General features: G+C 52.5%; 2 protein-coding genes across 7 annotated transcripts; one reads left to right on the top strand and one right to left on the bottom strand.

The window, feature by feature from the left end:
- Positions 1 to 17,427: 17,427 nt before the first annotated feature.
- PARD6A (par-6 family cell polarity regulator alpha) lies at positions 17,428 to 38,445 on the top strand. Of its 2 annotated transcripts, none has more exons than XM_006275597.4 (3): positions 17,428 to 17,566; positions 19,980 to 20,202; positions 37,150 to 38,445. In XM_006275597.4, exons 1-3 carry the CDS (start codon positions 17,504 to 17,506, stop codon positions 37,965 to 37,967), a joined length of 1,104 nt encoding a protein of 367 aa, XP_006275659.2. In that variant the 5' UTR covers positions 17,428 to 17,503; the 3' UTR covers positions 37,968 to 38,445. The 2 variants fall into 2 exon arrangements, with proteins under 2 accessions (XP_006275659.2, XP_019344532.1); XM_019488987.2 differs by lacking the exon at positions 17,428 to 17,566 and adding an exon at positions 18,561 to 18,670.
- Positions 38,446 to 41,503: 3,058 nt separating this feature from the next.
- On the bottom strand, positions 41,504 to 58,538 carry ENKD1 (enkurin domain containing 1). Of its 5 annotated transcripts, XM_019488985.2 has the most exons (9): positions 55,940 to 58,049; positions 55,097 to 55,241; positions 51,201 to 51,304; positions 50,524 to 50,748; positions 49,680 to 49,852; positions 47,358 to 47,519; positions 46,498 to 46,667; positions 45,299 to 45,435; positions 41,504 to 44,839 (listed from the first exon to the last, which is right to left on the bottom strand). In XM_019488985.2, exons 3-9 carry the CDS (start codon positions 51,283 to 51,285, stop codon positions 44,679 to 44,681), a joined length of 1,113 nt encoding a protein of 370 aa, XP_019344530.2. In that variant the 5' UTR covers positions 51,286 to 51,304; positions 55,097 to 55,241; positions 55,940 to 58,049; the 3' UTR covers positions 41,504 to 44,678. The 5 variants fall into 5 exon arrangements, with proteins under 5 accessions (XP_019344530.2, XP_059569620.1, XP_006275658.3 ...); XM_059713637.1 differs by lacking the exons at positions 55,097 to 55,241; positions 55,940 to 58,049 and adding an exon at positions 58,434 to 58,538; XM_006275596.4 differs by lacking the exon at positions 55,097 to 55,241.
- Between the last annotated feature and the right edge of the window lie 11,377 nt (positions 58,539 to 69,915).

Below are 69,915 nucleotides of genomic sequence, written 5' to 3'. Positions count from 1 at the left end.
CACGTAGCACACCTAGAGCAGCTGCAGCCAAAAGTTTAAGGCAGGAGGTGAAGAACATTGCATGCAGTGAGAGCTGTAAGGGGAGGTAGGATGCCATTACCCAAGGCGGGATTTTGTGGGTGATATCATTTATTGAACCAACTGTATCTGCTTCTCTCCCAGAGCCTTGAAGGAAGGTACTGCGGTACCTGAAAGCTTGTTAATGTCTAAGATATTACCAAAAACAGTCCTTTCCTCTTGTATATTTCCTGGAACATCATGGCTATAGCATCACTTTAACACTCCCATTACCGGAGGTAGGACTTTGCCCAGGCAGCAGGGTTAGCACTCCCAACTGTTAGGAAAGGTCCATGGGGGAGCAGAGCCTTGGCTTTTGGCCTTACATAGAAGCTCTGTCCCAACAATGCTGTCCTTAGACTGAAGAGTGCCACCCCACTGAAGCATTTGAGGACAGGGCTGGCTTGAGCCACTCTAATTAAAGCACACCCCCCCCTCTTGGAGCACATGTATAAACGCCATTTAGGACATTTCTAGTACTGCAGGAGCAGTGCTAGCATTGGGGTTGTCAGTGGAAAATCTGAGGAAACTACTGTTTCATCCCTTGTGTGTGTTTGCAGCTGAGAAACAGCCTGTCCCAGAACAGAGGGGATGAGGTGAGTGGCAGCCTCCACACTCACAGCAAGAGGAATAGCTGGTGTCTTCAGTTTGCAGCAAATGTCATCCAGAAGGGCAGCTGCCAGCACTGGGAGCAAAGATAGCTCAAGCCTTTCTCTGAAGTAGGCTGCCCAAGGCTGCTGAACTGGTGTGATAAGGGCCTCTGCAGGCTGCCAAGATGGAGTCACTTAGCACCCAGATCCCAGGGCTGAACTATCTGGCTCCAAGGCTTGTGACTCATTAGAAAGCACTCCAGGCCAAGCCCTCCAGACTGCCTGCACACACTGTGATCACTTTGCCTCTCAGAGGTATTGTGCTAAAGCTCTGTCCTTGCAAGCCCAGAGCAGCCTGCTGTAGACAGGGCTCCTTCTCCAGTCCAGTCTTGCTAGAGACTTCTCATTCATCCCCTGTTGTGAGAGAGCTCTTCATGAAGCTATGGGGCCCCCCTGGTTCCTCCAGCTCTCAGAATCGTCACCACAGCATATTGACCACACTCCCCACACAAGCACTGGGGAGGCAGACCTAGGGCAGCGGGGCCACAAGACATTTCTCTCCCCTAACCACAGACAGGGAAGTGTGAGACAGAGGAAGTTGGAACTGTCTCCAAATCCCGCAAGGCCCATACTCTGGGCCTGCAACTTCCCACCAGCAAAAACCAAATCTGGACACCAGCCCCCTCCACAGCAGTTACTGGCTGGCAACCAGAGCTAAAGCCACCAGCCATCCCAGGTTTCTAGGACAGTCCTACATTTTAGGGCTTGGTTTTTGCTGGTGGGAAGTTGGGTCAGGTTGTTAGTGCTTGGATATCCTTTTCTTGGACAGTGTGTGTCTCAGCTCTCTGCTCTTGCCACTAATGGGCTGTGCGCCCTTGTCGAGATGGGCTAGGTGCACTGGCTTCTGAAGGGAGAAGTCTCTTGACAATGTGATCAACCTCTTGGTTAAAAGGCATTTTTATAAAAGCAGGAATGCCAACCACAAGTGGCTGGACCACAGTCCAATTTGGTTGTCTTCTGCCTAAAGCTATTAGCCCCTGCAATTTCACTGGGGTGTGGAAATCACCTTGACTGTCCTCACTTGCCATGGAGAGTAGCTGTGTGCTGTTAAATAGCTGCTGTGCTGTACCTCAGAGATTGCTATGTGTTAGTAGCCGGAGTAACACTTCATGTTTTAGGCTATGGGAGTTGGGAATTGTCATGATTGTCGTTAGGAAAAAATTTCTCATGGGGAGGGTAGTAAAGCAGTGGAACATGTTACCCAGAGAAGTCATGGAATCTCCATCCTTGGAGGTTTTTAAGACCTGGCTAGATAAAGCCTTGGCTGGGATGATCTAGTTAGGTATGGTCCTGTTCTGAGCAGGGGGTTAGACTAGATGAGGTCCTGAGGTCTCTCCCAACCCTATTTTTCTATGATTTTGTGGACTATAGGGCCTTGGGGATCAGGGCCTTGTCATGTTGGGTGTAGTTCACCCCCATTGAGCTGAGGTGCAGCCGCATTGTTGGTGCTGTTAGGAGGAGATGGAAGCTGGGCAGCAGAGGAGAGGGCAGCGGGGGTTCTGGCACCATTTAGAAAGCATGTTTGGGATCTAGAGGCAGAGAAAGCTTGTTGGGACTGGGTTGGGGGAGATTCACCTGCAGCTTTTCCCAAGAAGCCAAACCTGTTTTCACCTGCACCAAAGGAGCTGGGCGCAGCATACTTATTACCTGCATTTCTCACATACACCCCTTGTTTCTGGAAGGCAGAATGTAGAAACAAAATATTTTTCAAGAGTCATAGTGGACAGCATGGAGCAGCTTCACTCACCTTCAGCCAGCTCAACTGCTTCACGCATAAGCTCCAGTGTTAACCCTCTCATAGCCACTAAGGAATTGCTAGAAGCTTTTGGCTTCTCAGTCACTAGCTACTACCAACTCTCTAGCAGCTATGAGGGGGTTAACACTGGACTCTGCCCCTGCTGCTTGCTGGGCCAGAGAGAAGAGGCAGTCATTAGAAACACAGTGTCTATGTCAGCAGGAAAATCAGCTTCCCCTCCTAAGCTATGCACCCCATTTTAGAGGGGAAGGGTGTTTATGGTATGTGAGTAAGAACAATATTAGAGAAATGGCTCATTAAATTATCCAGTTCTGGCAAAACCAAACCCAATCCCATGTACCGTAAGGTGGCCCCTAACAAAGTTCTGTGTCCAGTGTCTGGTGTCAGTTGTTACTTCATAGAATCATAGAATCATAGAAGTTGGGTCAGAAGGGGCCTTGTAGATCTTCAAGTCCGACCCCCTGCCTGGGCAGGAGGAAAACTGGGCTCAAATGACCCCAGCCAGGTAGGCATCAAGCCTCTTCTTAAAGACCCCCAGGGTAGGAGCCAGCACCACTTCCCTTGGAAGTTGGTTCCAGATCCTAGCCGCCCTAACTGTGAAGTACTTCTTATGGCTGTCTAATCTAAACCTACTCTCCAACAACTTGTGGCCGTTATTCCTTGTTATCCTGGGGGGGCGCTAGGGGAAACAAGGTCTCCCCCAAACCCTTCTGGTCCCCACTAGTGAGTTTATAGATGGTCACCATGTCCCCCCTCAGCCTTCTTCTCCTGCACCCTGCACTTGTCAGTATTGAAACGCATCCTGTTTGTGTTAGCCCACCCCTGCAACCTATCCAGGTCTTGCTGCAGTCTTTCCCTCCCTACTAGCATGCCCACCTCACCCCAAATTTTGGTCTCATCAGCAAATTTGAACAGGTTGCTTTTCACCCCGCTGTCCAAATCGCTGATAAAGAAATTGAACAGTGCGGGCCCAGGGACCGAGCCCTGGGGAACTCCGCTGCCCACTTCCCCACAGGTCGAATATGACCCGTCCACCACCACCCTCTGAGTACGACCCTTCAGTCAATTTGCAATCCATCTGACCGTGTAGGCATCAATGCCACAGTCGCCTAGTTTTTTAATGAGGATGGGGTGGTGTCAAAGGCCTTGTTGAAGTCCAGAAAGACTAGATCCACAGCGACACCTGCATGCAATGCTTTTGTGACCTGATCGTAGAAGGCAATCAGGTTGGTCTGACATGACCTGCCCCTAATGAAATCGTGCTGGTTGCCCTTGAGCATCATCCCCGATGCCAGCCCGTCACAGATGTGCTCCTTGATGATCTTGTCAAAGAGTTTCCCCAGGATTGAGGTAAGACTGATGGGCCTATAGTTGCCCGGGTCCTCCCTCCTCCCTTTTTTAAAGATGGGGACCACATAGGCTATCTTCCAAATGCAGCTGATCCATCAGGACCAAATGACTGTCTAGAGCAGGCTTGTCCAACATACGGCCCGCAGGCTGCCATGCTGCCGTCCAAGCTGTTTTCTGAGGCCTGAGGTGTTGCAACGGGAAACAAAAGTAAACACTGTACTTTCATTTTAGGGGGGGGGATGTGATACCGCTTCCTGTGAGGTCTTTGAATATAGCTCACCGGCCCACTGAGTGATAAAAAGTTCATGATCCAGCCCCACATTCAAAAAGGTTGGACACCCCTGGTCTGGAGTGAGAGAAGGTGAGATGAACAACAGGTGAACAGACAGTGCACCAGATCCCATTCCACTGATTAGACAGCTAAAAGGATTTAGGCCCCTAAATGTAATGCTGTTCCACCCCACTGAAGTCTCTGAAGAACTGTTAATGCAAAAGGTAGATGTGTGCCCCACACTTGTTGCTTTCAGTGACTCATCCTTGAAGCTCAGGTGCTGGCATGGTACAAAAGGAAATGTGCTAATATTTTTTTCATGGACTTGAGCAGGTGGAAATAGGTTGCCACTTAGGTGCCCAAGTCCAGGTAGATGCCTAAAGGGTGGAATAGGACCTGGCCCAATGTCTTTGTCACTGTGGAAGGACAACTGCGGAGCAGGGTTGAAGAGCATCAGCAAGAGGGATGGGAGTGCAGAGCATCAGCAAAGCTGTGGGGAACAGAAAGGTTGACAAAGGACTAGAATAGCAAGGAAGCCCAGTCCCCTGTTACCTGCACTCACTGCCACCATAGGATTGGCATCCTCCTCTTTTGATCTGGCACCACTGGACCACCCCTGGCCAGGTACTGGCCCATGGGGCTTGGGCCCTGTGTTGTAAGGAAGAGCAGCAACCAGGTAGAGCTGGTCAGAATCCCTCCATCAGGCTGAGGGATTCAAGTGCCCCTGGCTCTGAGAGCACAGATATCGCAGCAGCAGGGAAACAAAGCTGCAAACTCACTGCAGAGCAATGGAGCAAGATATCACTAATAATACTTACCAGTAGTGGTCAAAGTGAAGGTTTCACCTTCAAAGCCCTTTGAACACAGCCTGCCCAGAAGATGGGTGTGCCCTGATGAGGAAACTGAGGCACTGCAGGAGAAGTGACTGCCCTAAGTGGCAATGCTGAGGCTTGATCAAAGGAGCTCATGGTTCCCAGCTTTGTCTTTAGACCATGAAAATCTGCTCTGTGCAGATGGCTCCTAGCTGAGCTCCCAGCATGCTCTATGCCAGGTTTCCAGGTTCTGTCAAAGGAAGCCTTGCCAGAGTTCTCAGAATGACCTATCCAGTGCCATGGGTCCTGGCTCATCATAGGCTAGAGCTACCATGGGCACAGGCTATGAGCAGGATGGATGGACATCTCCAGCCAGGATACAGGGAACTGGGGTCATCTGAGATGTCTTCCCTTAGATTCCAAGAGGAAGGGGATCTGGGGGCTGACCCCTATCCTGATCTGCCACCATCCCTGGGTAGGGTGGTTGGACTCAGGCTGGGTCCATGACCTAGAGTAAAAGGCACTCTGGGCAGGCTGGAGTTTATCCTGCATCCAGCAAGGACAGGGTGGCAAGACTGGGTGCACCCTGTGGGGCAGGGGGGGCTGAGCCCCTGAATGCCTGTCCCTGCAAAATTGGACGAGCCAAAGAGGGACAGTCCAGAGTTTTTTAGTTCCAGGCTGGTGCCAAAAAGGCAGGAAGTCAGAACACCTGTTGACAGCAAATGTTGAAAATCTCACATTACATCCCACAGGAGGCCAGAGCAGCTCCCAGCCCACACGTACAGGATCAAGGGATACAGGGATTGCAGCATCACTGAAATGTAGCTACCTCTGTGTGGAGCAGAGTATTAATGCACAGCAGCACAACGTAGTGGTGGCACAGCCACTGAAACTGCAGGGGAAATCTAGGGAGGGGGAACATGAAGCCCGAGGATCAGCTTGCCGGGAACCTGAGACTGACAGGGATTGGCATCGCTCCCAAAAGGTAGACAGCCTGGATCAATCTCAGATCACTGTGAGATCTGCCAGCAAGGTGCCTACAGATGTCTCAAGAATGGCTCGGGTTGGGACCAAGGCCAGAACACTCCTTTCATCTCTGACCTGTGGATCACCAGCTTCTCCTGCTCCTGGCTGTTTACTCCACCTTGTGTCTCTGCCAAAGGGTGCTAACCAGGGTGAAGCTGCAGCCACTGCTGACCTGCAACCCCCAGACTCAGCTCCCACACCTACTTACCCACCAGCCTAAACCAACAGACCCAGGGAGAGGGGATGGGACTGCAAGTGTACTGCGAGCCAATGAGCCTTCTAAGATAGGACCAGCTGGGGCTCTTCTCATGCACTCTCACTTCCCGTAACCTCAGGCCAATCCCTCCAGTCCCTCTGAGTTTGACCATCTCCCTACTGTTGTGCGGCTGTCACACAGGATGGAGAGAAAGGGATGAGAGGGCAGAGCTAGTAGGAAAGGCTGTAGTGGTGCATGGGATTCTTCTGTCCTAAGTACAGGACTTTGCACTTGCCTTGTTGAACCTCAGGAGTTTTCTTTTGGCCCTGTCTTCCAATTTGTCTTGGTCACTCTGAATCCTAGCCCTACCCTCCAGTGTATCTTCTACTCCCCACAGCTTGGTGTCATCCACAAACTTGCTGAGGGTGCAACCCATCACACCTTCCAGATCATTAATGAAGATATTGAACAAAACTGGCCTCAGGACTGACCCCTGGGACACTCCACTAGATACTGGCTGCCAACTAGACATTGAGCCATTGATTACTACCTGTTGAGCCCAACAACCCAGCTAGCTTTCTATCCACCTTACAGTCCATTCATTCAACCCATACTTTCTCAGCTTGCTTGGAAGAATGCTGTGGGAGACAGTATCAAAACCCTGCTAAAATCAAGGTATATAACTTCCACTGCTTTCTCCGCATCCGCAGAAACAGTTATCTCATCATAGAAAGCAATCAGATTGGTCAGGCATGACTTGCCCCTGGTGAATCCCTGATGACTGTTTCTAATCACCTTCTTTTCCTCCAAGTGCTTAGAAATAGATTCCTTGAGGACCTGCTCCATGATTTTTCTGGGGACTGAGATGAGGCTGACTGGTCTGTAGTTCCCTGGATCCTCCTTTCCTTTCTTAAAGATGAACACTATATTTGCCCTTTTCCAATCATCTGGGATCTCCCCCAATCACCATGAGTTTTCAGTAATAATGGCCAGCAGCTCTGTAATCATATCAGCCAACTCCCTCAGCACCCTCAGATGCATTGCATCTGGCCCCATGGACTTGTATATGTTCAGCTTTTCTAAACAGTCCCTAACCTGTTCTTTCATCACTGAGGGCTGCTCACCTTCTTCCCAAACTGTGTTGCCAGGTGCAGTAGTCTGGGAGCTCACCTGCCTGTGAAGACTGACATAAAAAAGGTATTGAATACTTCAGCCTTTTCCTCATCATCTGTCACTAGTTTGCCTCCCCCATTCAGTACAGGACCCACACTTTCCCAGACCCTCCTCTTGTTACTGACATACTTGTGGAAACCCTTCTTGTTACCCTTCACATCCCTTGCTAGCTGCAACTCCAATTGCACTTTGGCCTTCCTGACTTCATCCCTGCATGCCCAAGCAATGCTCTTATACTTCTCCCAAGTGTAAAGCTCACTGAAGAGTTTGTTCAAGCTCACCGAAGAGTTCTCTGCTAAGCCAAGCGGGTCGCTTGCAACATTAGCTATTCATCTTGCACATCAGGATGGTTTGTTCCTGTGCCATCAGTGAAGTTTCTTTAAAATACAACCATCTCTCTGGGACTCCTCTTCCCCTCAGACTGGTCTCCCAGGGGATCCTGCCCATCCATCCCCTTCAATAAGCTGTCCCTCTTGGTGTCCCCTCAGGGCCATACTACCAGTACCAGTGCAGTTTTGGTTTTCTACTGGGGTGGGAGGGCGGGGACCATTGGCCATGGATGGGGGAGGTGCAAATGTAAGCATTGGCTCCTGGGTGCCAGAGACCCACGCTACACCACTGGTGTTTCTGTTTCTAACTCACAGATGATTTAGCTGCTGACCAGTCAATGCCCCAGCCCAGACACTGGTGATTAAATCCCATGGACACCCTGCCTTTTTTCAGTTGTTACTCACACCTTCTACATGCCCGGTGTTTGGGCAATGGCTGCTGTTGTTCCAGATGCCTGGCTCTCTGAAGGAGCTTGCTTCTTCCATATTGCCAGAATGACAGGCAGCCAGTTCCTCCTTGCACCAAGGACTGTGATTGCCCCAGGACTGAAGACACTCTAGCTGGGAGCTACCAGTGTGCCCCAGCACAGAACCAGCACTAACAGAGCCCAACCCTCAGTAAGCTCTTGCTGCAGAGCTGGGGAGTGTGGGCAGCATTTTCATATTACATTATAGGATTTCTACATAGTTTAAATGGTGCCAGTCTCTTCATCGCTCTTCATGAATGGCCACAAGTGGTTTGCTGGTGTCCTAGCTTGTGCCCAAATATGAATAATACCGGGGCACATATTGCTCCCTCCCGACTGCTGCTCTATAATGTTCATCCTAATTCCTCTGTGGCTATGTTTCCAAGGTGGCCAGCTAAATGTGAAAAATCCTATGGAAACTTTCCAGCTGTCATTGGATGGTGGGGAGCTGGGAGGGGTGAGGTTTGTGGAACCCCAGCATCTTACAAACTCTCTGAAACACTTTGGAGCCAAAGTTTCTCCATTAACTAGTGTGCAGCTCACCAGGACCCCCATATCTAGTGAAGAACTCACTGGCCAGGACCTCTGCTACTATCACAGCCACTTGGGTCCATACTGGGGGAGGTTCAGCCTGTTTTGGGAAATGATCTATTGCAGCCAGCAAATTTGCCAGCCTCTATCTCCAGTAAAGGCCCAAACACCTTAACACTAATGTGCTTCAATGGTGCCCCGCTGGGGATCTGCCAATCAAAAGGAACTCTACCTTACCATGCAAGCATCATGTTTCATGCACCAACTTCCTATGTCCTGCCCAGCAGGAATTCTCTCATAGCTTGGCTAAGATTCTTCAGCCCCAAAATGGCCAGGAGTAGTGGAATTGGGACATAACCTCAGGACCTCCATTTTCAGTGTATCCAGTACAGTCATCTGATACCTGTGCCCACCACCCCCTGTCTGTTTTCCCATCTCCTATGCAATGCTTCATCTTTTGTTCCACACTTGCTCACCGTGAGTACAAAGCTTTTATTGTGGAAATACTACATTCTAACATGGTTGCACTTGCCCAAGGATCTTCCAGTCACACTGGCGAGGTTGTCCTGGTCATTCCATCTAGTTATGCCACTGAAACACAGCAGTAACTAGAGTACACACACCAGACGGCCAGGGAACAAGGAATTCCAAACAGAAGTACCTTCATGATCTCAAATGGACACTGCCTGGGAAATGTGCCCCCGTCTGCATGTTGGGAGAACTATTCTGTTAGATCAGGATCCTCTTTGGGAGAGTGTTAACTTCCAAATGCATTTGCACTGCAGAGAGGAAACAGCCATGTCTTCTTGAGTACACTTTGTCTCTGAGCAACCCATTCCTTGCTTCCCGCTAAGGGCAGTGTTTGCAATTATCTTCCTCCCCAACAAAGCTATCTGAATGAGGCATCAGCATCATCACACTAGTGCCCAGCCCTCTGTCTAACCCTGAAATCCCAGCAATGCAGTTTCTCCAGCCACCTGGCAAGCTGCCTGCAAGATTTCTTAATATAAAGAGCCATTGCAGAACCACACTGGTTTGTCCTGACAACAAACCTCCTCCCATCCAAACAGAGGGGAAAATTTTCTCAAGATTCAGCCACTGCTGGGTCCTAATTTCCCTCTAGGAACTACTTCAATAAGCCATCACTTTCTCAAATCCTTTGTGGTTTTGTGTCAATGCTACCCCAGCCCTAAGCACTAACATCTGTACTCAAAAGCAATGGGTTTTTGAAACATGAGGAGGCCAAGCAAGGAGCAATCACAAAACCCTTGCATAGCTCTGACACGTCTAATGTATGCTGCTACAATGGTTTTCTTCTTTTTAAGTCCAGACAACAGTTCTGCAATATTCACAAACTCCCAAGTACGCCTTCTGTAAAAGGAGCAGAATCTGCAAAATGTGGTGCATCGGTGGGTGAGCACCTGGGGAACTGGCCGGTCCTGCCCAGAAACAGCTTTGGTTTTGTTGGTGGAATTTTTGCCCTTGTGCCCAGGGAACCCAAAGCAAATTTCCTCCTTCTGAAACAAAGCATATTTCTTTGAACCAATTTCACAGGGGCAGCTTTATACTCATCATAGATGAAACAGCTTGGGCCTTCCCCATGAGCTATGATTGGCTAGAGACAGGTTAGCAATTTTCCTACTGGGACCACTCCTTCCCTTTAGGGAGGAGGAGTGGACAGGCAATCTGATGGTTCACAGACTAGCAGACTTTCATTGGAGAAAAGAAGCGTCACTCACAAACCACGGGGTGGGGATTGCTTGTCAGTTGTCCAGGTCCATTGGCAGCAACAGGTCTCCCTCCAGAACCAATAGGAAAGGTTGACCTGGGATCGCCTGAGGGATGCCAGGACAGTCAGCTGTCTGTTGGGGAGGAAGGACCTGGAGAAGATGAAGACTCAGAGACTGGTCTGTGCTGGGATAGCGATCAGCAGGACTGAGCTGGGAGACACAGCAGAAGGACTCAGCCAAGAGGTTGAGGCCAACACAGAGAAGTATGTCCCAGGTGACAAGCATAATCAGGGCAGGGCATGTGGGGGGGGAGGTGCGGCCACACTGCCCATCCCAAAGGCCTGCTCTGGATCCACTTCTGTTTGACAAAACCTGCTTATAAGATCCAGGCTGAGTAAACACACTGGGGGCACTAGGGGGAGGTTAAATTGATTCAACATGATCAGGACGGGGGTGCTAGCTGGAGTGATGGGGGTCCAGCAGGCTGAAGGGGATTGGGGGTCTGCTGGGGAATGGTGGGTGTGACTTGTGGGTGGGGTACGAGGAACAGGCCCGTGATGGGTGGGAGGACAGACACAACCTGCAGGTGTGGAAAGGAGGGGCAGACACAACCCATGGGTGGGGTAAGGGGGGGCAGGAATGACCTGCAAGGAGTAGGGCAGGTGGGTGCGACCTGCAGGTGGGATAGGGAGGGGCAGGCGTGATCTTTGAGGAGGGGGGCAGGCGCGACCCACAGGTCGGGGTGGAGACATGATCCATGAGGGGTAGGGGAGGCAGGCACATCCAATGGGTCGGATGGAGTCCCCCCCCCAGCAACTGCTACTGAGACTTACTTGCTTGGCTCTGGCAGTGGCGAATGCTGATAAAAGCAGTTGCACCCAGAGCAGCTTGTGTGATGGGGATTTAGAGCTCTGGCTGGTCTGGGGAAGGGCAAAAAATAGACAGTGTGGCAGGGAAGGAAGTGAAAAGAGCAGCCCTAGGACTGGGGCCAGTGGCTGGCTTTTCTCAGCCCTGGGGCTGTGCCGGGGAAGTGGACAGAAGTTTCATGTACTGGTTTGACCTAAATCAAGTAAGTCTGATACTACATAGATCAGGGTTTATCTTAAACTGTGCTTTGCAATTTTTAGACCTGTTTATGTGCATGGAACTTCTTTTCTGGTATAGGTTTGACTTACTGGTCACTGAGATTGGGTCTGTAAGTTGGCACCGGGACAAGCTAAGTTCAAATCAGGTGGCCATTTTGAACCCAGTTTAACCTCCTCAAATGTCTGTACTTAGCCCCAGTGTGGAGACCAAATTGAGCCTGCCCCAGTATGCTGGGCCCCAGCCTCTCCTAGCAACAGGGAGAATCCTGTGAAGGGACTTCATGTTGTTTTCTACAGCCACATGGAGTTTGGTACCCCCAGACTTTCTCTTTACTGGAAATCTGGGTGAGGCCCAAGGGCCAGCTGAAGGTTCAGTTCTGCCTCCTGAGACATTTTTGCAATGTCCTGTAAAGCCTCTTCTTTCCTTGCTATTGGTAAATGGTGAAGTAGTTGTTGAACAGGCTGGTTTTTCTAGGGTCAGCCTGTGGCAGGCTAATGCAGCATGATCTAGATCTCTAATGGGTGAGAAGAACAATTCTTGACCCTAACTGGACAGACTGCTCTGCTGTTCATCATTTAAGAGGAAAAAATTCACAAGTTACTTTGGCAGCTCACCTTTACCCCACACCCTTTTTAGTTTTTTTCTACACTAGCTAGATCTATCTAGATATGCTAGATCCACTCATCCATCTTTGGAACTTCAATTCCCTTTTTACTATTTGTGCTGTCAGACACATTCAGCAAATGAGCAGAGATCCATTCCTGCTTCAGACCTGGAAAGACTGTAGCAGCTAAAACTTCCCCAGTACTCTGGGTCTCAAAAGCAGTCCTGACAACCCCTGTTCTTTCCTTTACTGAAGGGCTACCCCAGCAGGTAGCTTCCATCATGGTTTCTTTCCCTATTCCCCTGCCCCTGTGGACAGGACACCTTGTTCACTGCAAACCAGTTGTCCAACCATTGCCTCTTACCTGGGCCATTTCTTTAAATGGCACCTTGATAGGCTGACTTTGTGGGATACCTTTACATAGGTATTGGCCATAGTAAAATCCAAACCACTTTTCAGCTCGTCCATTATGCTCACTGTCCAGACTTCATCCTTGAATTCCAGAAGTCCATCTCTCAAGCCCAGTTCTCCCAACATAGAGATGGGGGCACATTTCCCAGGCAGTGTCCATTTGAGATCACGAAGGTACTTCTGTTTGGAATTCCTTGTTCCCTGGCCGTCTGGTGTGTACTCTAGTAACTCCTGTGTTTCAGTGGCATAGCTAGACGGAATGACCAGGACAACCTCGCCAGTCACTGACTTGCGGGGTGAAGGGGAGAGGTCATGTCAGCAGCCAGAAGTCACCACTGCCTCTGTGCCCTGGGTGTCCAGCTACATTGCTATAGCTCACAGGTTTGAGCCAGTGGCCTATATTCACATGTGTTTCACAGAGCTCATTACACATATCACGGCCATACTTCCATTATTGCTGTTTAACTTGCTGTTTAACTATCCAGATCTGAAAAAACCCTCGGGGCTTATCCTTGTACCTCCAAGCTTTGCCTGTTCGGTTTGCTTTTCCCTGTTTCTCCAACAGGCTGAGAAGCTTTCAGTAGATGCTTATGATGCTGAACCAGCTAATCCTGTAAGTGTTTGTTATCAGCCTTTTCTGGTTCCTAATGCAAAGAAAGATCCTAGTCTTCAAATAAACTCCAGACTCTCTCAGAGTGCCTTTGGCCTCCATTCACAGGTCTTGATCCACAAGTCCGAGTCCAGCTAAGCATCTATGAATTGATTCCTTGCCAGCTTATCCTGGAAATCTTTTCTGGCAAGTGGATAAGCTAGAAGTACAAGTCTTGGAATGTGCTCTGCCGGTTGTGATGGGGTCACTTCTTTCTCCCTGTTTCTAGCTCCTATCTCTGCCCTGGCCAGTGAAGGTTGATGGCCACCTCCAAACTATATATCAAGGACTTTTATGAGGGCTGCAGCCCCTTTTTGGGGGGTAAATTCTACAGAAAAATTAGGGCTGGACCACTCAAGTTGGCTGCTAAAAACCCCTCTTCTGCCTATCCTCTCTGTCAGTCAGTTGGGCCATCATATTGAGCTGAGCCAAATAAGCTTCTCAGGAAGATCTTCCCTCAACACTAGTGGGGCTGTGCATTATGTGGGCTGGGATACCCTGACTTTTTCCCCTCTGAACTGGAAATGTAGTAGGGTAGAAAAGTGCTTCAAATATGTGGTCCTGCCCAAATCTTCTCTCTGGTCCAATTCCTCATCCAAGCAGCCTACTTCTATTGTGGTCTTTGAATCTTTGATTCTTCGACCCCCTCTACTTCATGAAAAATTTTTTGTTCTATGGCAGTCAGGCTGCTGGTCAGTTTTAAATCTAGTTTGCTATTCCAGACTGGAAGGATTGCAGCTAGGCTTCCCAAGGTGGCCAGGCACTTTATACTTGCTTCCCCATCTGTTTCATCTTCATCCACAGACCAGGAGCCTGCAGGTGATCTTTCTGCAAATTCTCCACCCTTTTGCATTCATCCTTTTGTGAACCCTCCAGCTTTTATAGTAGACTTTGTCACAAATTCTTTGGGTCCTATCTGAGTTTTCAAAGTGCCTCCACTGTTTGTTCCATCTTAGTTCAACAGAAATAACAGCTCACAATCCCCCTCTGAACTGGATCCCACTCCTAACACCCATGTTGCTCTGCTCATTTTGATCCAATGAGTTAGTCAATATTCAGGGTCTTGCTTGTTTTCTTTGCCAGGTGTTTCCTTGATGTAATCTTGCTTTGTTACAAAAAACATACAAAGTACTTGTGATTCCTTACTCACAAGTATACAACTGGAGGCAGCTTCTTTTCTTGAGTTCTAACCTCTTCCCAGCTAGTACTTTGCCCAAATACTTGCTCTAGCTTTTTTCTCAGGGTTCTGTTAGAGGTCTGTTTCTATCTATTCATCGTGCTCCCTTAATTTTGTGTATTTACACTTCATTGAATCATTAATTCATAAGAAAACATGAAGGGCTCTCTCAGAGGTCATCTCATCCTACAAACTGCACAAGGCAGGATAAGTCCTGTCTAAACCATCTCAGATGCATGCTTATTTAACCTGCTCTCTAATGGAGATTCTAGAACCTTGCTAGGATATCTTTTTCAGTACTTCACCGCCTTCATGGTTAGGAAAGTCTTCCTAATATTCAACTGAAATCTCCCTTGTTGCAATTTCAGCTCATTACTTCTTGTTGTGTCCCTGTGACTGCAAAGAACAATTGACCACCACGTTGTTTAGAACAATCCTTTCTGTATGTGAAGACTGTTAACAAATCCTTCCTTGGTCCTTTCTTCCCCACTCTGAATAATCCCAGTTCTTTCAACTTTTGCTCATATGTTGTGTTTCCAAGAACTCTACTTATTTTTCTTGTTCTCTTGGACATTCTTTCCAATTTGTCCATGTCTTCGATGAAGTGTGATGCCCAAAGCCAGACACCATGTGAGGCCTCATCAGTGCTGAATAGAATGGAAAAAATCACTTCTGTAACTTGCCTACAATACTCCTATTAATGCATCTCAGTGTGTTATGAGGGTTTTTTTTTTAACAATATTATACTGTTGACTAATATTGGAAATCAAATAAATAAATATTTGGCTTGGGATCCACTATAATCCCCAGATCCTTTTATGCTTCTGGGCTGCTTCTACCCTTTCTCTCTCAAATATATCTACAGTTCTGTGTTTACACTCAAAACTCAGAGAAAATCCCTCAGAGAACATGGCTCAAATACTCCTTCAGCCTTGTGCTGCAGCCTGTACTTTAGACAATAGCTCATATTGTTTCAGTTATCTGTTCTTGAATGCAGCTCACCAGCTTCAATGAGGTTGCATCCAGTGCCCAGCTTAATACTCACATAATTCATAAACAGCTGACAGTGGACTTGAACATAGAGCATGTGGCTAGTTCTCAATAAGAGCCATAAATTGAGGAAAGTGTTTTAGAATGAGGCAGCTTGATTCCAGAATGAACCAGGGTTAAGTTCAATTTTGACTCAAACCCAGTAGGTTTGGGATCATTCAGGCTCTGATCTGCAAAAACATTTAAACCACTCAACTTCTAGTAAATTTCATGGAGACATAGTTATCTGTCTACTTGCCATAGGCTGTATTGAAAATCTTGGCCTAATTTGTTTTGAGCAGATGAGCACCCTGTGCTTTGCAGAATAAAAAGTCACATTGCAGTAGAGTTTTTGAGCATGAGCTGTTTAAACTAGAGTTCTTTGTGGCATGTGCACCATGCCCTGTGGATCTTTAGGTAGCTGCCAGAGACAGAGCTGGAATCTGTTAACATGAAGTGGTTGGCAGGGGAGGCAAGTGAATGGACCCTCAATAGTACTAACTGAACTTTTCACCAATGGTCGTTTATAGTGATACCAAATTAACTGTCATGTCCTCTCTGCACATAATAAGACAGCCAACATTTAGTACAGGATTGATGGTTATAGATCAACATTCCAAGCAACAGCATCTTCCCCCCACCTCCTTTTTATGATTTCAAACACAGCGGCAAAAACTGGAGCTAAAATGGCACTGATAAGGATGAGAATGTAAATGCAACTAAATCAGAAAAGACAAAAGCTAAGGTGCTTTCACCAGGCACATCAGACAGCCTGTGTACCAGTGTGTGCAGAACATAAGCAGAATGATTGATGCAGTTATGTTAATAAGCTGCACAGGAAAGGTTCTGAATATATGGGGAGCAGGTTTCATCCCGTTCTTTACAAAATCATGACTGTAGCAGGGACAGGCACCAGCCAGTGCATCCCACAGGTCTACAGACTGGCTTACAAACATAAATTGTCTGGGTCACACCCACCCATACATATCACCACACACCTAGCAATAGACTAAGCACCCAGCTGCAAATGCACACACTGCAAATGCACGTGCCCGCACTGGCCGCTGCTCTGGCTCTGGTGAGCACTAGCCTGAGCTACACAAGCTTGTTTTGACTGGGGTAAAAAGGTCAAATTCAGGTTAAGCTCAGGTGTAGATCCTAGCTCAGCCCAATGTAAATCCAGTCTTTGCGGCAGTCAAGATGCAACTATTAGTTTTACCGCTGCAAGGTGTCACACTCAGAAGGAGGTCATGCTGCGGCTGGGCTTAGCTAGTACTTGTCCTAGTCCAGACAAAGCCACGGGGAACACAACTCGCCGCGGTGGAAGTTAAGTGCAGCAAAGTCTCGGACTCGAGAGCAACACTGCGGAGACAGGCAGCCCCGTGCAGCTCCCAGGGGACGGAAGTACGGGACAGGTGCCCCTGCCTGCCGGTGGGCAGGACTTGGATGCCACAGTCTGGGAGGTGTCACTCGGAGCCAGCCCAGGAACGCGGGCTGCTCGGACCCGCGGAGCACGCCCTGGGCAGCAGGAGATCCGGCAAAGGCTGACCCCAGCCCCAGCGCCCTGCACAGCCTCCTAGCCCATGGGCAGGCAGAGCAGGGTGCCCTCGTGCACTTGGCAGCCACGTGCTAGGCAGGCTTGGCACTGGGCACTGCTCTAACACCTCCCGCTGTTGACACGTGCAGATCAAGCAACTTCCAAGCGTGGCTCGAGCAGGCTCGGCTGCTCCGCGCGGGTCCCGTCTTGCCGGACAAACAGCGGTCCGTGGCGGGCTTAGTCCTGCCCAGCTACCCCGGACACGCCCCCGGGGCAGTTCTGTCCTCTTCGCCCGCCGGCGGCCCTTTCAGAGCAGCTCTGGCCCTGCTCCCCCGGGCAGTTCTGCCCGCTCCCGCCGGGCTCGGCTCCGCGCCGCAGCCGCTCGCTCCTGCCCCTTTCCCCACCCCGGACGCTGAGACACCTCGGAACGCTCCCGCCCCGTTACCTAGGCGACGTTGTCAGCAACCTTCCATCCTTGCGCAGGGGACGTTCTGCCCCCGCCCCCTGGCCCGGCCTCAGCCAATCTCGCCGCAGCCCCCAACCTGCTCGGGTGACGTCATGGCCGGTGAAAACCCCCCCGTGGCCGCAGGAGCAGTAGGCAGTGCGGGGCGGGGAGGCGGCGGGAGGAGCTGCGGGCCCGGCCCGGCCCAGCCCGGCCCAGCATGGCCAAGCACCATCGCACCCCGGCGCGGAGCCCGGAGCCGGTCATCGAGGTCAAGAGCAAAGTAAGCGGCGTCCCCCCTCCCCCGCGAGCTCCCCTGGACCCGGCCCTGCCCCCGGGTCTCCGCCGCCGCCGGCTGCGTCTCCTAGGTCTGCCCTCGGTCCGTTTCCCATCCTCCCTCCCTCGGTGCCCGGCTCCTCGGCCCGCCGGCGCCGCGTCCGGGCACAGGTAGAGCGATCGCGCTGCACGCCGCGGCCCCTCCGGGCAGACCCGTAAACACAGGGAGGCGCGCTGAGACCCCGGGAAGGCGCTGCCAGCCCAGAGGCAAGGCCAGGAACCGGCTTCCCTGCCGTGCCAGGAGGCTTGTGTTTTTTCAGGGGAAGCCTATTCCAGGGATTTCCCCGCGCCTGGCTGCCTCCTCCGCCGGCTGCCCAGGCAGGAGGGGGACCGCTCTCAACCTGCAGCAGAGTACCCCTGGAGTTGCTTGGATATTGGGGTGGGCGATTATTTATATGCCTGAGCACTAATGCTGAAGCAGCCACAGGAATGCCAGGGCTGCCACTTGTGGGGATTAGATCGCAAATCAGCTGTCTGTTTCTAGATGGAATTGCATTCTCCTTCTGGGGCACGTGAGGAGACCAGTGGGTCTGCTCAATGCCCTGTGCAGTGTGGAGCCATCTAAATACCCAGTGGGTTATGCAATGATGCAACAAAACCAAGCTGGCGGTTTGGAGACTGACAGCTTTGGTATCATCCAGCCTCAGGATGTCTGGGGGCTGGAGGAGGAAGGGCTGTGAACTCTGAAACTGGAAAGCACAGGATGCTTTGGGTCTGTGTGAAGAGAAAGGAAGCACCGCAGATCAGTTGTGCTCTGTAAACTTTGCCTCCCTGGACTGGGGTGGAAAAACCAAGGGAAGACATGCAGATTCCTAGCTGCACTCCCCCTGGGTTTCTGGCATCTGTTTGTGATAAAATCCTGATAGTGAAATATCTGTGCTCCAGGACAGCACCTTGGCTGCTGGATTCCTAGGACTCTAGAGCAGCTTCTTTGTCTCGGCATTGACTGGCTGACTTTTCTAAGGGAAGGAGCAGTTGGTGCTATTGCTTGGGAAAGAGCCTGGAGGGCAGGGAGAGGACTTTGTTCAGCCCCCAGCATAAAGATCAGGCTGTAAGTAGAGCAAAATCCTCATTTCCTACCTTTTGGTGAACCCCCTTTCTTCCAGCCCTGGCATGAGTAGTACGAGCTCATGTGTCGGCACTGACACGATTGCAGGTGTCCTCATTAGTCTCTCTCTGGTTAAAGTTGCTGGGTAGACTTTTATTTTAGCCTCCAGTGGATTAATCCATTGGGCGGAAGCATAAACAGGAGCTGGGCAGTGCAGCCAGAGCGGCTAGGGCACAGGACCACCTGGGGAACTAGAGCTCCAGCAGTGTCCACTATGAGTAGCTTTCCCTGGATGATTTTTAGCCTTCCCGTTGGGAGTGGATGCAGCATGGCAGCCCCCCATGGAGTTGCCTCAGACACCTGAGTGCATTTCTCTGTGTCTCATGTGCACCGTTTCCTTGCCAGCTCTGTCCAGTAGGGAAGTGGGTGAAACCCCAGTGCTGTGGCAGAGTGCTGACATAGCAGAGCAGCGGGGCGTAGCAGTTCTGCACATACCTGGTGTGGGGGAGGCTTTGTTTACATGGGAGTGGAGGGAAATTGGCTGCCTTTTTGCACAACAATCTAGCAGTGCTAGAACTCTGATCTGCATTGCAAAATAATGCTGGGAAAGAGACTTCTTCCTGTAGCACCCTACTACTTTAGTCATGCTTTTTAGTGCCTTATGTTATATGGCTAGAACTGGCCTAGTGCAGGGACAGTGATCTTTCCTTTGCTAAATGGATGGCTGTCAATGTGCATCTCTACCTTTGGCAGACTTCCTGCCAACCCCCTCCAGCTTCCTTGCCCCAAGGAGCTCCCCTCTGACCTGCCTTGGTACTCATGATCCCAATAACAGACATTCCTTCCTGTGGTGCCTCCCACCCCTTCTCAGCACTCAAAGCAGTAAATCAAGCCAGGATCCTCAGGCTCTGGACTCTGTGGTGGGAGGGTGCTCAGATGGAATAACGTTGCCAGTCTCTGATGGGCTGGAAAATGTGTTCTAGGGTCATGAGGGAGGCAAGGTGACACTTAAGGCTCTCCAGCAGGGAGTCAGTCTGTGTAGACATGTTCTCCCTGGTGAAAGGACTTACACAGTCTGACTTCACTCCATGTGGTTGTAGACATGAAGTACTACTAAGACATGGTGGCTGGCAAGGGGTCTGGCTGATTCTGTATGGGCTGGGCTGTAGATGAAGTCTAGCGTTGCACTCCTTATACTCTTGTGACTTCCTGAGAAGTTCCGAGCAGGTGCCATTGGTGGCCCGGCCCGGCCCGGCCCTGCGTCCTAGTGGTGCTCTCTAGCCCTGGACCTGACTGCTCTTCTCTCCCCCAGTTTGACGCTGAGTTCCGTCGCTTTGCCATGAAGCGCTCCAGCGTGGGTGGCTTCCAGGAATTCTACCAGCTGATACAGACAGTCCATCAGATCCCTTACGTAGATGTGCTGTTGGGATACACAGACATTCATGGGGACTTGCTACCCATCAACAATGATGATAACTACCACAAAGCCCTCTCATCCGCCAACCCGCTGCTCAGAATCATCATCCAGAAGAGGGGTAAGTTCAAGCCCTGGATTCCATACCTTGATATGAATTTCCTTACAGAGGAAAGGGGGCAAGTGTACCTGATGATCCTCTTATTCCAGGACAGTGACTGTCATGCCAGGTACAATCTAGGTTTGCATTGTGATCCCAGGGAATGTTGGTGCCCAGGCACTACAGAGTTGTGTGTCTTGAATACCTATCACAGCTTCCTGTCTGTGAGGGGACCTGGGCTCTTCTGCACTGCTGGGGGTTGTGAATGGCTGGTATGTACCACAACCCTGTGAATTTTATCCTGACTGTGACGGAAACTGTTCATTAGGGTGGTTTGTGAGTTTGACAGTGACTTAACTTTCTGGTGGAGTGAAGGAGCAGCTGGATGTGGGCTTCCTGGACTCCTCTGGGTATATGTTGCAGTTGTGCCTGGCGGTGGGTGGGTGTGTAGTGAGACAACATGACAGATTATCCATAAATGCAAGAGAGAAGTATGGGCATCCACAAACTAATATCCCCTACTAGGCTACTGGCTATGCTATGTTCCCCTTTGGAAAAGATCCAGAGAAGGATGGCTTTTTTTTCTTATGGTAGGAGGTCTTTCTTCATTCTGACTTCTGCAAACTTCATTTTATGCGCACACCCTCTGGCAAGGCAGGGGTTACATTACAGCTGTGTTGGCAGACTGAGGGGCTTTCTCTTCCTTTTAGTGGGAGAAGGCCAGTCATCTCAACAGTAGCCCAGGAGCTGACTTCTCTCACACAGAACAGTTCCATAGAGGTAAGAACAGAATTTCCTTCTTTCTGCTTAATCAAACTCCAAGATACCAATATAACTGAAGCTTTTTAATAGCTAAAAGTTCATTAAGTGTGGCTGTCTCTCTAGGACTCCAGCCAGCCACAGCACCCGTGGGCAGGGAGGCATTGAGGAATCCTATTACAATACTGACACAATTCCATCCAGGAAGAGCACATACCAACTGCTGAAACTTCCTTAGCCTGACGAAGGGTTTTTGACCCCGAAAGCTTGCTTAATAATTATTTTCCAACTATTTGGGTTGGTCTAATAAAAGATACCAGATTCACCCAAGGAACCTTGTCTGCCAGTACTGACACTAGCACTTGTGTCAGACTGCTTGATTGCAACGATACATCAGAGTCCTCTTCCAAAAAAAAAAAGTGGGGGGGGGGGGCAGCTAAGAAGCATTCATCGAACTCACCCAGCTCAGCAGGGCACCGTTTAATAGCTGTTTATGTGCTGGGGGGAAGTATGTGGCATTCAAGGCAATAGAGTTAAAGACTCTTAGGTATACTGCAGGACAGTCAGCATTCTCTATGGACTTGCTGCAAGTAGTTTAATTTCTGGTAACTCTTCTATTAAGAACTAAAGCCCTGCCTCTTTAAAGCCCTCTTGTCCTGCAGAGCAAATTCTACTGAAAGGACAAACAGTTCCTAGAAAAAATTCACTTTCTTTTCACAAAGGGCAGGTGAAATTTTTAGCCACCAGGGTTGTAACTTACATCCTGCCAACCCCTATTTCCATGCAGTGTCCTGAAATGTCAGGCAGTGTTACTAATGCATGACTCACAAGTGACTGTGTTCCACCCCAGAGGTGGGTGAATTTTGCCTCTGCATGTGTGTAACTGGGAAGAATGCATTGGGAGGTAAGCTGCTTTCTTTACTTCTATATAAAAAGCAGAAACAAAAATATCAAATGCATCTGTTACCCTGCAGCTTTCAAACTTCTTTCAGGCCAGAGGATACAGGAGCATTTCAACAATCCACACAAACCAAGCACTTAGCTGACTCTGAGTGCCAATGAAATACAACTTCCTCTGGAGTGGAACAAGCAATGTTAGTTAACACACACTGTCATTTAAGCAGGAAGCAAAGGCTACTACCACTTCCATTTGAGCTGAAGGGAAAGTCAGTTGGCAGATAATGATAATACAAATTAGATTCAACTATGAGTTTTGTGGCCAAATGCCCTGAGTCCAGCAAATCTGGTCTATAAAGTTCCTTTGGTACAAATGGTCAGAAGTTGCATCTGCTGTCTAGTCTGAATGCAGCAGAGCATGCTCAAGGGCTGAGCTGTGGCTCTGGGTTTAGCACCGACTCTTGGAAGTGTTGCCTGCTGACTTGCTATGTCTTTTCACTTTGTGAGGAAAAACAGAGAGCCTCTGGGCTGGCGCTCCCTACATCCCCTTGGTAACGCTTCAGTCCCAGCCTGACTTTCCTCTGCCATCATTCATAGGCTGTAGCTTAATTGATCCACCAGAAATCATGCAGTCCCAGGGGTCTCCAAACATTGAGAGTAGCTAGTCATCCCCTGTAGGCACAGTTTGGGACATCCTGGTTCTAGGTGCTCTCCAAACATTTGCTTTAACAGAAGGAAATCTTGCTGCTTGCAGAGGTCTCCACACAGCCCTGCATCATGTTCCACAACCAGTTTGTGGTCTCTCAGATGCACCAGGGTGTCGGGGGCTTGTAGTATTGGCTTGTTGTTCCCGCGGGATGTAGTGTCTGACAGAACTTTTGCTCTTCTCCATAGTCTGACATTCCTGGGGTCGGGGCGTATCACAGGCTAATGTGGGAGCTACTGTTTGGGAAGAGGTAGGGGGCAGGTCACTGCTTGGTAAGAGGCCAGAGGGTGCAGTCCATGGAGACTATACCTACCTATGGCCTCTCCCTAACCCTGTTGCTGGAGATAATCCTGGCCCCTTGTGAGCTGTGTCTAACCCCTGCTCACCATCAGGGAAACTGAGGAACTGAGTAATTGGAGTGACTTGCTCACAGGCACAGAGAAAATTGGTCCCAGACTCCTGTTTCCTGTTCTTTAGCTTTGGGAACCTTCCTAGGGTACCTTCAAGCAGCCCTTCCTTGCCCCAGTGTGTGGGGCACCTCTGCTGTAGGTACATCCAGGACCAGGCCTGCAACTGTGTGTCCTCAGTTTGACTCTGGAGGATCTGGTTGGTTCTTTCAGTTCACAATAAGATACTTGCATGATCAGGCTGGTGCTGGATGGTTCTTGGGTCACTAGCTGATGGCTCCTGTCTGGGCCTGGACTCCCGAGTGGGAAGCTGGCTTGGGACTGGGTCAGGGCTCTGCTTTTGTCCACCCTACTTAGGGATGGGGCAGCAGGGCAGCTTGCCCTCGAGGGGCACTGTCGCTGTATGCAGTGGTGCCATGCCCTGCTCCCCCTGCCCCCAGTCTGCAGAAGCACGTCAGCCAGAGCAGGGAAGGCTGAGTCATTGGCTCTCAAGGAAAGCCCTAGGACACAGCAAGCAGCTGAACGTGCGGGGGCTCTGCTCAGATGGGGAACACTGTCTAATCGTGCACTTGCCTGTGCTACACTGTCTGCATCTGCTGTGTGCTCAGAGCAGCAGAGATAAGAGAGGCGGAGGAGAGGCTGACATACAACGCTTGAATGAAAACAAATGGCTCCCTCATGCCTGCAGCTGGCTGTCCCTGCAGCAAGGGCACCAGCAGTGAAGTGGTGCCACGGGCTCGGTGAGGATACAGACAGGAATGTGTGGGGATGCCTGGAGTGGCTTCTTGACAAGCCCAGAGGTGTCTGAGCCAGGTGTCCAAATGCAGCTCATCCCAGGGCTGGGCAGGTGATAAACCCAGCCCAGCCAGGATCTCAGGCCTTCTGAGCCACGTATTTTTCCTGAGGGTGGGTCAGAGGCAGTATATGCCATGGATAACAGCCAATCTGCTGCATGTCTCCTTGCTCTGCCTGTTTAGCCTGTCTGGCCTATGTAGGACTCCATCAGTGTTGTTATGTTAGTGTTGTTTGGGGGTTACCAGTCATGTCGGGCTCCCTCAGTTTTGATGGTCTGTGCACATACGGCCATGATCTTGTTTGTGATGTTAAGCCTGTAACAACCTCACTGTTGCAAGAAAGAGGCTAGGCTTTGGTTCTTAGTGCCAAAGAGTCTACAAACGAGCCTAGGTGCTAACATCCTTGACCAGCTGGTCCATGGTGCTAGCTGGGGCATTTGCAGGCATGAGACACATGTGAACATAACCTCTGAGCTCACTACAGAGTATTAAAAGTTTCCAAGCACCTTATTATACACTGATCAAAACAACACTGTGGTTACAGCATACACATCCTACTTCTCCCTGATCACCTAAACGTATTCAGATGACATTTTCCATATCGTACTTCTCCCCAGTTAATGCACCCTTCCCGCCAAATGTGGAAAGTTGTTTGCCAAGTCAGCCTGACCTTTGTTTTGGTGTACTGTACCGGCCTCAACAATTCATTCTCTATCTTCGGCCTTGGTGGCACCTCTGAAACTAACCAGCCACTTCCCAGCACTTCTGTGCAAGCTGTATGTGGTACGCCTTGTTTTCTGTTTACTGGGGCCTTCTTGGGCCCTGCTAACAGCATGAACCACTCTGTTGTTTGTGTCTCCATTAATCAGTTGTTAAATTAATCTATATTCCAGTGAAGCCTGCAGCCTGCATCATGTGGCATCTTCTCACATGGGCTCTTGACTGGGTCTCTCTAGCAGTGCCGATGCAGGGGTCTGTGTGCTGACAGGAGTGGCCGGAGGGAAGGTCTTGGAGGTGATCTGTCCTGGGCAGGCCATCTCGGCATGCCCTGTGTGTATCCTTAGTACATCCCAGCTCCTTGTCCCAGGCAAGGACCCCAGTGCCAGGGCAGACAATGAAGAAGTTGTGGAGGTTAGGGGCTGCCATTGCACTGGAGACTGGCTCCAGGAGGCTGCTCTGGAAGGCCAAGAGGTCTCGGCATATCAGGGTTCACAGCAGGTGTTGGAGCTGTTGAGCTCGGAGGAGGCCAGAACAGCCCAAGGGAGGCAGCTTTGTATCCTGAGGGAACAGCTCCAGGGTCCTACTGGGTAATGGCTAGGGAGAGAGAGGGCTGCATTACAAAGAGGGAAGCAGGATTGGCTGGGGAAGAAGATGCAGGACCTACCCCGGCTTTGAGGAGCTCGGTGCTTTGTACTAGGCTGGCACTTGGCTGTAGTTTGGAAGCTGCTGTGTCATTGGGGATACAAGTGGCCGAGTCTAGGGTTTCTGTCTGGAGAGAAGCCTGTTGCAGTAGCAGCTGAATTCTCTTGTTGCAGTGTGGCTTGGGTCAGCCAGGCCTAGCACAGGAAGGTAGCGAGGAGGGAAGGCAGGCAGTGTTCTTAGCTCCTGTGGATGATTTCTCATCTTGCCGGTTGGGGGAAGGGCTGGATTGGCTGGCCTGAAGCCTTCTGCTTACTTAGGACACAGAGGGGTGACACGGCCAACGGACAGGAGCAGCATGTACCTCCCCTGCTACGTGCACACTGCATCAGCAGCATGCCCTGGTCCTGCCCTACACTGACCTCTTTTTGGGAGGTGTCCAGGAGGAGGCGGGGAAGGAGGTGCTGTAGGTACCCAGAGCTCCAGGGGATAAGATTAGAGGGGTCCTGTGGTAACCAACCTCCTGAAACATTTTTGCAAGGGAGTCAGAGCTCTTCCACCCCATGCCAGAGCTGGTGGGGCAGGGTGAACACCTGATAATGGAAGTAGTCCCCCTAGCAGCCCATGAGCCCTGAAGCTGGGTTTTCTATGCCTCTGCCTATGGCTTCTCCTATGCAGGCTGCTGAATACTGGTATGCAAGGAGGGCATATTACAGAGATCGGGGAGGAAGGAAACACCATGGACTTGGCAAGAGTAGGGCAGTTCCTGGAAAGGCTCTGTGCCATTTGTTCCCAGGCCATGTTCCTGAAGCTCCCATCACTCCCATACTGCATTGCTGGGCAAGGATGGATTCTCCTGGGCTAGCCATTGTGGGCAGATGATGACTGAGCCAAGCATGGGGCAAGGGCACAGCGCTTCACCAGCCTGTAGTGACCCCATGAAACTGAGCCACCCTGGCCAGATAAAACTGGTTCTCAAGCTAAGCCTAAGTAGCAACTCCCCTTGATTTTTACTAGAACTAGGAGCCTCCTCTCCAAGCTGTTGCTTTGTGCTCATCTGTCCTGTCCCCTCCCAAAGCAGGCTGCAGTGCACTGTGGGGTTTGTGATCCTCTCAGATAATCCTGTGAGGCCTCTTGCAGGTTGAAGATAACAAACCAGGAGCCAGAGGCCAACAGCACTCTGGGGAGAGCTGGCAGCAGACTACTTTGCTCCATGGGGCTTTGTCCCTGCATGGGGCCTAGATGCCGCAGATCAAGGTTTCCACTAAGGATGCTGCATCTGAGCCCTGCTGGCTCCTGGGAAGCAACATTCAAAATTAATGCTCTGATACAGTCAGGAGGGAGATGCACTGCAGGGAGGGGAGGCTGCTGTGGTGGAGTGGGTGAGGGAGGGCATTTTCACTAAAGCTTGCCCACATCGCAGACCCCTGGTTCCCTTCCCTTGTCCCAGGGAGGGGATTTCCTGGGGTGGAGGCAAGGAAGGAGTACCCTGAGTTGGCAGCTTGTGAGCCATTTATTGCTGTGCAAGCCTGGCAAGGAGAGCTTGGGAATCTCTAGCAAGTCCAGGCCCCTGGGCCCCACTGGCCCCAGAGGCTCTTACAACACTGCTAGGCACTGAAGGGACTGCTGCTGTCTCCAGAGGGCAGGCTGGGCACAGGCAGTGGCAGACCCAGTCTTGCCCATCAGGAGCCTGGAGTCCTATCTCTCTGGCCCCCTGTTGGCAGACAAGACCTGAGCAGGCCACAGGGAGGGCTGGCCAGGGCAGTGGGAAGCTGAAGGCAGGCTGTTGGCTCCTTTGATCAGGGGTTCAGTCTCGCTGCCAGGCTCTGGGCTGCTGAGTGCCAGCTGGCCTCTCCTCCTGCACCCTCTGCCCCACAAGCTAGCTGTGTGCTCAAGTCCCTCTTGGCAGACAAGGTTCCTTGGGTGAATTTGATATCTTTTATTAGACCAACCCAAATGGTTGGAGAATAGTTATTAAGCAAGCTTTCGGGTTCAAAAAGGGTTTTTGAACCCGAAAGCTTGCTTAATAACTATTCTCCAACCATTTGGGTTGGTCTAATAAAAGATATCAAATTCACCCAAGGAACCTTGTCTGCCTATATCCTTAGACCAACACGGCTACAACCTAAACCCCTGCAAGTCCCTCTTGTACCTTTCCAAGGAGTCTGTCAGTAGCACCTGTTGCTTTGGGAGGTGGCTGCAGCTGGGTACAGGGGAAGCATGTGTGATACTGTCTCTTGGCCACTTCCATGAGTTCCCTTCACCTCCAAACTTCTGGTCCCTGCTCTTCTTTGCAGAGGAACACGCCACCTGTTAATGCTCTGATACCCCTGCCATGCTCAGCCACAGGCTTCAAATTCGGAGACCAGGCAGCTCCCTGTGCTGTCAGTGGGTTTGCCCAGGTGGAACTGAGCGTGACTTGACAGTCACTCCTGATGGTGCGCAGGAGGGAGTGGGCTGTGGCTATCCCAGGGGAGTGCCAAACTGCGTAGGTGCTAATGCTGTGGGGTGGGGGCACATCAAGGGAACAGGAGGTTTGAAACTGGCCCTGTCTTAACAGAAGACTCCCTATACCAGGGGGGTCCAAACTTTTTGAATGTGGGGTTGGATCATGAACTTTTTATCACCCAGTGGGCCGGCGAGCCATATTCAAAGACGTCACAGGAAGTGGTATCATATCAGGAAGTGATGTCATGTGACCTTTGACACCAGTGAAGTTGCAGGGGTTGACATGGTGCTGGCTGACATGGCATGCATGCCCGGGTTGACATGGTGCTGCAGGAGCTGCTTGGCTACAACCAGGTTGACCTGGTGCTGGAGAAGCCGCGGGGCCAGGCCGGGGTTAACCTGGGGCCCGCCCAGCCTGCCAGTGCCATGCCCGGGTTGACATGGTGCTGCAGGACCCGCCTGGGCAGAACCGGGTTGGCACCGGCCAGGAAAAGCAGCATGCAGCTGAAGCCAGCTTCCCATGTGCTGCTGGGGACGGGAGGAGGCTGGCCAGGTCTGCACCGGCCAGCAGAAGCCACTTGGGACTGACCGTTGCAGGCTCTTCCTGTCCTGAGCGGCACACGGCTCCGCCGCCGCTTCTGCTGGCCGGTGCAGACCTAGCTGGAGACCTGGAGAAGCCTGCCATCTATACCTTGCCTGAGGATGAAGAGAAGGGGTGGAGAGTGCTATGGACCAGGTGAACTGCAAATCCTCCAGCATGTGCACCCATCTGCAATAACCTGGCTGATTGAGGAGTCGGCCATCTGGATGGTCTTGCTCCCCTGTGGAGGGGTTAGGCTCCATTAATGCCCAGCAGTGTCTCCTGCTGACTCAGCATCATGGGGGAAGGGTGCCAGAGGGCTGGAAGAGCTGTCTAGGGCTGTCTGCATTATCTCCTCCCAGATCCAGGGAGCCCTGCCTGGAGTCTCTCGCCTGTGCACTCTCCTGAAGCTGGAACTCAAGGTGACTGAAGCAAACAGCAGCTATTCCAGCTGATGGTGTAGTTGGGGGATGGGCATGGGGGTGGCCAGGGGAGCAAGGGTTAGGTGGGGGCATCCTCATCTCAGTGGTCAGGATCCAGCAAAGCAGTGCTTGTTCTTTTGTGAGTTGGTGTTCTCCCTGCACACCCACCCAGGTGCTGGGGCAGGATTGAGCACTTTCTAGTCATCTTCGGCTGGTGCAGGGATAGAGAGGCAGCATCTATCCTTTGTGTGGCAGAAATACTTGGCCTGGAGAGAGCACCCCTGGGGAGGGCAACTCCCATGAGCTCTGGGGAGGCCTGTCACAGCTGGAGGGCCCCTCCCGGCAGTAGGTTCATCTGTTACAGATGTTCCCCATTACATCAGCCTAGTCCCCTGGGGCTGCATGCACTCTGCTAATGAGCTGTGGGGCCAATGCCTGCTCCCACCTGCCCCACGCATGGCTTGCAGCTGCCCCTGAGGACTGTGCAAGATCTGGGCATTCATTAGAAAATGGGGGTCAGTACAGGGGCCTTTGGCTTGCCCTGTCCTTTTTCTTCCTTCTCCTCCCCCTCCCCCACTCATGGCTGGCTTGCCCAGGAGCTGGAGTGTAGGCTGGGGCTGGGAAGATACACTATCTCTGCTCTGAGCTGATTTATGGGGCTGCAGCTCCACATGACGCTTCCCCTAGCCCAGGCCATGGCAGTAAGGTGCCCCAGTGCAGGGGGAGCCAGGCAGGCAGTGATCAGCCAAGCACCGGATCAGCCAGCAGGACCCTGGGTCATGTCCGTGACTTCCCTGTGACGACTGAGCTCTGACCGTACTCCTGCTGCCCATCTGTGGGAATCTCTGCTCTTAGCTGGTGACTGAAGGTGGGAACAGCCTGCCCAGCTGGATTCTGTTTCCCCTCCAACCAGAAAACCATCTGGTGAGAGAGGCCAGGGGGGGTGAAGAGCCTGGCAGGGGGGGCAGGGATGTGGAACAGCCAAAGCAGTATCTATCCTTGCAAGGCTGCTGCTATCACAGTGGAAATGTGGTGATGAAGCTGTTTACCTGATCATTTGCAATGGGGCCCTTTGGGGTACTGACCCACTAAATAACTGGTCTCCTCACCAGCTGGCCTGGAGCACAAACCTGGGAGTCCACCTCAGTGTGAGCCCCCTGTCCCTATAGAGCTGCCTAGTCATCCATGCACCAGAAGAGACGTGACTTCAGCACGTAGACCCAGCCACACTTTCCCTGTGCTGGCAAAACAAGGCACCCAGGAGATAGCACCCCATGCACCTTGCATGGCTTTAGCTCTGGGACAGGAAGGTATGGACAGAGCTGCTATCTGGCCCACCATGCCCATGTAAGGCAAGGTGCTGGGATGTAGGTTTGGGGTCTAGCCAGTTGCTTCTTACCTGCTTCCTCCTTTCGCATGGCCCAGGTGGCCTTGGATGGTATATCCAGGTGCAAGCACTCTGGCAGGCCCTTTCCTGAGCAGTGTTTGATATGCAAAAGGACAGGGATAGCCAGCCTGCACCATGTGTGCCACACATGGCATGGGCACCCTCTGTGTGTGGCACATAGCAGATTGGGGGGGACAGGGACAGGCAGCACAGTGGCAGATAGGGCAGGGAACGGGAAGCAGAGCAGCAGATCAGGCAGTGGAAGGGGATCAGAATGGCACTCGGGGAAAGTGCAGGGCTAATCTGTGCCATGCCTGCAGAAAAGGCTGGCCCTCACTGCAAATGGGAAGAACCATGCAGCCAAGCTGGAAATGAACTTGTCTTTACCCTCAGTGCCATGGATTCTGGCCCCAGCAGTGATGTGCTAGTGGCCCCAGATAGTACAGGCAGGCTGCACCCTGGCTCTGCCCTGGGGCCTACCACCGAAGCCAGCTTTTCCTAGTAGGCCCCTGCCCCCACCAGGCTGAGGCTGCTGCCTCCCAGAGGAGGAGGTGCTGAGTTGCTCCTATCTGATGGTGACTCAGGCAGCAGAAGAAAATTGCTCACAAAAATAGCCGGGAAAGCCTTGTGGGGCCCTGCAGATTCTCCTGGGCTAAAAATAAGTGTGCTATTCTGTGCACACGGCGAGATATTTATAACTATCAAACCCCTGCAGGCAGGCATGTGCCGTGGGAGAGCACTCGCTGCCTCAGTGCTCAGCCAGGCAACAAGAAGAGCGGACCCAGCAGGGGTCATGGGCTAGTCAGGAGGGACCAGGGGTCTGGCCCTTCCCAGCCCTGTCCAAGTCTTCTCCACCCCCACCTGTCCATATGCTTCAAGCCCAGTTCCACAGGGCTCTGGAAACAAGCCTGGGTCCTGGCCTGTGTGGCAGTGAAGAGCTGTGGCAGCCCTCTGAGCCACCTCCCCTGTGGAGGAAGGATCCCTGAGCTCCATCCACTGTTCAGGGCCAAACCAGTGCTGCAGGGAGCAGTGCAGCTGACTGATAGGGAACTGCCTCCATGTGGTTGGCAGTGCCCTACATGGTGCTGTAGGGAGTGACTTCCTGAAAAAGGTATTGCCATCCTCTCCCCCCAGATCCTAGTAAGCCTCGCTGGGGGCTCTGAGCAACTGGTGCAGGCCCTCCTGAGCAGCAGGACCCAGAAGTGCTCACCTGAGTGAAGCTCAGGGGCTTTGCCAACTGGCAGACAGTGGCCTGGAAGGACCCAGGTGCTTGTAGGCCAGCAAAGCAGAGTGAGGGGACCTCTGTGTCAATAGGTGATTTAGCAGGTACCTGCTCAGTCTGTGCTGCCTCACTGCTGCCAGTAGAGGCTGTGGGTCTGGCAAAGAGAGGTAGGGCCCCTCAGGGGAGCCCACTACCTTCCCAGAGCTGGCTTGGCTGCACATAGACATGAACCAGCTGTTTCAGGACCAGCCTGCTGTGCTCCTCAACCAGAAATGCCTACATCTGTCCCTGCCAGAGCCAATGCAGGAGGAACCTGGAGAATGGAAGAGTGAGGGGGCCTGGCATATAGGAGATCTGGCCTCCAATGGTTTTGAGCTTGACCTGCACTTAGTTTCATAGTTGGTAGAGTCGGAAGGGACCTAAGCAGATCATCAAGTCCGACCCCCTGCCATGGCAGGAAAGGATGCCGGGGTCAAACGACCCCTGCTAGGTGATTGTCTAGCCTCCTTTTGAAGACCCCCAGGGTAGGGGCAAGCACCACTTCCCTTGGAAGTTGGTTCCAGCTCTTAGCTGCCCTGACCGTGAAGTAGTGCTTCCTAATGTCCAGCCTAAATCTACTGTCAGTCAGCTTATGGCCAGGGTGGCACATGGCCAACCGAGCACTTGCCCTTTTCAGTAGTATTTGGGGCTGGGAAGGATTGTTATACAGTGCTTCTACACCAGGAAGGCCCCAGCACAGACACTCTCGTGCCAGTAAGGAAAGTGCTTTGTGGCACAGCTGTTCCTCTCCGGAGCCTGTACAAGTTAACTTGGGAATCTCTCCTCCACCCCACATTGTAGCTCAACTGACCAAGCTTTTCCAGCACAGAGCAGGTCATGAATTCCTGTTGAATTCTTGTGTCTTGAGTTCTGTGGTTTGCCCCTTAACCAACTGGTCCCAGGTGAGCACCTTGGCTGGGACTTGTGTGAGGCCCCTGCATCCTGCTGGCCTCTCACTGAGCTTTTGTGACTCAGGCAATGTGCCTGGCAGTTGTGTGAGGGGGCTGTTCATGTAATTTTGTTTCAAAGGGGCTAGACCAGGGATGCCCAACCTTTTTGCCCCATGGAAAGTGGGGGAGAGGATCCTGGAGGCTGGGCAGTGCCAGGTCTGTCTGTGGGCCAGATCCAGCCAATGGGCTTGATCTGGCACATGGGGCCAGTGCAGCAAGGGGCCAGTGCAGCAATGAGGCGGGTGCAGAGCCCGACCCTGATTCAACTGCCCAAGGAGGCAGAGAGCAGCCCAGTTCCAGTCTGGAAGTGTTTTGGGGGGGGGGGGGGGGGGGTGCAGAGCAGCCCCCATCCATACATATGCAGCAGAGGGGAGGAGGGAATGGGAAGCAGCCCAGCTCTGATCCAGATATGCAGGGGGCAACCCAGCCCCCGTATGGATGGGCAGAGATGGGCCTGACCACAGACTCTGTCCCCTGCCCTTGCAGCCAGGAGAGGAGCTTTAAATCCATGAGTGGAGCCACCGAGACTGCCACCACCCAGACTGCTACTGCAGGGCACTTCCAAAGACACCAACCTTGAAGAGTGTCTTCACTGTGCTGCTTCCTCTGTTATGCCAGGCATTGCATCATGGACATGCTGTGTGTTACCAAGCCATGAGGGGCCATGGACTGTGTTGCATGACAGTGGCCCAGGTGGGCTAGATCTGGCTGTATAGAGCTTCTGTTGGTCCTCCATTGCCAAATTTCCTAACCCAGTTGCCAAATTTCCCAACCCGTGAGGATCCCCAGGGGCTGAATGATATGGCTCTGTGGGCTGGATTTGGCCCACAGGATGGGGGTTGAGCACCCAGGGCTAAACCAGTGGTTCTCAGTCTTTTGGACCCCAGGCAGCCCTCCATAGCTCTGAATTGAGCAGCACCCTATTTCAAAAACTAATTTATTTGTTACAGTGCTTACCTCCTTACAGAGGGGCCAGGCGGTGTGGGCTGGGGAGAGAAAGGAGGAGCAACTGGCCAGGGATGAGTGCATGCTTAACTCCTCACAACCCAAAGTATCCTTAGAAGGACCCCATGGCACCCCAGGGTGCCACAGCCTGGCTGAGCAGGGGTTGGATGAGATGACCTCTTAGGGTGGCTTTCAGACCTGCTTTTCTATGATTCCCATGCTTCTCCTGCTCATGCTGCAGCCCAGCCTAGCTCTGATGGGCTGCTAGGGCCAACAAAGTCCCGTGGCTGATTCTAAGCTCACCCTGACCAGCATCGGATGACTTATAATTTTAAGGAAGCCTTTGCAGCCTGGTGGTGTAGTGACCAGAGCTGCATGAAGAAGCTTGCCATGTGCAGCGTGAAGGTACTCTGCCTGCCCAGTAGGGCTTTGCAGGTCCGTTTGGCCATGCCTTGCCCTGTGTGCATGGAATGGGACATGAATCTCTACAGAGGAAAATGGCTGCAGGGAATGACTTGTGCCCTGGTTCCTGCAGAAGAGCTTCCAGGGTGGCACTGGCTGATAGCGCTGCTTGCCATCCCATCCAAAGCATGTCCCCAGCTGGCACAGGAGAGCCACGCAGTGGGGTTTGGTGGGAGCAACCCATTTCTGCTGGGCCGGTGACAGAGTTTGTGGGGCTGCCTCAGCAGGCCAGGGGCAAAGGTTTGAATGCTCCTATCTGAGGAATGAAAGGAATCTGCCCCTGCCTCCCTCACTCCAGTCTTGCCAGTCTAACTGGTGCCTTCTATGCACAGGCACCTCCCTGGGGTCCTCCTGCAGCTGAACCAGGGCCCCTGTGCCCCCAAGTGGGGCTGCAGGGCCTGGGCTCCTAGGAGCAGAGTTGGCTCTGCACAGCCTCCAGGATCCTCTCCCTCCCCTCTGCCAGCCTCACCCAGGGTGGGCTCCTTCCCCCTCCTCCCAACTTCATCTTCACTCACGAGCCCCCTTGTTTTCAGCCTGGCACTAAGCTGTGTTGCTGCCCTCACTCTGCACTGCTGGCTGGGAACTGTGCATGGAGGCATAGTCCCTGACTTCCTGAGAGTCCAGCGCAACGCTCCTGTATCGTTTGGCCATGTGCCACCCATGATACCTGTCCCATTCCAGGCTCAGGGATGGGGAAGTTGATGTCACTTGGTGTGGCCAGCAGAGTCTGCTTTGCTTTTAGAGCTGTCATTGGCTGCCAGTCAAGGGATGTGTTAGCAGCTTGCCAGTCACTGAGATCTGCTCCTAGCTGGCACCAAAGGGCATCTTCTTCCTTCTCGCTCAGGTTACCTCGTGTTCAGAGCCCCTCACCTGTCCAACCCCTGCAGACTGGAGAGGACTATCTGCCCCTGCTCTACTTGGAGCGCCAGTGTCTGGAGAGGATCCCTAGCTCCTACAGCAGGTTGGAGGGGGTGCATCTCCCGAGGGGCAATGCCAGGCCTGGAGCCCTGGGGCAGTTGGTGGTGCCGTAGCAGTGTTTAAGGCAATGCTTCTGGGGTTTGTCAGAGGCTTCAGCGCCAGTCCCCCTCACTGCTCTCTGTAGCTGGGTGGCCCTGTGGTGGGGCTCTGTGCTGTGACCAAGGGGTTGAGGGGAATGGCTGGAGCTGGTGAAAGAGTCAAGGGCTGCACTGAGTGAGAAAGGAATGAGATCCAAACTGTGCTGAGCCTGAGGTACCTTCTCCCTGTCCCTCCCCTCCCCCCTGCCACACCCATATTCTGCCCTCCCTTGGGCCCTGGCACAGGGGGCTCTTGGTGATGAACAGCCACTTTAGTCCCATGGCAAGCAGCAAGGTCTTCCTGCCAACCCTTGCTGCTCTGCTCTGCTAGGCAGCACAAGCCCTGAGCGATCTGGTCAGCAGCCCCAGAGAGCTGGAGCCCCTGATTCCTAGGCTGCTCGGGGCAGACATCTCTGGTCAGTGCCGGTGCTGTCCCAGCTGGGGCAAGCTGTTCTGTGGGATCTGGCAGCTCCACAGTTAACTTGGAAGGGCATGCCTCAAAGTGTGATTAAATCCAAATTATCCAGATTGCTCTAATCCCAGCCTGGCACGTACAATGTAATCCGTTCCCCAGCACTTGCAGATACCAGACCACTGAGGGGCCAGTCCAGCAGCCAGGCTGCAGGGAGGGAAGGGGGGTAGCGGGAGCAAGACCTTGTTCTGTGGAGGGGGAGCTGGAGGTTGCCGTTCCTTTCACCTGTGCGCTGATCATGGTAGCTGTGCTCCACCTCAGAGGTGGGTGCAGCACAGTGGAGAAGAGGATTCCTGCAAGTTGAGCTGGGGCCCCTGGTGGACACCTTCTCCTCCATGAGCTGCAGCAGCTAGTGTGCAAAAGCCCCTGGCTCATGCTGGTCTTCAGTGGATACCCCCTTGCCTCAGGGTACAAGTGGGGCTGCAGTGCTGGGGTGGGGGCAGGAGCAGGGGTGGGAGCTGAAGCAGCCTGGGCACTGTGTCTGCCAGGCAAGGAAGGAGGTGTAGCCTCTTCCCCCCCCACCACACACACACACTTTCTGCTGAGAGACAGGAAAGCGTTTGCCTAGCCAGAAGCCAGGCCAATTCTGGGCCTGTGGCCCTGCTCTGTAGGTAGTGCAGGGAGTGGTGCCAGCAAGGGCAGAGTAGCTGTTACCAGTCTGGGTAGGCTCCATGGCCCCTCATGGCTTGGTAACACACAGCATGTCCATGATGCAATGCCTGGCATAACAGAGGAAGCAGCACAGTGAAGACACTCTTCAAGGTTGGTGTCTTTGGAAGTGCCCTGCGGTAGCAGTCTGGGTGGTGGCAGTCTCGGTGGCTCCACTCATGGATTTAAAGCTCCTCTCCTGGCTGCAAGGGCAGGGGACAGAGTCTGTGGCATGGCAGCGGAGACTACAGAGCCCAACAGGGAAGCACCCCAAGGACTGTCTCTGGGAGGGGGCAGGGGGCAGCTGTGGAGAAGAAGTTGGCTTGCTTGTAGACAGATGGGCTAACCTGCAAGAGGGATCCCCCATGCCAGGGCCAGAGTGCCCGGGGAATGGGCTTCAGCTGCAGTTAGGGGATGATCTGAACAGGTACATGGCAGGGCTCTGGAGATGCCTTCTGTCTGTGCCTGTGGGGAGGGAGACTTGAGCCGGGCCATCCTGGGGAGATGGCATAGACAGTAGAGGTGTCTTGAAGGGGCCAGGCCTTGGAGAGAGAGAGTTTGGGGGGAAGGTTCTGGCCCTAGGCGTGGGGAAGGGGCTGTAATGCTCGGTGCCAAGGCAGTGCCAGAAGGGTTGGGACTTGGGCTGCATGCCATGCTGTTGGCTGTGCTGCTGACACTGAGACTGGAACAGACCTGGGGGTCTGGCCCATCGGAGCCCTGCTGACATGCCCTCAGTCTTTCTGTCCTGCTAAGCTGAGCTACAAATGACATCGTAGACCCCAGGGAGCATCAGCTGCTCCAGCTGCCATGGCCACCTGGGCTCACAAAGACAGCTCTGCACTCACCTGGGAGCAGGGCGTAGCTGGCAGGGGCCTCTGGGCACTCTTGCACCAAGGAGACAGCAGCACCCTGGAGCTGATGCAGGGCTGGCAGGCCCAGGGGCACTTGGGCCATCCCTTCAGAGCTGAGTCTTGTGCAAAGGGAGCAGCTTGGGTATCTCAGCCTTGTCCAGAGTATTTCTTTTTGTACTTTACAGCCCCCAAGCACTACAACTTCTTTGTTCAGGAAAAGGGAGCCCAGGGCTGGGACAGCAAGGGCTGCAAATCACATGAAGAAGATCAGCAAAGCCCAGGGAGAGCCTAAGATAGGAGGGGAAGTTGCATGGCACCAACTAACACAGGAAGGAGAGGGCCTCAGAAATACCAGGGAAGGGCAGGGAGGGCAGAGGATTCCATATGGGGGACCACAAGTTCTTGTTCAGTTTCCCTGTAGGACCTTACTCCACTCAGGGAACTGTTGCAGCACTGAGTTGCTGGGCCACCATGACCTTGTTCAGCAGAGGCAGGATGAGGCAGTGCCAGCTGGCTCATAGGGGGGCACCTGACTGACCTGCATGCTCTTCTTGCTCCCCTGCAGCTGAAGCGGACTGCAGTGTGTTTGCCTCAAACTCCCTGCAGCGGAAGAAGAAGGGGCTGCTGCGGCCAGCGCACCACCGGGCCAAGCCGCATATCCTGATTGGACTGCCCCAGGACTTCCGGCAAATTTCCTCCATCATCGACGTGGACATCCTGCCCGAGACGCACCGCCGTGTCCGCCTGCATAAGCATGGCTCTGACAAGCCGCTGGGCTTCTACATCCGTGACGGCATCAGTGTCCGTGTGGCCCCCCAAGGTGTTGAGAAGGTCCCTGGCATCTTCATCTCCCGCCTGGTCAAGGGTGGCCTGGCTGAGAGCACAGGGCTGCTGGCTGTCAATGATGAGATCCTGGAGGTGAACGGCATTGACGTGGCTGGCAAGTCCCTGGACCAGGTGACGGACATGATGGTGGCTAACAGTCACAACCTCATCATCACCGTCAAGCCAGCCAACCAACGCAACAACGTCATCCGCAGCAGCAAGGCCTCCGGCAGCTCAGGCATGTCAACGGACAGCACACCCAGCCAGCAGACACCCAGCCCTGCCTCCCAGTACCTGAGCAACTACAGCACAGCTGAGGGTGAGAGCGACGAAGAAGGCGACCTCATTATTGAGAACGATAGTGCCCCCCACTACATCCCGGCCACCTGCCCCAATGGTGGCAGCCTCCTGGACAGGAGCTTTCAACAGAGCCTTTCCCTGAACAGCTCCCAGGGCTCGCTGCACTCCCTGAACAGTCACAATGGCAGCGGGGGCAGCCCAAGCCAGGGCAGCCACAGGGGCAGCCTGCGGGAGGACGGCACAGTCCTCACCCTATAGCCAGCAACCCACCAGGGGGCTGACCTCCTGCACCGGCCAGGTCTCTTGGAGCATTTCTGTATCAGGCCTCAACTGTGCCAGCCCCTTGCTAGGTGGGGCAAGACACAGAAGCAAGGGCACTGGGATGCCACCCAGGGCCCACACCTGCCCTCTTCTCAGGCATTAAGGTATGCTGGCACTTATTGGGACCTGCCAGGAGGGTGGTAGCTGGGACTAGGGCATGGGGGCCCAGCCCTGGCTCCCTGACCCCTCCCTACAGATGCTGCCCCTTCTCTGGAGCTTACCTTCCCCTTCCCCTTCTTTGGGGAACCAAAGTGGTGTTTCTTTGTCTTACTGGACACTGCCTGTGACAGCCATGCCCATGCTTCCCTCCCCCACCCCCCCCATCCCCTTCCAATCAAGTGTTTTTTAATTGTTTTATGAGAATATGCATCACAAATTAATATATTGTAACAGGACATTAAACCTTTTCTAGGAAGTGCTGTCTCTCGTCTCATGCCAGGGCCTTGCCTGACACTGACAGGTCCCCAAAGCAGGCTTCCAGGACACACACACGCCTACACCCGCACACAACGCCGCCACATGCACAATGCAGCCTTCCAGGACACTCTGCTGGATGCACACCTTACTGGGGTTATTTGACCTCTGCAGTCTTTCCTGCCTGAGAACAGCAGGGCTGGACCCAATGATGTCACAAGGTCCCTTCCAGCCCTAAACTTCTTTGAATCTGAGGGCAGAGCTACTGCCTCACCCCCAGCCCTCCCAGACTGCTGCCCTGGCTGCTCGCATACACTGTAGCAGTGCCATGCTCATGGACCCATGTGGGCTCCTTCCTCACCCTGTGTAGCTCTCACAAGGTGTCAGAAGCAGGTTGGATGAACCACCCTGGCAGACTGGGTACAGCAAAGGGATCAAGCTGCCCCTGAGGATGCCAGCCACAGCCCAGGAAGACTCCCCCCCAGAGACTTGGCTCCAACTTTCTGGGGCCAGCAGTGCCAACTCACATGCAGGGGCTGCCTTTTCTGTGGCCAGTGGACTGAGGCTAGTTGTTTCCTAGTTGCTCAAAGCTCTGAGGTTTGGGTCAGTCTAAAGCCTGCTCTTTATTTCTCTGCCATAAAGCATGTCTCAGCTGCCTGGCTCCATTCCCACAGCTTGGGGCTGTCTCATCTGTCTGTCCCATAGGGCCCAGCCACCTCTGACTTGTCCTGTCCTTGCATCTCTGAACTGCAGCTCCCACAGCCCAGGCCTGAGGGAGAATGAGCTGGGCCACACATCTAGGACTGCTTTAAAAGGCTCCTAGGGGATACCTAGAGATGCCCCCACAAATACTCCACTGCATTCTCCCAGGGGATAACTGCCAGTCCTCCTAGGCAGTGCCCTCCTCCACTTTAGTGTCCATCCCTGGCTGTATGAGTCTTTGTTAGCACCCTTCCACACCCTTCTCCCTGTGCAAACCCACCACTCACTAGACCAGTGGAACCAACCTTTTTGGCAGCTGTGCTACAAATTAGTGCTGCACCTTCTTGGAGTGCTACTCCAATCCCCTTCCCTGCCCAATCTGCTGCTTTGCCTTCTGCTCCCTGCCTAATGTGCTGCACTGCTTTCAGACCTATCTGCTGCTGTGCTGCTTATCCCCTCCCTGAGCTGCTGTGTGCACACATGCAGAGGGTACTCGTACCATGCATGCTGTAGGTTGGCCACACCTAGATGATGTCCTGGACAGTGTCTCATGGAGCTGCTCCTAACCATGTGCTGCCATCTGGACCCATCATCCATGCACATTCCTGCTGCAGAAGGGTGTTCGATGCTCTGCCTGGATCCAGATGCTAGCACAGCTGGCAAAGGCAGTACTCAGCTCCCTGGTGAAAAAAGATCCTGCGCTATCTCTGAGTGTGCAAGAGGAGCACCTGATTTGGCTGGAGAGCGCCCAGGCTGGGCTCTGCGCCCCACATAAGACCCCACTGGTGAGGCAGGGATCTGTGTGGGGATTCTTGCTGCCTCGAGATGCGTCTGTCACAGGCAAGACAGATAGTACATTCCCTTCATCCTCACTGCATCCCTGCCACAGGCCTGTGCACGAACAGGTTTGATGCTGAGCATGCAGCAGTGCCATGGGCTGCTCTGCCTGGGTGCAGGCTGTTCTGGTGCAGTTTCTGCAGGCCCAACTCACACACTGAAACCTAGGTCAACACTGCACGCGCCTCATAGCCCACTTCAAGGCGCAGAGTATGTATGAAACCACCACCCCCTTGCACTCAGTGTTCCTAGGTAAGGGCAGGGAGGGCAATGGACTCAGGTGCTGCTGGGTGCCAGGGACTCAAGTCAAGCAAGGCCTGGGAGCCAAGGCCTTAGTCTGCCAGCTCTGGGACAGGCCTGTCACTGCTCTGTGCATGTGCAGTGCCCAGTACAACAGGGACTTTGATCCAGGGCACAGCTCCTTGAAAGCGATGGTCATACAGATAAGGGTTAGGATTGTCCTGGGCTTCACCTGCCTGAAGAGAAGGGGCAGGGGGCCTGTCTGTCTGTCCATCCTACCTTGGACTAATGGGGCAGAGCAGGAAGCAAACTCAACATGCCTTTCCTTGCACATGCACCAGGACAAGGCTGCTGTTCCAAGCGCACAGGGAAGCTGGCCGTGGCCTTCACAACCTGCCCCTGCAGCACTGGAAAAGCAGGCATCAATAGCCAGTGGGCTCTGAAAGCTGCCATCCTGTGCCCAGGGAGGGAAAATTGGAACCAAGTAACAGCACTAGCTGCTTTGACCTGGGCTGACAGCTCCTGCTCCATGGAGCCCCTGCTGTGAGCACGTGCCCCACCGGAGAGCAGGAGCTGCCTGTGCTGCCACACCCTGGCCTGGCCAAGCCCTAACTTCCTTCTGAAGGCTCCTGAAGGGCCAGGGAGCTGCTTAGCAAGGGAGGAGCAAGGGTTTTTGATTCATGAAACCTCCATTATCCCATAAACTCCTTGTGCACTGGTGCCACAGAGATGCTGAGCAAGGACCTGCAGTGACAGGGAGAGCTGTGCTTCTCCAGGTCAGGGTTGGGCTTAGTCACACACTCCATGGCCTTCCTATGAACCTGCCCCTGCAGGCACGACACAGATGCTGTGAACAGCAGACATCAATGGAGCTGGGGGGAGGTAGGTAGGTGTGCAGGGAATCAAAATTCAGCACAGCCCAGACCAGCCCCTGGGACATCTCCTACAAAGGCACCGTTGAGCTTGCATCCTGGTGCCTTGCCCCATCCAGCAAATGGTCCACAGAGCCCACTCGCATCCTAGCTATGTCCTTGGCATTTGGGGGGGTATGCTCACTACATGTGTCAGTGCTGCCCTCTACTGGGTGCAACAGGAGCTACCCAGGTCCCTGTCCTGCCTGCATTTCCCAGGAAGGTTGCAGCCAGCTGGTACCATCAATCCTGTTCTGCAACAACCAGTCCCGATAGCTAGAGAAACCAGCTCTGTACTGCACAGAGGCAGGGAATGGGCACCAGATACAGGCAGGCAAATTCCCCCACAGACGCCAGAAGCAAATCTGGTTAATCCAGGCTTGGTTTATCCCAGTAGCATGCAAGTCAGATCATTAACAATACTCAGGTGTCTGGTTATGAGGAGGAAGCAGCAACAGGCAAAGGCACTGACCCTTCCCAGCCACAGCTGGCTCTACTCTGCAGGAAAAGGGGTTGGGGGAATCTCAGGCCCTAGTGTAGCCATCTCCCTTCCCCTGTGAGTCTGGATTTTCAGAAGAGCGTTGAGGCACTTCTGGTCCTGAGAACTTGTAGGACTCCATTCTTGCTTGTCAACAATGGGTCTGCCAAGGGGCTCCCAGGACTAGAACAGCCAGGAGCCACACGGCGGCGGCAGCCCCTCAAAGTCAAGGATGATGTCTGTCAGGCTTCATGAGTCCTCAGGTGACTGAGGAGCCTGATTCCAGATGCACAGGTTCTTCAGTAATGGGGGCATGTTGTTGCACAGGGGAGTGGGATTCGCAGCCCCGGGTTGGTCTCCTTCTTCCTCCGCCACCACCGCTCTGCCTTGGTATCGAGTCGTTGGGCCTTGAAGTGGCACACACCTTGGTGGACCAAGTGGTGGCTCTATTACAGGACTTGCCTAACAGTAGGATGCATGGGCAGGACTGAAGAATCAACAGGAATCAGAAATCACCTGTTATTTTCATACATTCCTCTTCTCCCTAGTCATCACTGAAGCACAGATGGGCACTTAAGGCACTGGCCTGATCTAGGGTTTGATTTTGCTTTGTCACTCATAACTTTGACTTACCCCTGTCATAGGATCCTACCAACCCCTCCTGCAGGGCAGCCCATCCCTTTCCACAGGGAAACGCAGTGGAAGCCCAGGTCAAGCTCCACATCATGCCTACATCACATGCCACAGCTGTAAGTAGTGGCTACCAGCCCGGGGTGAGGCTGGGACACTGCAAGGTGGTAGCATCTTGTCCTTCCAGGTGGTGGCCTTTGCTGCTTATTATTGTGATGGAGTCAGTGCCCTGTGGGCAGCACTCAGAAGGGCCTCCATAGCTGTGCCAGCCCCAGTCAAAGGCCCTGATCCTAGAATCTAGTTGACCCTGCTGCTCACAGAGGGTTTTGATCAAGACAGCTAGGACTCCCAGCATAAAGGCAGGATAATGCTTATCATATTTCAAGAAGGCTTATGTGTACTGACAAATCCTGATGCAGAGTTGCAGCAAACTGGAGTCTAGCACAGCACAAGGCAGCTGCTAATCCCTGGTACTGTCACCCCTCTACCCCTTCTGTTGTTACCTACCAGCGTGCCCTAGCCATTGGCAAGGCCAGCAGGTACCAGCTGTGCTGAAATGCCCTGTGGGACTCTCAGTGCAGCCGGAAAGGCACGCCCATGCTAGCCTTAACCTAGCCAATACTAACGAAAACACAGCAGCTCAGACTTCAGCAGTGACTGCACGAGCCCACTGAAGCCATCCATGCTGAAGCCCATGCCCCTGCATCCTCACTACTAAGGCTACCCCAGCCAGCTAAATGAACAACAGCTGGGGGATGCTCACTTCTGCTTCAATCATACCTCTGATTGCACCTCCAAGATACCAAGTACCAGCTGCTTTTCACAGATCCCCAAGGACTTCCGAAACAGTGCATGCACCGGGAACAAAGCACAGGCACATTGTTGGAAGCATGTCTTGAGTTTCCCTTTGAGTAGGATTGAAACCTTTTGTTTTCCATGACCATGATCACACCAGGCCCAGCAGGGATTGACCTGTGCCAACATGGAACCACCCTTGGGCTCCCACACCCACATTCTTACTATGTAAAAGGCTGATCCCTTTCACAGTTCAGCTCCATCTATCTCAATGCAGGAGCTGGTCACAGGAACTGGTCTCCAACAAGAGGCAGGAGCCTTGGGTGTTTTCCAAAACTGGAAATATAGGCACAAGCATTGTGAATTCTCTCAAAATCCTACTTTTGGGGCCAAATCTCATTTTTATTCTGGCTTGGGGGCTGGATTTTCCACCTTCCCTTCCAATTAGTTGCCTCAATCACATAGTGGGATTCTGAAATTGAGGTGCAGACAAATTTGAACATTTCCTATTCTCACAAAAAAAATAAATAAATAAATGCCAATATTTTCTGGAAGAAAAATTTAAAAGAAAAAATAGCTTTCCCCTCTGGTTCCTTACAGCTTTGGCACTGAACCACCTCAAGAACCCTCCCCACAGCCAGGCTCCACATGCCTGTGCACTGCTGTCTCCAACTACCTTCTCACCAGTATCCTGTATCTTCAAAAACTTTTTATTTAAAAAAAACAACCCACTTTCCAAGCCCTCAACACTTCACACTCCCACCACCATCCCTAGGCCAGCCCACAGCCAGATCCCTTCCCCCTTGCCAGGCTAGAGGGGACAGGAGCTCACCCCTGTTCATTCCTGCCCCTTTGCTGCCAGGCATGCTCAGCAGGTATGACAAACACAGCTCTAAGTTTGCCTCATATAAGGGACTGGACATTAGCTGCATTAAGGAACAGCCCTTTGGCAAAGGGCTGCAGGGGCCAGAGGTGTCAGTCCACAGGCAAGATGCATTGGTCCTTGCTTTCCCTGGACTCCTGTCAGATCCTGGGGGCAGAGAAGGGCAGAAGCCAGCACTTGGGCATAGCAAGGCCATTATACCATCAGTGATAGAGGTAAGATCCTGCAGGATTAGGCTCAGGCACTGGGAGAGACTTTCAAAAACTGGTCTCCTACTTTAAAAGGCCCTTCATCTCCCTATCTTCCTGCTGCTCTCACCTTACCTCAGGAGAAAGGCAGATGGGTCGGGGTGTGCTACGCTCCAAGCAGCATAGGAGCAGCTGCTCCTGACACTGTCCAGATGTCATTGATCCAAGTGAAGGAGATGGGTCACAGGGAGTGTGGGCAAGGGCAGCTCTCAGGGGAGAATGGGGACAGCTGCTTTCCAAGGCAGATGAGCCAGTCTTCTGTGCCAAACAGGCCTAGAGACTGCCGTGGAAATGACTGTCACTAGTTCCATTTTCAAGACTCCAATGGTGCTAGTACCTGCATGGGCCCAGCTTCCCAAGCCAGTCTTGCTCTCCCCAGGACAGGGCCTGGTTGCAGAATGAGAAACCACATAGAAGAAACTGCTGCTGCAGCAAATGAAACCGTGGACTGAGTTTGGTTTCCCTTCCCCTCCCCCTGCAAGTGGAGTGACTGCAAGTCCCCTTCCCTGCTCACGAGTCCAACTTGATGAAGACCTTGGGTCGGGAGAAGATTTTGAGGGCCTCTTCGATCTGTGACAACTTCTTCTCCAGCTCTGATCGCCTCCTCTGGACACCAAGGGTGTCAGCCCGCACTGGCAGCATCACCAAGTCCTTGGTCAGCTGTGCCTGAGCTGTGGGGGAAGGGAACACATAAGAGGGGACATAGAGAGTCTCTTCTACCTTAACACTAATGGCTTGCTTTAATTATGAAGGACCTGGGGTGAGAGCAATGGTGAACAAGGCATTATCTACACAGGGGCAAGCCTGATCCAGCAGCATCCTGGGCTCACACAAAGTCCGCTGTAACCAGGAGTGACAGCACATCAGAGCAGGGAGAGGCTAGGCCCTCATTAAGAGGGACAGCAGCCCTGACCTATTACTCCAGAAAGTTCTTACTCTGGAAGATCAGAGCTCAAGAGAGCAACTTGGCAAGATAAGGGTTAAAGGGGAAGGAGATGGGAGTCCAACCCTAGAGAAGCCAACTCTCAAGTGACAAGCACAAAAATGGCCCTGTGTTGCCAGCCGTGCCTCTGCATAAAGGCACCAAAGGCCATCCCTAAGGCTGAACTGGTATTTCTCTTCCCCCTTACTCTGCTTCAGGTTCCCAAGGGTCTCCAGCCGCTGGCTCTCTGGCATCATGGTGTGGCCAGGAGGCAGGTCAGGGTCTGGCAGGTTTCGCAGCCGTTCCTCCGTCTCTCTGCGCCACAGATCCTTCCTCTGCAGCAGGCTGCCAGGGTCAAACAAGAGCAAAGGTCAGCACATGCAGCTCAAGGAGAAATCCAGACAGTACAATAGACATACAATGGGCAGGAGAGAACACCCTGGCCAGAGAGAGCAGGACAGGGCCAGGTGGGCTCATAGGGACAGTCCCAGCCACAGACATTCCCAGCAGTACTTCATTTGCACTTCATTTTCCCCAACGACAAGTGCCCGGCAGCTCTGGAGATTAATATTCTCCCCTCACAGATGTGTGCAGATTCCTACCTACCAGCAATCAGCACTGCCCTGGCCAAGGAAGGGACTGCTCTGGGCCAATCTCCCCTGTACAACCAGACCTTAGCTTCTGGGCTAAAAGCACCAATGAATGTGCACCAAGGCCATGGCAACTTCTGTGATAACTAGGACCTAAACTGAGGCAGCCCCCACAATGGACACCAAGCAGAGAATGGATATCAAGGGCCTGGGCTAGATCCGAACCAGGACTTGGGAGGCAAAAGGCACTGCAGGCTATGCCCAACTCTCCCAACTCCCAACCCCAAGCCATCCAGCTCTTGCACACACTTGAGGCACAAATGATTTTAAAGAAAAACTGCCAGAGCCACTGAGAGGAAAGGAGGCAGTAAAAGCATGGGAGTAGCTCTGCTCAGCCCAAGCAGTTCACCACTTGAGAACTGCCTCTGGGAACCTCTAAATGCTTAAAGGAGCAAACAATGCCTCAGCTCCCAAGTTATTTCAGTCCTACTCTCAAGTGACTTACATGCTTCAGAGCCTAGCCATGAGTCAACAGAACTCAACTCCTAAGTCCGTGGTACCACTTGGAATTTGTGTTTAAGTACTTGCAAGCCAACAGGAACTACCAATAATCTGCCCCTCTGAAAGTCAGGCCTTTAGCCCAGAAGCTATGATGTGTGGCGCAATCAGGCCACAGGACAGGCCATATCCCACAGCAGGGAAGCAGTCATTTCTTTAGGGCAGGCCAGTTACTGCTTTATACCTTCTGGGTGCAGTGCCAGAGGAGCTGGGCTTATTTGTGACAGAGGCTCTAGTGGACAGGCAGACATGTACGTACTAGCGGGGGACATGGCCCTTCTGCTTGCTGTTATACTCCTCCTGCTCCCGCCGCTTCTGCTCCAGCACCTCAGTCAATGACTGCAGAGAGCGAGAGCGCCGCATCTGAGCCCGCTTGGCATTCTGGGCATTGTGGCTGACAAAGTCGATGCTTGTGCCTTCCACCTGGATCTAAAAGGAATGGGGGTGGAGGGAGCATGAAGCAGCAGGGAACAGGCAGACAGATGCCCAGAGACACTAATCCCAGGCCCTGGCAAGGTGTTTCACCTTGGAAATTGAGGTACTTTCAGGGCTTGCAAATTCTGTAGCACCTAGAGAAGCAGTGACATGAGAACCCCACAAGAGCCAGCTCCAGAGAGGAAAGGATTGTAATTGAAGGACTGCAACCTTCAACCCCATTAGTGTTAACACTGATTAACTCTACCAACTACTCAGCTCTCTGAAGACAGGACATCTTCATACAGCATAAGCACCACTGCCCGTCCTTTTCATTCTAAGTTCTTAATATGCAATACACTGGTAAATCTGTGAGGTCTCTGACAAAGCCCAAGAAAGACACCCCTAAGAGCTCTGAGACAGGAAACATGAGGTCTAAAAAGAAAACTTTGGGGCTTCTTTATCCCTCAAGGAGAGAAGAGCCACATGGTGGGTGGTAGGAAACCCTTGAGTTCAGTTTCCCTGTCACCTGCCAGATCCTACCTGCCCTTCTGAGTCAGCAGGCAATCTAAACAGAACTCTCTGTTTTGACAGATCATTAACTCAATGTCTTGAGGGCAGAATCCAGGTACAGTGAGGAGCAGAAGTAACTCCTGAGTCCAGAGGAACGTGAAATCAGATAAGTCAGCCCCCACCATGCCCTACCTGGGTGTCCATGCTCTGTGCTCCTGGAGCCTCAGTGCCCATCACAGCTCTCGTTTTGGAAGGGCTTGGGGAAAGCGACCGGCGTGGTTGGATTCCTGAGCCACAGCGGGAATATGCCCTCAGGAATTTTTGAGACTCTGGGTTGGGAGGGGGAGAGTTCTCCTGAGAATGGCAAAATTAGGGGGAAAGAGTGAATGGAAAACCACTCAGTGCAGCCACTGAGAGCCTAGAATCAGCCAGGAGTTCCCAGCAGACAAATGACAGTGATTTTTGCTGCTGCTACACATGTCAAGAGAAGACCCCCGACAGGGGCTACAGTCAGCAGAGACTGGCCCAGATCTTGCTCAATGGAGCACTGATGTAAATCTGGATTAGACCACTGAATTCCACAGAGCAACACTCAAGTCAGGAACAAACTAGCAGGCAGCTAGGACAGTGCAACTGTCCAGGCCCTCCAGCCAGGCCTACATCTCAAGCTGTAACCTGCTGGGGGAGGGGATTAAAAGGACTGTTAAAAAGGCACAAGGAATCTAGGAGATGCAGGATTTCCTGCACTACAAGGTGTCAGTAACACAGTCACACTAGTGGGCCCTTTGACCTTTTAACCCATAAGGATGAGTGACACAGCATGCAAAGTACAAAAGCAGAACCTTTGCTCAATGCATCAAGTGGCCACTGAGCAAATCACTCTGGAAAGCTGGCTGGATGCAGCTTGTTAAAATGCAAGAGCTCTTGTGACTAGAGAGAACCTCAAAGAAGTACATACTTCTGGGCAACAGAAGGGCCAGCACTGGAGTAGGTGTTTGCCAGGTGGTAATGATGCTATTACTCTTGTCATGTAACACCACTGAAGTCCCTGCCATCTGCATCCCACCAGGAGTTGCTGCAACAGCAGTATCTGATTCTGTCCCAACAGACGTAGTTCAGGAAAATGATGGGACCCTCCTTTTCCCTAGTTTTGTGTAGTGACTAGAATGGGGTGGGCAAAATACAGCCCACCAGGCCATTCAATCCAGGCCACAGGACCCCTAAAAATTTTAGAAAATATTTATCTGCTCCTGTTTGTTTGTCAAAGATGACAGGAGACAAGGGCAGTAGGACCCAGGGGGAGTCAGCAGCAGGAGGTAGAAGCCCAGACCTGCCCACCCCCAGCCGTTTCACCTGCCTTCTTGCCCCCCCACTGCTCCAGCACCATATGGCTCCCCACTGAATTCCTGACCAACAGCATGGGGCTGCGCTGGTGGGTGTGTGTGTTCATAGGATTAGTCCCACACCCAACCATACACATGCACCCACACTCCCCCCGCACTGCTATACATGCAGATTCCCACACCCACACCCCTTCACACACCCTAGCCACCCTCCCCCCATGCACAGGCCCCCCACAAACCCCATACCCACCCATACCCCACATATCTGCACATATCCACGCTTCCTCACCCCATACCAGCACCCCCACACCTAGCCACCCCCCCACAGACAAACCCACACTCTCCGCTACACCCTACAAACCTATACCCACCCCCTCCCCCACAACATATAAGAGTAAGACTTCATTTTAAGCTATTATATAAAACCACCTCTATGTGCGCTACAGAAACGCATGTAAACCAGGACAAAATATTCTTTGAAATCACATTAACGAGTGTTTTAGCTGTTCACTCTTTAGAATATAATTTGGTATTTTTCTGGTTCTGAGATGGCAAAACCCCCTGCTGAAAGGATTACTTCTGGAGGCAAGGGGAGGAACTTCTGGGGGCAAAGATCAGGGGTTAGGGTGCAGGACTTCCAGTCCCAAGATGGTGACCAGGGGGCAGGACACCTGTCAAGGGGCGGGGCTATCCATGCGGCCCTCGGCAGCTTGCCAAAAATTGGTAAGCGGCCCTCCACCCGAAATAACTACCCGCCCCTGGACTGGACTCCCTTACTGTCACAATGGGGCTTTCCTTTACATGCCAGGCTGGTGCGTTCAGGAATCTCCATTCTCCTTGTCTAAGTCAGGTTCTCCTGTCCATGACATGGCTCTGCTCTCAGACCTGAGGCTGGAAAAAAATCACTGTCCCTTGCGCAGGAAGCGGGATGCTGGAGCACTGACTGCTCTACGATTCCTGGCCTCAAAGGTGAAGTTCAAAACTTCACCTTTGAGGCCAGGAATCGTAGAGCAGTCAGTGCTCCAGCACTGAAAAGGTGAAGTTTGCAGGGTTCTCCCTGCAAACAGATGCCTTCCACTGCTCTGCACAGCATCTACATAACATACTGACTGGTCCATACCCTCCCAAGGCAAAGGGATATCATAGGCTAGAGACTGCAGCAGGCAGGTACCTGTATCTTGGCCTTCACCTTGGACCCCACATTCTCGTACTTCTGAGACTTCCATAAGGCTTTCACAGGCTGAGGTCGGCTGTGCTCCCTGGCCAACTCTTTCTCTTTGCATTTCTTCTGGATCTCCCGTATCCGCCTCACATTCTCCTTCTCATAGTTCTTGGACTCCTTTCCTGCACATCAAGGGGAGACACAGCTTCTGCCCTCGTAATGTACAGCAAACCTGAGATGTCACCAACAGATGCAGAACCCAGGACCTTCAGCATCAGAGATGGGGGTCTCTACTACCCAAGTCACTAACAGCAACTTCTTCCCTCTTAACTTCCCTGTGTGCCAGGCACATAGTAGAATCATATTTTGTATGGATACCCCATGTGGCTGGTACTTGCAGCTGCACAAACAAGCACAGGAGGATGTGCCCCTACACAGTACTAGTAACAAAAGAATTGTCCTCTCTCAGGAAAACATGGGATTGGTTATAATCCTCACTGCCCTGGTTGGGATTGTGCCAGACCAAGCGACACACCATCTGCCTGTTCTGGTCTCCATTGTCAGATAATCTTGAGGGCTGGCTGCATCAGTGCTCCAGGTCAGTGTCAGACAGCATGCACCACCCTAACACCAATACCACCTCATAGCAAAGGGAAAAGGTACCATTTGCTCCTATTCTAGGGACAAAGGGAGCAATAAGCCTTTCACACACTGGGGGTGGTAGTGGCTGGCATGCTTGCCCTGCACAGACTTAGGAACCTGAGTCCATGTGTCCATGCTGGCCATGGGCTTACCTCTCCCAGCCTCTACAGATTTTACATACGGTCAACTACAACTGCTCAATCATACTTACTTTTGGGGGGTGATTCCTTGTCAAGGAAGATCCCCTCCAGCTGCAGCAGCACCCCAACTGTCCCCTTCTGCCCCTTTGCCAGGATGTCCTCACCACTGGGGCGGATGCGTGGGGCAGGCTGAGCAGGGCGTGCGCTGTAGCAGGTGGGGTATAAGCTGGGATCTGAGGCCAGGGGACCAGACACAAAGTCCAGCTTCAGAGCATTCCCTTCCAACCTCCCTCGAGCTATGAAAGACAACAACAAAATCAAGATACGCAAGGAGCAATGCCACCTCCCTCATGTTTGGGGAAGCTAGAAACATTCAAGCAATTGCTGCCTCCTCCACCCACTTTCCAGTCACCACTGGAGTCCCCTTCTACTCAGCACATCAATCTGCTCAGCATCCAGCCCTTCCCATCAGAGGCCCTTGCAGAGCACATCAAAACTGTTCCCCACCCTGTGGAGCTGAGTCTTCATGAAACTCCCTGCCCTGGGGGCTCACACAGTAGTGACTGGGTGCAGCCACAAAGGAGAGCATGAGGCTGTTAAAAAGCCACTGACCTGACCCCTGAGGTGGCTCTAATGTCTACAGTATAACGCAAGGCTAGAGGAGGGTGATCTGTTAAAGTACAAAATGCCCTATGACTATGTAGTATGTCTGATCCCTGCTCTGCAGTGCCTCCACCCTGGGACTTACCTGACAGGGGGCATTTGTAATAGTCCCGTAAAAGTGTGGGGTCAGGAGGGATTGGACCAGTGATCCTGGAAGGCCCTTCACACATCTTGGCTTTGGCTCTGCTGCTGCAATAGACAAACCCAAATCATTAGGAACAGAATCCGCTTGGGCACAGGAGGTCCTTTCCATCCATAGTTATTTAAAATCCTTCTGCACTTCTACCTTTCACTGAAGAAATCACACCTGGAATTGGGGGATTGAAATACAACTGTCACATAAACAGCCCCAAGTGGAAGCCCCCCCTGTGCACTGACTGACCAGAACCTGCCCAAAGCTGACTAAAGTGCCCATGCTTGTTGCTGCATGTCCCCTACCCAAAGCCTCTTTGCTGGCTCTGTCTGCTCTAGAAGGAAGGCTGAGAACAAGCGGTTCTGCTTTGAAGAGTGACATCAAGAATAGCCTTACCCAGAGATCCACCTTACCCAAAGATCCATGCTGCAGTCATTGACATGAGCACAGGCTGAGACCCACCCCCAATGCTTGTGTCAGCCACCTCTAGCAGCTATAAGGAGTCTCCTTTCAGCCATGGCTCATGCCACTGCCCAGGCCTTGAGCTCATCTGCCCCTAGAGCTATTCAGGAACAGCTCCATGTGAGAATACTAAGAGCATCCACTCTCAAAGCTGCTCCTGAGAAGTTACCACACTCCACAAGTAAACACAGCCTTGTACCACATTGGTCTCTAAATGCAGACAAGTCCTTATGCTGACAGCACTGGTGTCCCTGCAGCACCCTGGGAAGGTTCCACCATAGCCAAATCCTCCACTACTCCTGCCAACCTTCTGGGCTGGACCAATTCTCCACCACTAGGACTGCCCAGGAATAGCTCAGAGCCAGCACCTTCTTTCATGGAATGCAGCACTACAAGGAAAGAGCCCAGCAGGGCCCTCAAAGGACTGGGCAAGGCGGGCCAGTTAAGAAAATATGTTGTTAATGTCTAAATTAGGCAGATCTGATGCAGAGCAAGTGTAAACCCATAATGCCATATATACAGCCCCCTCCTCAAAGCAGCCCCTCATTTTGGACCCTGCCTTGCCCTTAGACTGCTTCGGCAACATCCCCATTCCCCAAGGAGACCCCAGAACGACCCCAGATCCCCAACACGAGTCCATCAAAAGTCCATGCCATAAGGGAGCCAGGCAGTATCTTCAGCCCTGACTGAGCTCAGACCTCTGCCCTGATCAACTGGCTAGGGAATCTGTTTGCTCTTTCACTGCAACTCAGCCCTCCCTCAGAAAATAAAGATCAAGAAATGCTGAGAAGAATCAACATCTTGTGACACTAGCAAGAGCTGCAGGTGCTCAGTTGGCATCCCCTTTGGCATCAGTTCCTACCCATGAGCAGGATCCCTGACCACCAAAGGTGACTTTATACTAGCACCTCCAGCTAGATCCCCAGCAGACAGGAAGCAGGGCAATCTCAATGTACTCTAGGGACAGACTGGATCCCCAGCTCAAATTACAAGCCAATGTATTATTGATCTGGAGGAAGGGATAAAATAGCCTGTGATGACATCAGCTAATCCGCCTTAGCCTCCCTTGTCACAGCCATGCAGGTACAGCTCCAAAATTAGTTCCATTAGTGGAGGGCTAAGTATTTAGTCCCCAGGGCTAATTGCACAGGCCATAAAACAGTAGTGACAGTCACGTGCTGAATAAGAGCTTGTCAGCCAACTGAGCAATTCCAGAAGAGTGGCTCCTAAATGATCCCCAGGTGGGCACTGGGAGGCGTTGTCTGCACTCGCCTGCCTCTGCTGGTAGAGCTGCCCAGCACGTGACACCACACAGCTTCACTGCAGCAGCTGCTGTTCATGCTCTACTGGCACAGAGTGGAGAAAAACCAGCTGTCAAAGGGGGAGCAGCTGGGCATATCCTCACACTCCTTTGGCAGTTGCTAGAAGGCAAAAGCCTTGCTCTGCTTGGCAGAGCTGATGTCATTCTGCGGGCAGAAGGAGGGTTCATTTTGCCCTGGAGGAGCTGTGGGGAAGAATATACTCAGAGCTTTGTCAGCCAAGCTCTGCAGCATGGACAAGGCCCTCACATGCTTTAGCTCTGGCTTACCTGAACCCACTTTCACAGCAGACCCAACAGAAAAGCCCAAACAAGCCATGCTCTGGAACTGTAACTTCATATGCTACCTTCATCCAAACTGGCTTCCAATGGCAGAAGAGTCCAAAGAATGCCTCTACCCCTTGGGGTGCGAAACAGGGATGTCTGCAGCAAAACTTGCATGAGGGTATTAAAGGGGAAGGTAACGCAAGGTGTGGGGAGTGGGGTGCTTTCTTTCACACTCTTCAGTAGCTGTCTTTCCTGCTATGACAGCTCCAAGCCTCCTGCCCAGAATATCCTATACACACCTTGACCTGCCACTTACATTGCTTGAGGATTTGGGTCCATTTCTACATGGCTCCTCTGAGGAGGAGGGGGCCTTATCCCAAGTCACGATCTTGCCTCCTTAGACCTCAGAAATGCTACAAAACATTGCTATGGGATCTGTCTTTGTATCAGCTCAATCCTATTAAACCCAGGTGTTGTCACACACCCCTGCTGCATTCGTACATACCAAAGGATCAGGCTGGGGTTTCCATGCTGCTGCACATCCCCAGTTCTTGGACAGCCCAACTGAGAAGTGCCTATCTGTCACCATACTGGAGCATAAAATGTGAGACAAACTCCTGACCAGCCCCAAATACACCTGCATACTCCCTTATGGCATGGACTTTTGATGGACTCGTGTTGGGGATCTGCAAGTGAGAGACTATTTAGCGCCTCCGTGCACTCAAGGTTTCAGGATGCAAAGCTGCTTCCACACTAAACCCTGCTGACAGAGGGGCTGAACACAAAATGGTGGGTTTGGCCCCGAATTAACCCAGTGCTGGCAAATTGGATCAGCTGGGGAAGCAGAGCTTTTGGTGCACAACTCTAGTGCTGCACCCTCAGCCCAAGCATGCTTCCTTTCTTCCCTGCTGAGCACATGCTCTCCAACTCTGAAAGACAGGCAGCCCAAGTTACTCTATTGGCAACTGAGTTATTTCAGCACTCTGCTTTCAAGCCATTTAGACCTTGCCAGCTAGGCTCAATTTAAAAGCATCTTCTTGAAAACGTTGGGTTCCTCCTGGCCCCTCACTTCCCCCACTTTGGAACCAGGGTTCGACTCCCAGCCAATGCAGTAGGACTGGGAATCAGGACACACAGGTTCATTGCTGCTCTATGACCTTGGGCGAATTGATGCCTCTCCATGTGCCCGAGTCCCCATCAGTAAAATGTGATATTGCTATTTATCTGTTTTTCCAAGGTGACTGAAGACCCACATATACTATGTGAGCACAAAGGAGTCTTATTTTTCTGCAGTTAGGGCCCAGATTCGCCCAAGCAAACACCACTGCATGCAAGAGAGCTTTGTTGGGTGCATTCTCACAGGGCAGGCAAAATCTAGGCCTATGGTATTTGTCCTCTCAATGCAAGGTCACAGCTTTGAACTATTCAGGTTCTCCCCAAAGATAGCTGAGTGTGCAGAGGCAAAGCCAGTCTCTCACCAGTACCAGCTAAACCCTGAAGAAACCAACCACGCTGATTGAGAAAAATTTGTCACAGAGATTAATCCAAAAGAACAATGAGCAGCAATATATTTAAAGCCTATTCTGAGACATAATGCAGTGAGATTTAGAAGCCGAGTTTGCCTCGAGGTGATTGCTGTAATTCAATTGAAGTGTTGTGATAAAGGAAACAGGGCCTCCAGAGTGAACTAGTAAAAGCCCCTTTCAGATCCTTTCCCTTTATATTCTCTCTTGATAGAACTGAATTAGATGGAAAGCTTATTACAACAGAGCAATAGTGGGAAAACACAGTGGCAACCAACCATGCTGTGCAATAGCCCTCCAAAAAATGCAAGACGACTTCCCTTGCTTGAAGAAGACGGCAGCTGGCAGATCAGGGAGAAAGCAGCAAGAGAGTGCCTCTTCCAGCTGCTGATACCCACAGGAAGATGCACCTCTTTCAACGATCTGGGGCAAGAGCACTGTACATCAGAGTTATGCTCCCATTTTTGCGAAAGGTTGAAATGCTTCCAATTTCAATGCCAGCAGGAGCAACCCCACCCCATCAGAAAGCAGGTCTGGGTGAGCTTAATCTGAAGGAATCTGGGCCACTGCATGAAAAAGCACTTAGCAGGAGGAAGGGCAATGCAATGGCAGAATATTTCCCCTACTGATGGCTGCTTTGCCTGCCCCTTCGGTATCCAAGTTACACCTGATGAGTAACGTATTGTGTTGTTCAAGCCCCCAAGGAACGCACCTTAATGTGTACATTCCCCTTGGCCCACACTGCAGATAGGAACAGGATAGACTGACACTCTCCATGGGTCCCAAAGCAAATGAGAAGCTCCTGGTAGCCACAGAGACTGCAAACCATATTCTGTTCCCAGAGGGTCTCCTCTGCCTTGCCCTCAAACATCAGCCTTCAAGGCCTGTTTACTCTCCTGCCTCTCTGCTGACAGAGGGGCCAATTAACACCAGTTATGCTGGTGACTTGTGTGTTCAGGTCTTTTCCCTATACACTGGGCTGGCCTTCACACACAAACTGTTAGGAGCAAAGGTAGCTCATATGCTCTTTCCAAGAGGCAGAATACCCTTCAGCAATAGCCCAGAACACAAGGCAAATGGGACTTTCATCTGGGATACCAGGCAGGGACCAAGACCGATACCTGTTTAAAGAGAGGGTGAGGATGTAGGTGTGACCTTCCTAACGCTCCAAGGACAAGGGAGTTGTGTTCCTGGGCCAGAACAGGCAGGACAGCACAGCACAGGCTTGGCCACAGCATAGCAAGCAGCCTCCCTCTGCTCTGCCCCAAGGATCCTTCCCATGCAGAGATTGTGGGACCCAGCATACAGCTCTCCACTAGATCAGATGCTACAGATTCCAACATATGCTTTGTCTTCATCTGTCCACTGGCCGCATCTCAAACAGAAATGAGGGGAGGGGTTGGCTTTTTGTGGGTTCCCATTGCAGCTCCCCACTGAGGACCAAAGATAGCATTTCTCAGGGCCCTTTTATCTCACAGACAAGGAAAGGAAGGAAGCAGCCAGAGGATTCAACCTCTGGAGCATCGTTCACAGCCTAAATGACTAGCACTTGTCCCATGCAGCTCAGACAAGCTGGACATTACACAGGTGTGATTATCTCCACTCCAGACATTCAGGGTGCAAGAAACGTACATCTACTGAAGTCCTGAAAGGCTAAAACCCTGCCACTGGAGAGATCAGCCAGATGCCCTACACCAGGGTCATCAAACACGGCCCATGGGCCGGATCTGGCCCATGGAGCCACAAAAGATTCAGCCTGCGAGTCTCCAATTAACCCTGCATGCAGCACATGGAGCCAGTCCAGTGTGAGGGGTAGATCCAACACTGCAGGCACTGTTTGCAGCACAGGGGGTCAGTTCAGGGCATGAGTTGTATAAGGTATCCTTGCTGGGCCAACCCTGTGCACTAGCTTTGGGACCAGTCTGGATCAGGTTGTGCTGGAGCCAGCAGGACAGGCTATTCAGCAGGGTACCACATGCAGCTCAAGCCCTGTGCTAGCCCCCAGTGCAAGAAGCAGCACCCATGGCACTGGGTCTAGCCCATACACCATATGCCAGCCCCACTCCAAAGACTGTGTTACCTCTGGTGAGCCAGATAGACAGCACCAGAGGTACTGCTTGCCACACAGAGCTGGTATGGGGCATGTACTGCACACAGCCCTGCACACAGATAGCCTGGAGCCCAATCCTGATTAGCCTCAGAGCCAGAGTTCAGGGCCAGTCCACTGGGATGCAGCTTTATACCGTGAGCCAGTCCCCAAGGCAACAGGCAGCACCCACAGTGCCTGATCCAGCCCATGTACAGCCTCCAGCAGCATAACCCCTGGAGCAAGACTAACTGACACTAACTACAATACAAGGGCTGCTCCAGCACAAGGAATGTGCTGCATGTGACACCCCACCAGACCAGTCCTGCCCACTGGCCCCATACTGCTAGATCTAGCACATAGACCAGCCCAGGCCCAACTGGGCAGGTTAAGTGTAATTAGGTTGCAATCTGTCCCTGAGACTGAACTCTTAGCCAAGTACCAGCACTGCCACAATGCCCCTGAGGTGTTCCAGCAAACTGCATTAGAAACATTTAGTTGCTTCAGCTAACCTCTGAGGCTTCCTCTACAAGGCTCAGAGTTCATGAACACCCCAACAGGCCCACAGCTGCACTGGCCAGCTAAAACCAGGAGGAACCAGCTATACATTTTCACGTGACCATTTGATGCAAGTGAAAACCGAGCAAACGTTCATACTTGCCCTCTCCCAGCACCGGGCGCTAATGGATTCCTAAGGTACAACTGCTCACTGGTACAGGATCTCTACCCACCAGTATCCACCACCTTTCCAAAACACCCAGAAGCTGGGGATCTAACCACTCCTGCCCATAAAGATCCTATTTCATCCTCTGAAGGTCAGATGCTAGCCCCAGCTCTAGTCACAGTCTCTGCTGTTCCAGGCTCTCTGCCGGGCTGTGCCCTGTGCAATTTCACTTCCTGCCCTCAACTGGTGCTGTCAAATAGCTGCCCTAAACTGCCCCATTTCAGCATTATACTCCCTGCTGCTGTCTGTGCAGTGCTTTGAGGTGCTGGCAGAGGACAGATGCTGTAAAAACCGAAGCTGTCTCCACTCTGTTGTGCTGCTCCCCTGGCTGCAGCACCTACAGGAGTCACGGCACGCTTCTGAATGCCAGGAGGGAGCCAGGGAGAGGCAGCCGCAAGCGCAGCCAGGGCGGCTCCCCCGGCCTTTCTCCTTTAATTACTGTATAACACGCTGCTCAACTCAGCCTCCGCTCCCGCCGCCTTTGCCGCCGCCCGCCCCGCCCCGCCCCGCCCCACCGGGGAGGCCGCTGAAGCCGGCTGGTTCCGCCCACCCCGTCCCGCTGCCCCAAAGCAGTCGGTGCTCAGCGCCCCCGACCCCCGCCCCTGGGCCCCGCCGGCGGAGCCGAGGGGCGCGGGGAGCACGGCCCGGCCCGGCCCGGCCCACCGAGGACGGGGCCTGACGCAACCCCAACAGGCGGGCGGGCCTGGCCTGGCCTGGCCTAGCCTGACGCGACCCCCCGGCTCGCCGCCGCCGCCGCCACCCCCACAGCAGGACGCGCCCGGGGCCGGGAGAGCCGCGCACGCACCTGCCGAGAGCGGGCGGACAAGGCGGAGCAGCCCCACGCAGCCCTCACCAGGCAACCGGCCCTTCCGGCGCCGCGGGGGCTGCTGGGAGATGGAGTCCGGCCGGGCTCCACCGCCGCGCATGCGCAGCTAGGCCCGTGGGGGGCTCGACCCCAGCTCGCGGCCCCTACAGTTCCCCCCGCCCCGCCCGGGGGCCTGGCGGCGCGGCGCGGTGCGGCGCGGCTCTGTTCAGGCAGCGCCGAGGGGTCGAGCGGCCTCAGGGCCTTTATCAGCTCCTCGGGTCCTGCTGATATCTCCCTTCCGCACGTGTTAGTTAGTGCCCCCCTCTCTCCTCTTCAAAGGTCTCGAGGTTCTTCTGTTGAAATGCTTCTTTCTCCTGTGCCGCGATGGCAGCCCGTCCCACCTGTCCCAGCTTTGCAGCCTCTGCTTGGGCTTTAGCTCTGGCCACAAAGCAGAAGTGGGGCATAGACACGACTGCCCCGACCTACCGAGACACTGTTGTCGAGAGGCCCAAGGTGCTAGCTTTTAACAACTCTTGAGTAAATGAGACGTACAGTCAGTGTGACAACAACCAAACTAACAGCGCAGCATCTTTGCCCTCATGTCTAGTTTGTTGTCTTTTTATTAACATAATACATAACCGAGCAAACTAATGGACATTCCAATAGTGATATTTGTTCTTGCTTCCGTTTTAAACTGAATACTACAGTGCCAACCCACGGCACTAGCTTCTTGTTAACCAGAGAAAAATGTGTGCTGTATTGCACATGACAATGAGCCATGCCACCTTTTCAAAATCCCAGATCCATCTGTGGCCACCTGCACCGTGGCAGCTGGCACTGCCAGCCTGCTACACAGCTGCTTACTGAGACCCCTTCTGAACCCATAAAGGAAGCAAGGTGCCAGGGTGATCAAAGGGATGTGTATGTGTAGCCTACTTTTCCTTGCTTTACACCAGAAAGGAGTGACCTGGTTGAGGATATGTGGCATTGCAGCAGGGGAGGGAAGGCACCTGCTCCTTGAACATGGTATTGTCCTTAGGGTGGAAAGGAACCAAATCAGGACAAAAGTCTTATTTCAGGGAAAGTAAAAACTGCTACCATAACATACAGTAGCCAGAACTACCTGCGACTGTTAACACTGAGTGCTGGGCAGCAGATAAACAACCTAACAATCTTTAGGGTGCCAATGACTTTGTGCATAAGAGTACTTTAGAGGGGGGTACTAGTCTTACCCTCCGTGGAGGAAATGCCACCTAAAAGTTGTGGAACTGAAGTCCAATCCATTATAGGGTAGACTGGGCTCTTTAATTCTGATCAGCAGCCAGTCTAGGAGTGAAGCCCCAATAGATGGACAAAATGAGTAGCTATGATGCGGATTTTTTCACAGTAAGGTGGGTGAAAAACTGGCTTATGGGACGCACCCAGAGAGTGGTGGTGGATAAGGCGGTTTCTCTCTGGAGAGATGTGAGCAGTGGTGTTCCCCAAGGCTCTGTCCTTGGACCAGTGCTGTTCAATATCTTCATCAGTGATTCGGATGAGGAGATTGAAAGCATTCTGTCCAAATTTGCAGACAACACCAAACTACGGGGCTTAGTAAATACACTGGAGGGCAGGGAGCGAATCCAGGCAGATTTGGATAGACTGGGGAAGTGGGCACATCAGAATAGGATGCAGTTTAACAAGGATAAGTGCAAGGTGCTACATCTGGGGAGCGAGAATCTCCAATACACCTATAGACTGGGGGATACCATTCTGAGTACCACGACAGTGGAAAGGGATCTTGGAGTCTTGGTTGATGCAAAAATGAACATGAGTTGCCAGTGTGATGAGGTAATAAGTAAGGCTAACCACACTCTTGCATTATCAGGTGCATCACGAGCAGGTCTAGGGAGGTGATGCTTCCTCTCCATGCGGCATTGGTCAGGCCACAGCTGGAGTACTGCATCCAGTTTCGGGTGCCGCACTTCAGGAAGGATGTGGATAACTTTGAGAGGATTCAGAGAAGGGCAGCTCGCATGGTTGAGGGCCTGTGTGTAAGATCCTATGAAGACAGACTGAGGGACCTGAACCTCTTCAGCCTCCGAAAGAGAAGGCTGAGAGGTGATCTCGTGGCTGTCTACAAACTCATCATGGCGGGTCAGCAGGGAATAGGGGATACTTTGTTTACCAGGGTACCCCTCGGGGTTACTAGAAATAATGGCCACAAACTAAAGGAGAGTAGATTTGGATTGGATATCAGGAAGAAATTATTTACGGTGAGGGTTACCAAAATACGGAATGGGCTTCCAAGGGAGGTGGTGCTGTCCCCTACCTTGGAGGTGTCCAAGAAAAGACTGGACAAGCACCTAGCTGGGGTTCTTTGACCCCAGCGCTCTTTCCTGCCTAAAGCAGGGGGTTGGACTCGACGATCTACAAGGTCCCTTCCAACCCTAGAAATCTATGAAAACCCACTCTCTGGATGTTCTCCTTTGCTCCTTTGGATTAAACCAGCAAGGCTGAGAGGGGGACACTGGTGTGCAGACAGCTCAGTGTCTCCATAATCACTGCCCAAGCTTTTGCACCCTGGAGGGGTCACTCCAGTTTTACTTTATTTTCAAGTGAGGATTACCTTCAGCAAGCTGATGTTCCACTCGGCATAATTCTATTGCTTTGCAAGATAGATGCCTACTAAAAACAGACACTGCATTTGAGTTGCATTCTGATTGACCAGTGTCAAAAACTGGGAGTGGTATAGCCCTTTACACTTGCAGTCTGGTAACTAAAATTCACTAAATCATGCTGGGGAAAAATATTCTCAGGCTTGTCCCTTGGATGAGCCAGGATTGTTCTGGGGAAAAGTTATCTCAGATACTTCACAGTTACTTAAAGTTGAATAATGGGCTTGTAATTCTGTAGGATCTGAGGATCTCAAAAAGGCTTTGTCCTTGAAGAAATCTGATTTCTGTGGGGAAAAACAGGTGTCATGTTTATCCCAGGAGAAATCTTTTTATTCTACAGGTGTACAAGCCCATGGTCCCACTTCTAAGTACCTGCAGTGTATCTGAAATAACATTTTTTTGCCTGAGCAGTCATGGCTAATTCAAGTTAATTGTCATCAGCTGCAAGCCTGGGATAATCAGAAACAGGATAAATCAGTTTTTACCTGAAGTCATCAGGGATGCTAAGGCACAGCCCCAAAATTTGGAAGTCTTCTGCCACATTCAGGATGGTTGGTTGCATTGAGACTGTCAAAAACATTGTAACAGGAGAAATATCCCCCCTCCTCCAGCCTCCTGTTCCTCTGGTCTTTGCAGGGTCTTTTGTTTATGAGTAAGTCCTGCCGACACATTTTAAGGCCTCTGTCACATATTTATGGCTTGATAGCTCTGAGGCTAACTATATGCTCAGGATACAACCACAGGAGAAAAACTGCAACCTTTACTGAAGAACATTTAAATGGATACAGAGGATGAACAGATTTTGATTTTTGCCTGCAAGGGGACTCCAATCAGGCAGGGTTAGAGGCCCTGAAATCCCATTCCCAGTTAAACTGCAGTAGCTCAGGAGGTATCAGCTCTCCAGCCACAGCAAATTATAGCAGGAAACAAAAGGCAAGAGGCTCATTTGCAGCAAGTCCAGATTGTGTGACTGGAACTTGAGTGATTCTTGATGTTCACAACAGGCTGTGACTGTTCTGCAACCAGCTTCCTATGAGATCCCATGTGATTAACTCACAGCACGTGCCAATATCTCTGGCTTTTCAGGATCAAATGCTCTGATACTAGCTTCTATTTTCCCCTGGGAGGTTATTTGCAGAGGAATTAATGACACTTGGGCCCACAAATCAGGCCTTAATTGTTGATGCAGTCTTAGCTGCCCTGCAATTCTGGTGGCATTTTTGTGCTTAAGATCATTTGTACACACACAACTACAGGTGTAAAAACTGAGACAGCACAGCAACAACAACACCGATACCAGATGGAAAATGCCATCCCCCTAAAATGTTTTAATTGGTTTGTGACAGCAGAAAGCATCTCCCAGGAATGCTTCATTAATGGCCCCTGCATGGGAGAGAGCCTCTTGCCATCCCTGGAGGCTCAGCGATAGCTCCTTCATAGCTTGTGGACCCTTCCTATTCACTCACCCCTCACTGGTATCTGAGGACCTTTGCTACCTTCAAAGAGCTACAGTTACCCACATGCCCTAGCTGGGACTTCTGACTGGCTGAGCGGCCTTGGGAAACACCTTGCTGGGGCATACAAGATTGTAACTAGCCAGTGGGGGGGGTCAATGCCGATGAGAAGGGCTGGGGGGAGGGGGTCACTGGTGGTATGAGGAGTCCAATGTTATCTAATAAAATGGAAAAAAATATGTAACTACCTGGTGACCCCTGCAATAATAATAATCAACCTAGCAGCTCTATCCTCCACTTGTGCTGATCCATCATGGGCTTGTACCACCCATTTGAGCTGGGCAAGGGCTGAGAGAAAAACCACAATACAAAGAGAGAGGCTATTGTGGCAGCATGGGGCTCTGTCCAGTTCTGTTGGCAATGGCGAGGGAGGGGCGGGCGCGGGGGTTAGGAACCGCCTTGCTTCATAAGCTCCTGAGCCTTAACCCTTGAATGCCAGATGCTGCAATAGATGAGGGCAAATCTCTGAGGGCAACTTGTAAACAGCACCTGCTGCTGTTCCTGCTGCTACTTTAAATCTGTCATCAGATGCCATCAGGAAATCCTGGATCAGCTTGAGCTGAGTAAAGCTGTGCAGTTGTCTGATGCCAGCCTCCTTCCGTGCCGAGCTGCTTTGGGGCTACAGCATCCTCTCCGCAGTACCGTCAGTGCCTAGGGATAGCTGATGACAAGGAAATTTTCCCAGAACAAGAGTATGATCAAAGAGCAGGAGAAAAGATGAGCATGTGGGATGTAGCATTGGTGCAAGGTGCTGGTTAGCAAAGATGGAGACCATTCTAATATTATAAAAGCCTTTGGTTGTTTCAGTCAGCCAATCAGTGCAAATAAAGCGTCACGGTCAGACAGACAATCAGAGTGCTCCGAGAGCGTTCAGACAGGAGGCAGTGCGCTGCCGTGACGGCGGGGACACAGAGGATGCTTGCCCCCCCCCCTCCCCCAGTTCCCTGCAGGGGGCGGCAACAGAGTGGGGGGGGGGGGAACAGGCCCGTTTCCCCCCTCCCCTGCCTGGACAAGAAGTGGGAACAGGGCCAGATGGGGGGGGGGGGGGGCGGCAGGATGCAGAGCCCCCAGGCCACAACAAAACCCAGCAGGGAGCAGGAGGGAGGGGAGCGGGAGTGGGAATGGGGGGCATAGTGGTGGCACCCTGCCACTGCCACCATGCCTCAACAACAGCCCCGGGGGGGGGGGGGTGGAGGATGGGCCTGGCCTCAAAGTGGTGGGGTAAGGGTGTGGGGAGTTCGCCCTCTCCCCTGACCAGATGAGAAGTGGGGATGGGGACGGAAGCAGGACTCCGTCCTCACCCGCCATGACAGTGGGGAGTGTGCCACTGCCACCCCGCCACCAGGCCCCAACAAAAGCCAGCAGGGAGGAGAAGGGAGGGAGGGGATCGGGAGGTGGGCACGGTGACGGCGACGACGACTATGTCCCACCACCACCGCTGGGCCCTGCCGGGAGCAGGGAGGGAGGGGAGCAGGGAGGGAAGGCAGACCAGAGCGCGGGGCTGCGGGGGAGTGGCGCCGGACCTGAAGCGGGGGAGGGGGGAGTAGGCCCAGACTGGAAGCAGCGGGGTGGGGAACGGGCCCAGACTGGCGGGGAGGGGGCAGGGAAGCAGAGCCAGACCCAAAGCGCGGGGGGAGGAGCAGGGGCCAGACACGGGCCTCTGTCTGTCGTCCCGCCCCCCCCGTCATTCTGACAGATGTTAGGGATTCATAGATGTAGGGTCGGAAGGGACCTCAGTAGATGATCGAATCCAACCCCCTGCCCTGGGCAGGGAAGAGCACAGGGCTCAGATGACCCCAGGCAGGTGCTTGTCCAGTCTCCTCTTGAAGACCGCCAAGGTTGGGGAGAGCACCACCGCCCTTGGGAGCCCAGTCCAGATTCTGGCAACCCTGACTGTGAAGTTCTTTCCAACGTCCAACCTAAATGTGCTCTCCGTCAACTTGTGGCCCTTGATCCTAGTTACTCCAGGGGGTGCCCTGGTAAATAGAGCATCTCCTATTCCCCGCTGCCCATCCCGGATGAATTTATAGGCAGCCACAAGATCACCTCTCAGCTCTCTCTTGTGAAGGGTGAAGAGATCTAGGTCCCTCAGTCTCTCCTTGCTGGCTGTGGCAGGCCACTGGTTGTGCCTGACACTTTAAGGGCCTGGAGCTGGCGGCTGCCGGGTGCCTGATGAGGACAGCCATTTTGAACCAAGGGCTGCCCATACAAACAGGGCAGTTCTGCTGCTGGAGGCCAGGTAACAACACCGCCTGGCTGTAGGGCTGCTGGTATCATGTGGAGGTCAGGGAGGAGCTGTAGGGGATGGTCAGGAGGCTCCTGGTCCTGGGTACGACCTAAAGTTGCACCTGACGGGAGTGGGTGGCCTGGTGGGGCTCTCAGTGGTGCGGGAGCCCCCAGGAAATGCCAGGCCAGTTACCATCCTGGTGAAAGGTGGGTCGGGGCGCCTTAACCCCAGCCCCCACAATTGGGTGGGTTACCCCTTGTTTGGAGGGCCTGGAGGGTGGGCCCCCGGAGAGAGAGAAAAGGCCATAGACTCAGGCCTGCCTGGACTTCCCCTGACTGGTCCAAGCTGGGGCCAGGACCGGAAAGGTCAAAGGGCCGGGGGCCCAACGTGAGGGACGCCCAAGAGCTGCGTGCCTGGGGCTCCGGCTGGCCTGGAGGTGGGCTGGGGCCAGTAGAGTCAAAGGTCCCGGGGGGGGATCACACCCGAAGGGGAAGCGGTTCAGGGAGCTGTGCTGCCTAGTACGAAGGCGGATGAGACCGCCTGAGGAGAGGAATCCAGGTGGGGTTCAATTAGGAGGATTCTGCAGCCCAGAGGGGGGCCGGTGATGATGATAACATCTGGATGCCATCTGCGAGGCTTGGGCTGCGGCGTAGGGGAGGAACGGAGCCGCAGATAGCGCCCCCTGGCATCGGGGCAGGACATGGGCAGCCTCCCGCTTAATTACATCAATGAACTAATTAACAACAAGGTGTGGCGGGAGAGAAGGGCAGTTAGCCCAGAAACAGGTGGGCGGGCCACAGTGAGATCAGCCCAGAGCAGGCCCCTGTTACATACGGCCTTGCCTGCAGGCCTCTGACCATACAAGTGTCCTCCTTTGAACCCTCTCAAGATTCTCCGCATCCCTCCTGAAGTGCGGCACCCAAAACTGGATGCAGTACTCCAACTGTGGCCTGACCAGTTTCACATAGACGGGAAGCATCACCTCCCTGGACCTGTTCGTGATGCATCTGCTAATGCATGATAAAGTGCGGGTTAGCCTTGTTGATCACTTCATCACACTGATGACTCATGTTCATCTTGGAGTCAACTCTGACTCCAAGATCCCTTTCCACTAATTTGCTAGTCATCCCCCAGTCTGTAAGTGTGTTGGTGGTTCTTTTGGCCCTGGTGCAGCACTTTGCACTTGTCTTTGTTGAACTGCATCCTATTTTGTTCTGCCCATTTTTCCAACCTGTCCAGATCTACCTGAATCTGTTCCCTACCCTCTGGTGTGTTAACTTTGCCCCATAATTTGGTATCATCTGCAAACTTGGACAGGGTGCTCTCCACGCCCTCGTCCAAGTCACTGATGACAACACTGGACCGAGCCTTGCCCACATCTTTCCAGATCGATATCAACCCATCCACCTCTCTGGGTGCAACCCCTAAGCCTATTTGCCACCCACCTGACTGTGTAATCATCTATGCCACAGCCTGTCAGTTTATTTATGAGAACAGAATGAGATACCATATCGATGGCCTTTTTAAAGTCTAGGCAAATGACATCTACCTCGACTCCTGCATCTAAGCATTTTGTAACCTGGTCATAAAAAGAAACAAGGTTAGTCAGGCAGGATCTACCTGCAATGAATCCGTGCTGATTTCTTTCACCCTGCTGGGCTCTCACAAATGTGATCCTTAATGATTTTTTCCAGAGTTTTCCCAAGGATAGAGGTGAGACTAACTAGCCTATAGTTTCCCAGTTTCTCCCTCCTCCCCTTCTTGAAAATAGGGACCACATTGGCCCTTTTCCAGTCCTCTGGGACCTGACCGGAGCACCGTGAGTGCTCGAACAGCCGTGCCAGCAGCTCTGCTATGACACTAGCCAAGTCCTTCAGCACCCTTGGATGAAGTTCATCCGGGCCCACTGATTTGAACACATCCAGCCCCTCCAAGTGCCCCTTCACTAAGTCTGAACTAAGTTTGTGGGCTGGTGTCCCTCTTGTGTCTATCTATGATCCAATTGGGAGATTTGTCTTGGTCTGTGTCTAGGAATACAGGTAAAAGAACTCATTGAAGAGCTCAGCTTTGTCCCCCCTCTCTGTCACCTTTTTTCCCTAGTTTGTCCATTTGGGGTCCTATGCTACCTGTGCCTTTGTTTTGCTCCCTCTATACCTGAAGAAGGACTTTTTGTTGTCCTTAATTGTTGTCATCAGCCTAAATTCTGATCCTGCTTTGGCCTTCCTAACTCATTCCCTGCAAGTGCGAGACACAGAGGTATATTCCTCCTTGGTAGCTACCCACTGTTTCCACAGTCTGTATACCTCTTTCTTTGACCTTAGGCTTTCCTGGACTTCCCTATTCAGCCAAGAAGGCTTCTTGACCCCTTGCCCCCTTTTATGCACAATGGGATTGTCTTCTTCTGCACCCGTATGATCACTCGCTTGAGGAACGACCACCCTTCCTGGACCTGCATTTCGCCAATGCTCTTGAGCTTTAATGCCTCACTAAATAATCTCCTGAGCACACTGAAGTTAGCCTTTCTGAAGTCTAGCACTTCAGCCCTGCTGGTTAGTTTACCCACCCTGCACCAGATAGTGAATTCAATCAATCGATGGTCACTATCCCCTAGGTTACTTTGTACTTGCAGATTCCCCACCAGGTCATCCATCCCCTGTAGGTAACACCAAGTCCGGCAAGACATTTCCCCTAGTGGGATCGTAAACCTCCTGCATTAGGTGGAAGTCCTGTATGCAGATTCAGAACCTACATGAGCGGTTAGATTTGGCTGACTGCTCCTCCCAGCAGATGTCAGGGTAGTTTAGGTCACCCATGACAACCATATCTCTTGACTGTACAGCCTCTGAGAGGTGCCTGGAGAATTCCAGGTCTAGCTCATCCTCCCAGTGTGGTGGTCTATAGTAGACCCCCACTACCAAGTCCCTTCCTCCCCAACCCCCTTGTAGCCTGACCCACAGTACCTTGGTTTGGCCATCCTCTGATCCCATCTTGATTATAGAGGACGTATATTGTTCCTTAACATAGAGAGCAACACCCCCCGTTTTTTCCCCACTGTATCCCATCTGTATACCCTGTAACCCTCAATGCCTACTGTCCAATCATGAATAGGGTCCCACAAGGTTTCACTTAGTCCAACCAGGTCGAAGTTGTTGTTTGCAAGCAGGAATGCAAGTTCCTCCTGCTTGTTCCCCATGCTCCTAGCATTAGTGTAGAGGCATTTAATCCCCCCCGATGGGTGCCCTTGGTACCCCCCATCCTGATGTCTATCAGTCCCCTTAGTGCTTACCTTAGTGCTTACCTGGACTGATCTAGTGCATTGCTTGTGGCTCGCTGATCCTAGGTTCTCCTTATCCTCTGCTTCCCCATTCCCCAACAAACCTAGTTTAAAGCCCTTCGGAGGAGATCAGCCAACCTGCAAGAGAACAGACTCTTATCTTTAGAAGAGAGATGAAGACCATCTTATCCCAGGATGCCTCTCACGGAAGTATGGATCGTGGTTGTAGAATCCAAAACCCACGTGATGGCACCAACTCCGGAGATGCAGGTTGACTTCCCTGATACAGACATCCTGATGCTGACGGTGACCACTGACTAGAAGAATGGACAAGAAGACCACCTGTGCCCTCAACTTCCTAAGCCTGGTCCCCAGAGCCTTGTAGTCACTCATGACACAGTCTGGACTACTCCTGGCCACATCATTCGTGCCCACATGGACAAGGACCATGGGATAGTAATCAGAGGGCCGGATGAGGTCGGGAATCCTTACTGTGATGTCCCAGATCCTGGCTCTGGGTAGGCAGCAAACCTCCTGTGCCGTGGGAACCAGTCGACAGAGGCCCCTCCATGCCTCTCAAGAGGGAGTCACCCACCATGATGACCTGGCATCTCTTCCTCCGGCTGCTCAGTTGTCACTCAGCCTGCCTGATGTTTGTTGCAGACGTGTCTTCCCCCGCAGTTTCTTCTGCTGCATCATCCTCCAGTGCTGCCAGGGCTTTGTATCTGTTCCCCAGTTGCACTGGGGAAGCAGTCAGCCACAAGCTGTCTAGCTCTGGAGGTGACCATCCCCCAATCAGCTGTCCTGGGACTCTCCCGTGATGTCTCTGTGCCAGGTGTCTGGTCCAACAGAGAATGAAAGTATCCATCAATCTCATCCTCTGCAGCCCTGATCTCTCACAGCCTGCTCACCTCTGCCTGGAGTTCCCTCACCTGCCCCTCCAGGACCTCAATCCAAGCAGGCACATGTGGGACAGGCAAGGGAACCCCCAGCCCCCACGCTACCCTCAGGCCTCAGAGGTCCCACCAGGCAACCCCTGCAGACGGGGGGCCAGGGCACTACTGACCCATCCAAGGGGCTTGTCTGGGTGGAGGCCTCACAGGAGCTCTGGGCTGGAGGCAGCAGCAGGTCAGGGGCCCTGGCTGTGCTCCAGCCCAGGCAGCAATCACACAGCAATCAACACTCACTCAGCAGTCAACACTCACTCCCAGCTTCTCAGAGCCAATCTTTTAAGCAGGTGTGCCCCAACTTAGTCCCACACCCTCTCTGAGTATTACTTCAAACCCCTTTCCATACCCAATCCACTGCTCTGTTTTCTGCTTCCTGCCCTATCTGCCACTGTGCTCCCAGCCCCCTCCCTGATCTGTCACATGCCACACAGAGGCTGCCTGTGCCACCCTTGGTACCTGTGCCACAAGTTGGCTACCTCTTGTCTAGACAGCGCTGTCTCAAAAAAAATCAAGGGCCACTTAAAACACCCAGAATTCCCACCTAAGTATTAGACAAGCCCAAGAACAGATGAGCCAATACTGTCTCAGTACAAGTTTATAGTAGGGCTGTGCGAGGCTTCGGACACTCCAGGGTCCGAAGCAACACATTCGGCTCAAAGCACTGGCCTTGTTTGGCTTCCTGAAGTGGTTCAGAGCTCCCAAAGAGCTTTGGAGCCGCCTCAGAGATCCGGCCATAGGGTATAACGGGGAAACAATAATGTACCTATAACCTTATTGTTTGTTGTCTGATTTGGATGAAAATTTCAAGGGTGGTAGACTCTGCAGAGAGCATGAAGCCTGCTAAGTTTCAAGAAGATCGG

Source organism: Alligator mississippiensis, chromosome 10 (genome assembly GCF_030867095.1).
Source record: "Alligator mississippiensis isolate rAllMis1 chromosome 10, rAllMis1, whole genome shotgun sequence".
NCBI lineage: Eukaryota > Metazoa > Chordata > Crocodylia > Alligatoridae > Alligator > Alligator mississippiensis.
Note: the sequence above shows the minus strand (reverse complement) of the source record. Positions and strands in the feature narration are given on the sequence as shown.

Coding starts and splice junctions, on each gene's coding strand:
- ENKD1 (XM_059713637.1), bottom strand. CDS start 51,285: ATGTGTGAAGGGCCTTCCAGGATCACTGGTCCAATCCCTCCTGACCCC. Junction 49,853..50,523: donor CAAGGAATCACCCCCCAAAA/GTAAGTATGATT, acceptor CTTGATGTGCAG/GAAAGGAGTCCAAGAACTAT. Junction 47,520..49,679: donor AGGTGAAGGCCAAGATACAG/GTACCTGCCTGC, acceptor TGCCATTCTCAG/GAGAACTCTCCCCCTCCCAA.
- PARD6A (XM_006275597.4), top strand. CDS start 17,504: ATGGCCAAGCACCATCGCACCCCGGCGCGGAGCCCGGAGCCGGTCATC. Junction 17,567..19,979: donor TCATCGAGGTCAAGAGCAAA/GTAAGCGGCGTC, acceptor TCTCTCCCCCAG/TTTGACGCTGAGTTCCGTCG. Junction 20,203..37,149: donor AATCATCATCCAGAAGAGGG/GTAAGTTCAAGC, acceptor GCTCCCCTGCAG/CTGAAGCGGACTGCAGTGTG.